Source organism: Musa acuminata, chromosome BXJ2-3 (assembly GCF_036884655.1).
Source record: "Musa acuminata AAA Group cultivar baxijiao chromosome BXJ2-3, Cavendish_Baxijiao_AAA, whole genome shotgun sequence".
In the NCBI taxonomy this organism is placed as follows: Eukaryota; Viridiplantae; Streptophyta; class Magnoliopsida; order Zingiberales; family Musaceae; genus Musa; species Musa acuminata.
The window spans coordinates 12,498,711-12,570,799 of record NC_088340.1 but is presented as its reverse complement, the minus strand read 5'-3'; the positions used below and the strand labels follow the sequence as shown (position 1 = coordinate 12,570,799).

The 72,089-nt window shown below is 38.2% G+C and overlaps 5 protein-coding genes across 5 annotated transcripts; all 5 read right to left on the bottom strand.

Moving 5' to 3' along the window:
* Window positions 1-19,789: 19,789 nt before the first annotated feature.
* On the bottom strand, window positions 19,790-24,575 carry LOC135607422 (NAC domain-containing protein 53-like). Its single transcript, XM_065099226.1, has 5 exons — window positions 23,744-24,575; window positions 23,471-23,653; window positions 20,886-21,635; window positions 20,677-20,776; window positions 19,790-20,369 (listed from the first exon to the last, which is right to left on the bottom strand). Exons 1-5 carry the CDS (start codon window positions 24,188-24,190, stop codon window positions 19,954-19,956), a joined length of 1,896 nt encoding a protein of 631 aa, XP_064955298.1. The 5' UTR covers window positions 24,191-24,575; the 3' UTR covers window positions 19,790-19,953.
* Window positions 24,576-26,328: 1,753 nt separating this feature from the next.
* On the bottom strand, window positions 26,329-35,052 carry LOC135607421 (protein BTR1-like). Its single transcript, XM_065099225.1, has 8 exons — window positions 34,748-35,052; window positions 32,725-32,963; window positions 32,551-32,651; window positions 32,023-32,213; window positions 28,658-28,764; window positions 27,321-27,464; window positions 26,829-26,890; window positions 26,329-26,737 (listed from the first exon to the last, which is right to left on the bottom strand). Exons 1-8 carry the CDS (start codon window positions 34,827-34,829, stop codon window positions 26,650-26,652), a joined length of 1,014 nt encoding a protein of 337 aa, XP_064955297.1. The 5' UTR covers window positions 34,830-35,052; the 3' UTR covers window positions 26,329-26,649.
* A 738-nt stretch (window positions 35,053-35,790) lies between these two features.
* Window positions 35,791-38,477, bottom strand: LOC135607420 (silicon efflux transporter LSI2-like). The gene is made up of 3 exons (XM_065099224.1): window positions 37,049-38,477; window positions 36,772-36,961; window positions 35,791-36,141 (listed from the first exon to the last, which is right to left on the bottom strand). Exons 1-3 carry the CDS (start codon window positions 38,180-38,182, stop codon window positions 35,873-35,875), a joined length of 1,593 nt encoding a protein of 530 aa, XP_064955296.1. The 5' UTR covers window positions 38,183-38,477; the 3' UTR covers window positions 35,791-35,872.
* Window positions 38,478-39,818: 1,341 nt separating this feature from the next.
* On the bottom strand, window positions 39,819-41,430 carry LOC103973391 (BAHD acyltransferase DCR). Its single transcript, XM_009387945.3, has one exon. The coding sequence runs from the start codon at window positions 41,378-41,380 to the stop codon at window positions 40,040-40,042; it is 1,341 nt and encodes a 446-aa protein (XP_009386220.2). The 5' UTR covers window positions 41,381-41,430; the 3' UTR covers window positions 39,819-40,039.
* Window positions 41,431-43,225: 1,795 nt separating this feature from the next.
* LOC103973393 (puromycin-sensitive aminopeptidase) lies at window positions 43,226-70,974 on the bottom strand. The gene is made up of 34 exons (XM_065099223.1): window positions 70,916-70,974; window positions 70,579-70,683; window positions 68,750-68,845; window positions 68,627-68,668; window positions 62,377-62,517; window positions 61,156-61,231; window positions 60,911-60,987; window positions 58,676-58,789; window positions 58,527-58,601; window positions 58,204-58,311; window positions 57,911-58,123; window positions 57,753-57,814; window positions 57,537-57,564; window positions 57,365-57,451; window positions 57,238-57,263; window positions 56,537-56,600; window positions 56,341-56,421; window positions 54,190-54,237; window positions 54,090-54,108; window positions 53,927-53,931; window positions 53,807-53,818; window positions 53,666-53,722; window positions 53,068-53,177; window positions 52,908-52,988; window positions 52,184-52,367; window positions 48,594-48,742; window positions 48,360-48,498; window positions 48,132-48,278; window positions 46,925-47,006; window positions 46,666-46,841; window positions 46,418-46,528; window positions 46,210-46,326; window positions 46,011-46,082; window positions 43,226-43,481 (listed from the first exon to the last, which is right to left on the bottom strand). Exons 2-34 carry the CDS (start codon window positions 70,672-70,674, stop codon window positions 43,401-43,403), a joined length of 2,976 nt encoding a protein of 991 aa, XP_064955295.1. The 5' UTR covers window positions 70,675-70,683; window positions 70,916-70,974; the 3' UTR covers window positions 43,226-43,400.
* Window positions 70,975-72,089: the final 1,115 nt, after the last annotated feature.

The following is a 72,089-nucleotide window of genomic DNA, read 5'->3' as shown; positions in this document are numbered from 1 at the left end:
ATTTAATGATTTAATTATGCATGATGATTTGAAGTAATGATGATTTTTATGATTTATAATTTATTGATTTTGTTGATTTTTATGATGAAATTTGTTTTTTTAATTTTAAACGATAATGCATGTTTTTGTTTGGCATAAAAGACAAAGGTATGCTTATGTGAAATAAATCACATAAATTGAAACACATAAAAAGGGAATGTATTTTTCTTTCAATCTCTATCTTATCGAGTTTTTCAATAAGAGATCGGTGAATTTATGTTATTTTATGAATCTTTTGAACTATGGAAGTGATTTTGACTATTTAATTTTGAATGATTTTGTTCCAAATCTTTCACTTGATACTGGAGATTTATTCTAAATGAATCAAGATCTTTTATCTCCTATGTTTCTTTTTCACTATTTACAAAAGGAGAAGTATCTAAATGAATCATGATTTTTATTTTGAATTCTAGGAATTATAACTTGAAATTATTAATATATAAATCATGATCTTGACAACTTGAGATTTTTTATACATGAATCAAGATCTTTTATTCTCCTATGTACCTTTTTTGCTATTTATAAAAGAGAATATCTTTTTCAGAATTCATGACTTCAAATTTTCTTACTATTTGATCTCCTAAGTTTTTTTTATTATTTAAGAGATTTATCAAAATAAATCATGTCTTTTGGTATTCACATGATCTTTGATATTATCTTTCATGATATGATTTTCATTATGTACAATTGCCATGTATTTATGATTTGTATATCTCATGATATTATTAAATCATTGATGTAAAAAAAGTGAGAAAAATTATACTATTATATTCTTCCCTTCTCTTTGACAATAACAAAAGGGGAGAAAAGTCTTGCTAGCTTACATATCACAAAGAAAAAAAGAAATCTTGCTAGCTTCCACATTTCAAGGAGAAAAACTTGCTAGCTTGAAAATTGCAAAGAAAAGCAAAATTGCTAAACTTCACTTCCCTAAAACTTGCTAGCTATTATATTCTAAAATGATGTAAAACTTGCTATTTACTATCTTGTATTATTTTTTAAAGATTGTTAGCTTGCACATTTCAAGGAGAAAAAATTATTAACTTGCACATCTCAAGAAAAGCAAAATTGTTAAACTTGTATATCTTTAAAACTTGCTAGCATGCATGCTCTAAAGTGTTGTAATACTTGCATATTTCAAAAAACTTAATAGTTACACTTTTCTCCTTTTTGTTGATGATAAAGAGAGAGAAGTTATGATGATGATCATGCATGGTATGATAAAATTTTATATTTTAAAATTATTATGCATGATTTTATGATGCATGAAATAATATAATCAATTGATTTTTTTGGTTTTTTCAATATTCATGATGCATGCAATAATGAAACACTCATGATACTCATGAATTCAAAAGTTCTATCAATATGACAAATTTATAAGGGGAGTTCAATTAAACTCTATCATCAATTAGTTATCATCATCAAAAAGGGAGAGATTATTGAATCTTGGATTTTGATGATGAAACCAATTAATAAAGTTATGATCTAATGTGTGTTTAAGTAACATAGGACTAGCTTCAATCAGTGAAAGATAAATTGATTGAAGTAGTGGAATCAGATATTAGGCCAAAATGAAAAATATCAGAAGATTGGACATCGGGTCGGAGAACTGGTCGACGTGTCGGTAGAAGGCTTCGTGGCATGAGTTCAAGTATCAGACCAAAAAGATCAAAAATTGTACCAAGGAGATCGGATGTTGTGGAGGTCAATATGTCGATTGGGCAATACGTCGAAGGAGAGGACAATGCGCCGAAGGGTCGGACGAAGCATTGGATGAACCAATGACATGTTGGACAACATGTAATTCATGCTTGTAATCAATTATATCTTGATTGAAGTAGTCTAGGTTGTAATTGAGTTGATTTTGAATATAATTAGACCAACTCAATTAGAATCTCATTGGGCCTAATCTAAGGTTGATTTGGGCCTATTAGAATGCACATTTAGTGACCCTAAAGTTGGGTCAAGCGGTGCCATCGCTAGAGGCTTGGTTTCAAAGAGCTCAATCTATGAGGCTGTTAGGCGGTGGTACCACCAAATTGGGCAGTGGTACTGTCCAGTGTTAGTATGTAGGCGGTGGTACCGCCCAATACCCCGGAAACCCGGGATGCGACCCTTTTTGGCTCTAAATTTGAATCCATTTGGGGTCTATAAATATCACGCCTCCCAAATCGATAATATTATAATTCAACAATAATTCATTCTAGGATTCAAATACACATTTGAGGACACTAAGAAAACATTCAAGTCATTCACATCCATAATTCCACAATTCATAAAACTTGTGTAGTTTAAAATCATATATTACATCACTCGATGAATCATAAAATCTGAAGCCAACTCACCAAGACAATAGCCACCTCATAAATCCATAAGTGTGGTATTCTATACAATCACAAAAATCAATATTTATCAAATGTTAACATCATTACACAAATTAACTTAACACTCCAAAATCCTAAATAATGAGAGGTTCTTTAAACTTTTACAAAACACATAAGTTCATATTTACCATCAACATTCTATTAGACACCAAATATACTTATACAATAAAAACATATCGTCCACTAAAGGTTTTCCCAAAGTCTTCTAGTTTTCCATAGGCTCAACTCAATTTAAACATTTTAGCATGCGATAAGCTATCCTGAAAATTTTATATAGTAATAGGGTGAGCATATAGAGCTCAGCAAGCGACTAACATATCCATAGTGAAAGAGGACAGTTTCAAAATAAATAAGAAACCAAATACAAGGCAGGGATACAAGAGTTCATAGATAGCCACTCGATGAATGCAGAATTACAATGTCATTTCATTCGAAGTATGTTTTGTTCATAATAAGGGAGTAAAGACTAATTAGAGCATTTCAATTATATGAGTAGCATTACGAGGCATATCAATAGCGTATAAAATGTTATGGGCCATATCAATAGCATATGAAACATTTTGGAGCATATCAAGGCGAAAGGAGAATGTTTTAGAGCATTTCAATGGTATATGAGATATTTCAGAGCATATTAATGGCAAATGAAAAGTTTCGGAGCATATCAATGGCATATGAAACATTTCGGAGCATATCAATGGCGGATGAAATATTTCGGAGCATATCAATGGCGTATTAAATGTTTCAGAAGATATCAATGGCATATAAAATATTTTGGAATATATCAATGGCATATGAAATGTTTCAGAACATGTCAATGGCATATGAAACCTTTCGGAGCATGTCAATGGCAGATAAAATATTTTAAAACATATTAATGGTGGATGAAATATTTCAGAACATATCAATGGCATATGAAATGCTTCGAAACATATCAATGACATATAAAGCATTTTGGAATATATCAATGGCTTATGAAATATTTCGGAGCATATCAATAACATATTAAACATTTTGAAGCATATCGATGGCATATGAGATATTTCGGAGCATATCAATAGTGTATGAAATGTTTTGGAGCATATCAATAACAAATGAAATATTTCGGAGTATATCAATGATATATGAAATATTTTGGAACATATCAATGACGTATGAAATGTTTCGGAATATATCAATGGCATATGAAACATTTTGAAGCATATCAATAGTGTATGAAATGTTTCGTAGCATATCAATGGCATATGAAACATTTCAGAGCATATCAATGGCGAATGAAATATTTCGAAGTATATCAATGGCGGATGAAACTTTTCGGAACATATCAATGGCGTATGAAATATTTCAGAATATATCAATGGCATATGAAATATTTTAGAGCATATCAATGGCATATGAAATGTTTCGAAGTATATCAATGGAATATGAAACATTTCGGAGCATATCAATGGCGGATGAAATATTTTGGAACATATCAATGGCTTATAAAATGCTTTGGAACATATCAATGGCATATGAAGCATTTTGGAGCATATCAATGGCATATAAAATGTTTCGGAGCATATCAATGACATATGAAATATTTCGAAGCATATCAATGGCGGATGAAACATTTCAAAATATATTAGTGATGGATGAAACATTTCAAAGCATATCAGTAGCGGATGAAACATTTCGGAGCATATCAAAGAACAAATACGAAACAAAAGCTCAAATGTCGCATTTGACATTGCATACATTTCATTCTTATCCAAAGCACATATAGAAGCACATAACCAAAGCTCTGGATATCATATCAAATATATAGATGGTGAAGTGGGATTATAACATAATATGGTTCATCCATTTCTGAATGACTACCAAACAAAATCTAGAGCATCGCGGGCTCTAGGCACATACTCTTTACCATTTCTAGCAAAGGTCTAAATAATCTCTTTACCATTTCTAGCAAAGTTTCATATTATTCCACAAACGCTAGAGTACAAAAGGTATTGTGAATAATAAATTGGGATATATCGGAAATACATGCAGAATAATAGAATGTATATGCCAATACGAAACATTGCAATACAAACATGAACTTTACATAATAGATTCAGGTATACAAATAATTAAAGGACAAGAGTATATAGGAATTCAAAGCAATAATATAAGGCTCAATTGAAGTAAGAATGTTAGCTAAAATCAATTTCCAAAGCTCGATTCTGGTATAATTTGAGAGGCATATTGCATGAATTATTTAGATAATCAATTATACTCCAATTTTCATAAACTTAATGTCATTCGAAAGATGTATCAATCTAGATTTAGATAAATCAATTTTTTTATGAATAGGAGTTCCCAATGAGGAGTTATAAATAATTTAGTAACCAAAGGTTAAAGAACATTATCTCTATTTTGTAGAATTTATAGAGTTGATTAGAATAGATGATTTAATAGGAATTTATGCTCCAAATCATTCAAATCAGATATGCACAGAAAGATTAATGAGTCTAGTTTATGATAAATCATATTTTGTATAAATCAGAGTTTACAACAGAGAGTTATAAGTAAGAGAGTACTAAAAGGTCAAAATCGATAGTCTCTATTTTATAGATTTCATATGATTAATTGAAATAATAGTTTGGATATGCAATTAGACTCCAAATTTGTTAATAATAGTGTTAAAAGAAAGGGCTATTAGCATATTTTCAGATAAATTTAGTTTCTTCTAAATAAAAAATCGGTATAGAAAGTTATGGCTAGAACAATACAGAAAGGTCAAATCTCAAAAAAAAAATTAGATTCACAGTTTTATTCCCAAACGACCGAAATATTATAGATAAAGCCAAAATATTCCAAAATTTTCAAGATTAAGATGAAATCAGAGATCAAGAGTTATGTAGAAAGGGGTTAGAACACTTGCCTTAGAAAAATTTAAGTCCTAAATGTGTGAAATTGATGCAAAATCTCAAGCCAAAGTAAAGCTTTTTCTTCCTCTACTTCAATTTATCTTCCTTCTCTTCTCAAACTTACGCTGGTTGCAGCTCTTAAGTTTTCCTTTAGTTTCTCATTTAATTACTTAGGTTTAGCTAACATAAGAATTACTAGGTGGTAAGCATGCATGAAAGAAGCCTATGTGTCATCCTTAGAATAAACATAGGCGGCACCCTCCTTAAGTTAGCTAGTGACACATGTCCTCTATTTTTTTTTAACTTAATATAAATCTTTCATAAATTATCTCAAATTATTAAGATTTACATTTAGGTTCCTACATTACAAATAAACCCTTATAAAATTTTCAAAAATGAGGGATGTTATAATAAATACCTCATATTTTCCTGCTTGGGTAAGCAAAAAAAAGAGTAGAAAGGGGTTGTTATTCTGAGTTAAAAAAAGTGCTAAGTGTCCTCCTCTTTAAGTTTTGGGCTTGGTCTAAGAGAGGTGTGAGACTTACAAAGGTTGTCTCTGTTGAATCTCGTATTTTGATGATGAAACCAATTGATAATTGTGTTTATGTTTTAATCTGCATTTTGAGTGACGCATGATGCTTCAATCGGGATGAGACAATTAAAGTAGGAAAAATCATGATGGGCTGGAGGAACATGTCAGATGATTGGACGTCGGGCCGGTGGTTCGGTCAACGTATTGACAGAAGGCTTCGGGCCGTGGACTCGGGCATCGGGCCAAGAAGAGCGGGTATTGTGCCAAGGATATCGGAGTTGCGGAGTCAACTGGCCGATTAGGCAATAGGCCGCAGGAGAGGACGATGCACCGAATAATCGGACGAAGCGTCGAGGGACCAATGACATGCCGGACAACTTGGTAAATTGCTTAGCATTAATTGTCTCGATCGAAGTTTTGTTTTACATGTGTAGGATTAACTACGATGGAAGTAAGACATGCAGCAGGAGTTACACCAGAGTCAAGACTATGATCACGTTGGGAGTTCGAGAGTTTGACGGAAGTCCGGACAGTCGTCGAAGGTTCTACGGGAAAAAATCGAGAAGTCCAGGAGCTTGCTAAAGAAGCTCATCGGAACTCGCCAAGTGGATCATCGTAAGTCCAAGAGTTTGCTAGAAGTCTGCCGGAGCATCGCTGAAGGTTAGTCCGATGTTCGCCGGAAGAAGCGATTGACGCACCGGAGCAAGTTGCAGTAAATGTCTTAAGAAATATTGTAGTTAGCATGTAGATTAAGTTAGGAATGGGAGGTAATCCCATTAACTTAATCTGGGGGTAATTGGGCCCTTGATAGACCCAAATTGGGCCGAATGGATCAACCTATTCGGACCAGAATTCCTGTCAGGCGGTGGCACCGCCCAGGAGATGGTCTCCCAGGAAAGCTGGGCGATGCAACTGCCCAAGTTAGGTGGTGGCACCGCCTGAGCTCAGTCTCCGAGCGAGACTGGGCAGTGCAACCACCCCAGTTAGGCGGTGGCACCACCTGGGCTCAGTCTCTGAGCGAGACTAGGTGGTGTAACCACCCCAGTCAAGCGGTGGCACCGCTTGGGCTCAGTCTTTGAGCGAGACTAGGCGGTGCAACCACCCCAGTCAGGCGGTGGCACCACCTGGGCTCAGTCTCCGAGTGAGACTGTGCGGTGCAACCGCCCCTGTCAGGCAGTGGCACCGCCAGAGCTCGGTCTCCGAGCTCTGTCAAGCGGTCATACGACCCAGTTTGGCGGTAGTACCGCCAGGACCCCAGAAATCCGAGATGTTACATTTTTGAGCTCCAAATTCAAATCAGTTTGGGGCCTATATATACCCCACCCTTTCCTGCATGAAAGGGCACCGAAAATCCAATCTTACTTTGTGATTTTTAGAGCTCAAAAGTGTTGTAAAGGCTAGAAGTTCTCCCTCTTTTCTTCCAAGTTTTGATCTTTCAAGAGAGGAGAGAAAATTCTGTAAGGGTTGTCTCCTAAGCCCGTCAAAAGGAGTGAAACTATAAAAGAGTGGTTGGCCTTCGCCTATTGAAGGAAGGCCTCTAGTAGACGTCGATGACCTTATCGGAGGAGGAAGCCGAAAGTGGATGTAGGTCACATTTGACCGAACCACTCTAAAATCTGGTTTGCATTTCCTTTATGCTATTTATCTTAACTGCAAACTACCATCCTTACTTTACTTCAAATACGTTTCTGTAAGCTTTCAAAGTTATTATCTGCATGAAACGATTTTTACATCGGAATCGGATTTCAACGTGCAAACACAGTTTCAATCGTCGAAAGTTTTCCGCTGCACTAATTCACCCCCCTCCCCCCTCTTAGTACTCTTGATCCTAACAATTGGTTTCAGAGCCCGGTATTTCTCATTTCAGATTTACACCCGAGAGAAATGGCTCTTCATGGCTTTTAAGAAGGCTTATTGGTTATTCGTCCACCATTGTTTAACGGATTGGACTACACTTATTGAAAAACTCAAATGAGAGTTTTCTTGATTTCTATGAATTTGGATTTATGGAATATTGTTGAAAACGGTTTTCAACATTCCTCTAAACCGATGAACGAATGGTCGGATTTGGAGAAGAAGTATTTTTCTTTAAACGCAAAGGCTATGAATGCCTTATTTTGCGCTTTGGACAAAAATGAGTTCAATCGGATTTCTATGTGCGAAACGGCTTTTGATATTTGGCGACCACTTAAAATCACGCACGAGGGAACTAGTAGAATCAAAGACTTGAAAGTTAACATTCTATTACATGATTTTGGGCTTTTTCGAATGTAACCAAGCGAGACTATAGGCGACATGTACACCCGTTTCACGGATGTTGTCAATAATCTAAGAGTTCTTAGTAAATCTTTTTCAAATTTTGATCTCGTAAGTAAGATCTTAAAATCTCTTCCAAAAAAGTGGGATCATAAAATAACCGCAATACAATAGATAAAAAATTAAAATTATTTTCCATTAGAAAAATTAATCGGGTCATTAATGACCTATGAAATGATACTTTTGGAACATTTTGAACCCGATGAGCACTTGAACCACCTTTCAAAAAATAGGAAGGATTTGGAACTCCATACAAATGAATACCACTTGAGCGATGACTCAAGTGATGAGGACAATGATGAACTTGAACTTCGAACACTAAATCTTAATAAGTTTATTAAACAAAAATCTAAAATAAATAATGAACTTGAACGGAGGAAGAGGCTAAAGAAAAGGAAGGCAACCAAGGATGAATCAAGAACTTCTAAAGGTGAAACAGCGAATTGGGCTTTGACGAGCTTCGACTACAAGGTAAGTAACTCAACTCTCTTGAATTATTTTGAAATTACTTGAAGTTTTTTATGAGTGCTTAATTTAGATAGTAGGAATAGGAAATAAAAAATTATTTTTCAAAAATTATATCATGTTTTTCTTTTAAGCATCTTTGAAAAATTAAAAATTTGATCATGAAAAGTATATTGCTAAGGTTTCATGCATGTTATGTTTTGAAATATTGAATGATGTATGCAACATTAGGGATGATAATTATATGATATGTGATAATGCTTAGGATTAATCCATGCATGTGTATCTTGATGATTTTATATCATGCATGAGTTTTTGAAGTAAATGTTGATTTGAAACTCTCATTTTAGATTAACATGTTTTTGGTCTAATTGTTTTTTTGACGAATTAAGATGACATTCTCATGACATATTAAGATGACATAGTGCATGTACATCTATGTATGAATTTCTTGATAGTCTTTTGATGATAGATGTGATATCATGATATGTTTGGTCTTGACGGTTTCATAATGAAACTTATGTTTCGATTTTATATGATGATACATATTTTCACAAAAGACTTAAATACCCTCACATGAAATCAATTGTATGAAATGGAAATGAATTTTCTATCCTATTGAGATTAATGAATTTATTTTGTGAATCTCATGAAAATAAACATGATGAATATTTTGAAAATAAATGAGTGTATCATGCATTTGGTCTTAATGATTTCTCTTGAACATACTTTTTGAAATCATACTTGATGATAAATATCAAGATATTAAAAGGATGTTATCATGGAATCATGCTTGATGATTTGTTTTATAAAATTTACTTTTCCATCTTAAATGTTGACACTTGTTTTATTAAAGGTAAAGGCATGCTTATAGAAAGAAATCACATGAATAGAAATTTATAAAAACGAAATGCGATCCTCTATCTTATCGACTTTTCAATAAATCTATGCTTGTCATGTATGAATTTATTGAATGTAACTTTGAGGATGATTTCGGATTTCACAAATGCTTGATTCATACTTATGACATGAGACATTTTAAATATGAATCATGTTCAATGCTTCAATCATGTTATATCTCCCTTAATTCATTTTGTTCTCCTAGATTTATTTACCAAAAAGGAGAATCTTCTGAATGAATGAAATGATACAAATGAATCACTTATCAATATATCTGTTTGAAATATCTTTTTAATGTGATGTTGATAATTTGAGATGCCTGTTGGAATTCATGACATGAGATAATTGAATCCTTGACTTACTCTTTATATGGCTTGAAAATATATGTTTAAAATCTTGCTTGATGAGTTTTATAAGATTTTACCTTTACGTCTTGAACTTTCATGCTTATCTTGATTTGGCATATAAAGACTAAGGCATGCTTAGATGAAAAAAAATCACTTAAAAAATATTTTTCCCATCTGATCGAGATTAATGATTTCATGATATTTTATGAATCTCGAAATTGATTTTGATGACTTGATTATGAGTTTCAAGTTAACGATTTGATTTGAATGAGTTTTATCTAAATCATAATCTTCATCTTGCAAAATTGGAATCACAAATAATATCTTTTGGTATTCATGAATTGATACTCACAATATGAAAGTATTGGTATTCATGACTTGAATTTGATTGAAACATTGCATGCTTAAATTAATTATTCTCCTATGTTTCAAAAATTCTTTAAATGCCTTATGTGATGATTGAAAATTAATTTGCTTTATGATGAATCACGAATCATGACTTGATCCTTCATTTGTTTATGAGATGGTTGAAATCTTTGTACCTTTGAATTCTTCCCTTCTCCCTTCGATTTTTGAATTTATGCATGTTATATGTTGAAGATTTGAAACCATGTTTTGATATCATGCATACCCAAGAAATGTTGATTTAACAAAATGAATGATGATTTTTCTCTGGAATATAACTTGTGATATGTTTTTTTTTATAAATCATCATCTTGATTTCTCGATATTCGATACATGAAATTTTATTATGAATCAATATTTTTTGTTTAATCGATCTCCTAAGATTTTCTTTCGATTATTTATGAGGAGGTTTTTCAAAAAGAAATCATGTCTTTTAGTATTCACATGTTTAAATCTTTCATGATATGATCTTTATGCAATTCCTTATATTCATTAAATGTTTATCTCATCACCCAACTAATTCTTCTTCATATTCTTTATATGATGATATGAATGTATGAAATATTCATAAATTTGTAATGATGCATGCAATACTTATGATAATGATGTACATGATGTATTGCATATGATGTGTATCATGAATGCTTTAAATGATGAATGTTTGATATCATGATCAACATGTTGATAAATGCTTAAAAATTTTAATGCTTGAATATCATGTATGATATGCTCATAATGATGATTGATTTATTTTTCGGTATCGTGCATGAAAAATAAGGTTTTTGAAATTGTATATGTTTTAATTTGAATATATAATGATGCACAAATAAGATTGATACTTACCTTTGTCATAATCTGAAAATTGATATAAGAGTCTTCCCTTCTTTTTGACAATGACAAAGGGGGAGCAAGAATTTCTAGCGTAGACATCATGAAAAGAGGCAAACTAGCTAGCTTGCACAATTCAAGAAGAAAGCAAAAATTGTACTTCTCAAAAAAGAAGAAATTGCTATCTTGAACAACATCGAGAATTGCTAGCTTAAAATCTCAAGAAAATACAAAAATATACTATCTTGCCTATCTCAAGATGCAAAACATGCTAACTTGCACTTTGCAACAGAAGCAAAATTACTAGCTCAAACTTCGCAAAGGAAGCAAAAAAATTGCTCATCTCAAAAGAGAAGCAAAGATTGCTAACTTGTATATTTCTAGAAGCAAAAGTGCTATCTTACCTATCGCAAAGAAAAGCAAATATGCCAACTTATATATCTTTGAATTTGCTAGCTTGTATATTGTAAAACTTGCATATTTCAAGAAGCAAGAGTTGCTTTCTTGAACATCTCTAAATTGCTAGCTTGCATGTTCTAAAATGTTGTAACATTGCTAGCTTGTATGACGTAGAATTTGCTATCTTGAACATTACCAAAAGTGCTATCTTGTATGCCGTAAAACTTGCATATCTAAAACTTGATAGCTTGAATGTTCTAAGCATGATGTAACACTTGCTAAATTTTCTAGCTTCAAAACTGCATAATGATAAAACTTGATATTATGTTTTTCATGCAATGAGTTGAACTTATATTCCAAACATAAGAATAGTTGGACTTCTCCTTTTTGTTGATGACAAAGGGGGAGAAGTATGATGTTATGCATAAGTTCATGATGACGTGTTGCAAGTATTCATAATGAATATTGCAATGACTTGAATTCAGTTTGAATTCAAGGTTCTATCAATATGGCATATTGATAGGGAGAGAATTTGTTTAAACTCCGGGAGTTAAGTTTAACTTCGTCATCAATTGGTTGTCATCATCAAAAATGGGGAGATTGTTGAATCTCGTATTTTGATGATGAAACCAATTGATAATTATATTTATGTTTTAATCTGTGTTTTGAGTGACGCAGGATGCTTCGATCAGGATGAGACAATTAAAGCAAGAAAAATCATATTGGGCCAGAGGAACATGTCAGAAGATTGGATGTCGGGCCGGTGGATCGGTCAACGTATCGACAGAAGGCTTCGGGTCGTGGACTCAGGCATCGGACCAAGAAGAGTTGGTATTATGCCAAGGATATCAGAGTTGCTGAGTCAACTGGCCGATTGGGCAATAGGCCGCAGGAGAGGACGATACGTCGAATAATCGGACGAAGCGTCGAGGGACCAATGACATGCCGGACAACTTGGTTAATTGCTTAGGATTAATTATCTCGATTGAAGTTTTATTTTACATATGTAGGATTAACTACGATGGAAGTAAGACATGCAGCAGGAGTTGCACCGGAGTCAAGACTATGATCACGTTAGGAGTTCGAGAGTTCGATGGAAGTCCGGACGGTCATCGGAGGTTCTACGGGAACAAATCCAAGAAGTCCAGGAGCTTGCCAAAGAAGCTCGTCGGAACTCGCTAAGTGGATCGTCGCAAGTCCAGGAGTTTGCCGGAAGTCCGCCGGAGCATCGCCGAAGGTTCATCGGATGTTCGTCGGAAGTTCGCGGGAAGCACGCCGGAAGAAGCGATTGACGCACCGGAGCAAGTTGTAGTAAATTTCTTAAGAAATATCGTAGTTAGCATATAGATTAAGTTAGGAATAGGAGGTGATCCCATTAACTTAATCTGGGGGCAATTGGGCTCTCGATAGACCCAAATTGGGCCGAATGGATCAACCCATTCGGACCAGAATTCCTGCTAGGCGGTGGCACCGCCCAAAAGATGGTCTCCCAGGAAAGCTGGGCGGTGCAACCGCCCAGGTTAGGCGGTGGCACCGCTTGGGCTCAGTCTCCGAGCGAGACTAGGCGGTGCAACCGCCCCAGTCAGGCGGTGGCACCACCTGGGCTCAGTCTCCGAGCGAGACTGGGTGGTGCAACCACCCCTGTCAGGCGGTGGCACCGCCAAAGCTCGGTCTCCGAGCTCTGTCAGGCGGTCGTACCGCCCAATTTAGCGGTAGTACCGTCAGGACCCTAGAAATCCAGGAGGTGATATTTTTTAGCTCCAAATTCAAACTAGTTTGGGGCCTATATATACCCCACCCTTTCCTGCATGAAAGGGCACCAAAAATTCAATCTTACTCTGTGATTTTTAGAGCTCAAAAGTGTTGTAAAGGCTAGAAGTTCTCCCTCTTTTCTTCCAAGTTTTGATCTTTTAAGAGAGGAGAGAAAATTTTGTAAGGGTTGTCTCCTAAGCCCGTCAAAAGGAGTGAAACTATAAAAGGGTGGTTGGCCTTCGCCTATTGAAGGAAGGCCTCTAGTAGACGTCGGTGACCTCGTCAGAGGAGGAAGCCGAAAGTGGATGTAGGTCACGTTTGACCGAACCACTCTAAAATCTAGTTTGCATTTTCTTTGTGCTATTTATCTTAACTGCAAACTGTCTTCCTTACTTTACTTCAAATACATTTCCGTAAGCTTTCAAAGTTATTATCTACCCGAAACGATTTTTACGTCGGAATCGGATTTCAACGTACAAACGCAGTTTCAATCGTTGAAAGTTTTTCGCTACACTAATTCACACCCCCCCCCCCCCCCCCCTCTTAGTGCTCTTGATCCTAACAGTCTCCTAAACCTATGAAAATTAGAAAGAGTTTTAAAGGTAGTTGATCTTCACTCGTTGGAAAAAAAAATCGGTATTGGAAGTCGGTGACCTCGAGTGAAAAGGAATCGAGAGTGGATGTAGGTCGAGACGACCAAACCACCATAAATCTAGTGTGCTCTTTTCTTTGTTGCTTACTTAGCTACTCATTTCACTTTATATTTACTCTAAGTGAAGCTTAAACACTTTTTGATACGGCCATTATCAAAACGGTTTTTCAACATTAAATGAGTTTTCAAATCAACATAATTTTTATGCAAGCACTAATTCACAACTCTCTCCTCCCCCCCTTCCTCTTAGTGTCGATTTCAGTCCTATCAGCCTTTACTATGGGGATCACCGCTAGAGAAGAGGATAGTTGACCTCCTTCATCCTCTCTCACAGATCTATAGGTTTTCAGGTTTATACGATCTTCATAGCTAACACATCTTTCTTATACATATAGTTTTCGGTTTTACGGATCTTTGTGCACCAATTTTTGCATAACGATAAAACCTTCTTTTCTGTGAAAAATTCTAGGATTTTTATTTTATGTTCTTCCGCTATACATGTGATGTCACCCCATATTTCTCAACAACAAAGACATTATTGACCCTGTAATCAAGTGTTGGATTGAAATATAGTTTGAATAATGAAAGATATTCTATATTATGGCATAGATGATTAGGGCATATCTCCAAGGGAAGAATTGAAAAATTAGTGAAGGATAATATTTTGGAAGATTTAGACTTTACTGATTTTGATATTTACATAGATTGCTTTAAGGGAAAGCAAACTAAATATACAAATAAAAATACTAAAAGAAGTAAAGAACTCCTAAAGATTATTATCATACTAATATTTGTTGACCACTCTATATTCCCTATTTTAGTGGAGAAAGGTATCACATTTATATATGACATGTCCATTTATGACTATATTTATCTAATATATGAAAAGTCTCAAGCCATTGACACTCTTGAAGTATATATAAATGAGATAAAGAGATAATTATATAGAAAAAATTAAAATTATCATATCTGATAGAGGTGATGAATTTTATGACAGATGTGATCAATCCGATTAGAATATTGATCTTTTTACTAGATTCTTAGAACAACGGGGTATTTGTGCTCAGTATACAGTATACCTTACCAAGTATATCATAATAGAATGGTGTTACTGAAAGGTGAAATCGTACTCTTATGGATATTGTTAGAAGTATAATGAGTTATTCCTTTATACCTATCAATGTGGGTGAAATTCTTAGGACAACCATGTATATCTTGAATAGGGTTCCTAGTAAGTCGATTCCATCAACTCCATTTGAGTTGTGTATAGGTAAGAAACCCAATTTGAGACATTTACATATTTGAGGATGTCTTGCAGAGATAAAAATATTTAATCCACATGAAAAGAAATTGAATCTAAGAACTATTTTTGGATATTTTATTAGTTATCAAGAAAAGTTCAAGGGATACAGATTTTATTGACCTAGAATATGGAAATATAAGATTTCTAGAAAATGACAAAATCAATAGGAGTGAAAAATCTTGAAAGATCAATTTTGATATTAAGAAAATTTAGGTTAATTCTCTCATATCATCTCCTATTCGAGAAATTATTATTCCTCAAATCAATGAGAGAATTGATGAGGGTGAACAATAAAATAACATCGATGAACTCTCAAATGATATTGAAGTTATCGTTGATGATCTTGTAGAACAATCACAATTGGCAGCTTTGAGTAGATCTCAAAGAAAAAGGAAACATGTCATTTCTGATAATTATGTGGTATATCTACAAGAATCAGATTATAATATAAGAATAAAAAGACACATCTTATTATTTTCAAAAGTCATAAAAAGTAATAATTCTAAAAACGGGTACGATGCAATGAAAGAAAAGTTAAAATTAATGGACCAAAATGGTATTTGAGAACTCGTTGAATTACCCAATAATTATAAAAGAGACAATTGTAAACGAGTCTTTAAAACAAAATGCCACTCAGCAGGTAATATCGAACGATATAAAGCTAGACTTTTGGCCAAAGATTTTTCTCAAAAAGAATACATCGACTACAATGAGACCTTTTCTCAAGTTTCTAAAAAGGACTCTTTGAGAATCATCATGATATTAGTAGCTCATTTTGATCTCGAGTTACATCAGATGGATGTGAAAATAATATTTTTTAAACGGGGATCTAAATAAGAAATTCTATATGAAACAACCTAAAAGATTCATAGAAAAGGAAAAGAAAGTTGAGCTTGTAAACTTAAAATTCATCTATGACCTTAAATAAGCTTCCAAACAATGGTATATAAAATTTCATGATACTATTACTTTCTTCAGATTTAAAGAAAACACTATTAATCAATGCATATATCTCGAGGTTAGTAGGAACAAGTTTATTATATTAGTCTTATATGTGGATGATATTTTGTTTATCAGTAGTGATCTTGATTTATTGCATGAAACCAAGATATTTCTCAGTAAGAACTTTAAGATGGTTGATATGAATGAAGCAACCTATATTATTGGCAATAAGATATTCGGAGATAAATCTCAATAATTGTTAGGACTATCTCAGAAAGGATATATTAATCGTATCTTGAAGAGATTTAATATGCAGTTTTGCTCTGCTAATGATACACCTATTACTATAGGTAAAATTTTCAGCCAAACCAATGCTCAAAAAATGACTTATAAAATAATCAAATAAAGAATATTCTTTATGAGTGCATAGTTAGAAGTCTATATTATATGCTCAAACCTGTATAAGACCATATATTAGTTTTACAGTTACAATGCTAGGTAGATCTACCAAGGCAACCCAAGAATTGAACATTGGAAACTGCAAAGAAAGTAATGAGATCTGCAAGGGACAAAAGATTATATGGTTACATACAAAAGATCATGGTGGGGCAATTTCTTAAGAAAATATAAAACAATCACTTATTACATCACCAACAATGGAAGATAAATTTGTGACATGCTTTGAGGCTACAAATCAAGTTTTATGGTTATAAAATTTCATCTCAAGGTGTGGTTGACTCACTTGTCAGACTATTGAAGATATTTTGTGATAATATCATAGTAATTTTCTTCTCTAAGAATGGCAAGTACTATAATGGTTCCAAGCACATCAAAATAAAGTACTTGGTGGTTAAAAAAAGAGTCTAGAAATAGTAAGTGTCAATTATGAACCTAAGCATCACTATAATGATTATTGATCTATTTATTAAAGCTTTATAGTTTAAAATATTTAAAGAACGTGTTTTTAGAACGGGGCTTGTGATCAAACCACAAAAAAAATATGGTGATGAATTTATGTGGATGTTATTATTGATTTTTTTTGCTTAATTAAAGTTATTTGTTTCTACTATCTTATTTACATTTATGTTTATACGTGTTATAATTGAATGTAATAATATGACTATCTTAACCAGACAAATTGCAAGGGTTATTATGGACTATATTAGGAAAAACTAATAACGTTATAGTACAAGTTTGACATTGTTGATATACAACCGCTATGACTCGTATTGATAGTTGAACTTAATATAGTATTATTATATGTATTTAACTTATTAGCTTATTTTAAAATTTATGGCCATGTATAAAATATTTTTAAAATTTTTCAGAATCCAATAAGGTAAAATTATTTTCAAACAAATTTTATTTTATTTATTTTGATTTTGAATATCTTTTATACCTTATTAATTAATGGTCAAGTGAGAGAATATTAGATTATGTGACCCTTTATAGTTGGATAAGATATATAATAGAACTAATTGGATTATGATGATAGATATTAACCAATAGAAAAGAAGTTCATATTATAGTAAGATTCCTTAGGGAATGTCCTTGATGGGAAGAACTCTCCTAAGAACTTATCCTAAACCTTTTGCTCTAGTCTATAAATAGACAGGACCTCTAAAGACTAAATGATATATGTCATAAGATACAATTGAGAGAATACGGTTTCTCTCTTGACCTCTCTAAACCATCAATAACAATAGAGATCTTTTTCAGATGGCATCGTATGCATCGTGAATCTGATCTTAATATTATTTGATTTCAATCTTGACATAAAATTTTTTTTTGTATAACTTATAGCATATTATAGATTCTATGCTTATACTTGGGTCATGCCTCACGATTTTCCAACCATGATTTTTTTGCTAAAAGTCCACGATATGTTTGATTAATGTCATACGTAGATCATTTTGAGTTAGGAATAGCGGATCAAAAATCTCATGGGTTGTGTCTGTTTGGGTTTGAGCATTTACGGTACACACGAGACTAGAATTTGGCTTATCCTGATGATTAAGTCAGGCCCTAAGAATCTGACTGACTTCATGAATATGATACATGAGGTTCTATATGTCGGTTACATTGCATCAATCAACAAATTGTGGTTTAGGTACCATGGTTCTATTTGCTTGTTGTTCAAGGTGTCTAGATTTTTAGTCGACCAAAACTATTCTGATCTATATTTGTCTTCGGAACCTATCAGTGAAATATTTATGTGAAGTGAGAAAGCTATAATAAGAACTTTATTACTGATTTTTTTTTCCATTTAATTCGTTAGTGGTAATGGGTTATTGGTTATGATTATAGTTATAGATATGGGTTAATGGTTATGATCAATAATTATGAGTTACGGTTGTGGTAGTTATGAGTTTATGTTCTATTATGGTTATAATTATTTTTTTATTTTTTTATGTTTATTATTTGTTATGGCGAATCCTTCGTCGACACGTTTAGATAGATCGAACGATCGGAATGAGTCCCATGCTCTTGTTGGTTCTTTCTCCCTTAAAAAGAAGGCGGCATGTCCGGTCTTGGGAGTTGCTTCCACTCCCACGTCTCGTGGTTCAGGGCCCGAATCTTCTTTTGTCTCTTTTTGATTTGATCGGATCGGATCGTCGTCTCAGCCGGTAAAGTCAAATCTATGGCTCACCTTTTCTTGCCTTCTTTCCGGGTTTGATTCAGGAGTAGGATGACTTCTCAATCGTATCCTTCTCCCGTTCTTGATTTCGGGTTTTAAGTTTTTTTTGTTTTATGAATTCGGTTCATGGCTCAGGAACTTGACTAATCCTGAACAATTTATGGATAGTTGGACAGATCTTCTCGAATAGTGGGTGTTTGTGTAATTTGACTCGGATTCTAGATTTTTCAACAAATACATTATTTTGCAGGTATTTTACATATCATGCTAATTAGCATGATAACCATGTCAGTTCAATTTCCACTTGGGTCTTTCTTTCTTGATTTTTTTCTTTTTTTTTTGTTTTTCTGGTGTGGCCTTTCTAGAGTTATTTGCTATGTTAGTCTAGACACATGTCAAGCCCAACTACCAAGAGTTGACCCCCCATGGTTGCCGAAGAAGGTAATGTTCTCGTTCATGATAGCAAAATACCTTAAACTGGCCTTGTGTATTGAATTTATTTTTCTAGCTTTGTTGAGATTCTGGAGGACCCACGTGGCCTTGTTTAGTCCGCCTGTAAATGATGGAAACGGTGTTTGTTGCGCGCCCAGATTTCCTTAGTTTATTTTTCTTTCCATCCTTAATAGATTCCTTAGGAAAATGTATGTGTGGCTGCGTTTTCAAAAAATTCATCCAAACGCATATTAATCGCCATGCCCTAAATCCAAAGTCGTTCAGAGGTGTCACTGCAAATGCATCGTAATACTTCTGCACTGCAAAGTTGCTTGCTGGTAAGAAAATGTCTTTGCAATTTACCCTGCAAAACACACACATGTGTTTTAGCCTGCATCGATCCTGTTCCATCCTAATCCAAACCTGCAATTGGGGGTTAGTATTTACCATCAAAATTTATATCGAATTATAAAATGCCACAGATAAACGACGGATGACAGTTCCTATAGTCCTAGACTAATCGCATATTTTCTCCAAACAAAGTCTTAACTAGGAGCGCAGGTAGGCAATCCAACTGTAGCTAGTACAGAGACATTGATTAACACCCTTGTGCCAGCAGTAATGGCATTTATGATACAAATTCTACGAGGTCCAAAATGTTAGCTAGCACCAAAAAATAAAAAGTTAGAAAGTGAAATAACAGTATCCATTCAGTGGATGCAACCAACTTACCTGAAGCAAATGCACATCCCGACTTTATAACTCACAGCTAGGACGAATCCTGATAGAAGGAAAAGATTTAAAACGTTTCTGAAAAACATAGACACTGATGCTTTTCGCCCACATCCTGTAGGTTTCCCAACTACACGATCAGCCTTATTGCAGGGAAGGAATAAGCCCATGTTTCTGATCTTTTGCAGTGAACAGTTGTCTGAACTGCCTGTTACAGTCAAGCTGCGCATGTGGATCATCCTGGCCATGATGTGGATCGAGCTGGTTGATTCTGTGGCACAAATTTGTCCAAGATGTTTTCCTGGGCCCTCAGAAAATTCCACAGCGAATGCAGGGGGTGCTGAAATTGAACCCAGCATGGTGACAAGTAGTTCCGTGATAGTTTTACCCCTACCCTCATTCTTTTGGACATCTGCGACAAAATATGAAAAATCATCTTTAGGTCTATACCGATACCATAGCAAGCTTCAACAATGGTTCCCTTAACAACCAACCTACCACCAACAAGTCCACCTTGTCTTGCTTTGTAAACTGAATTTCAGGTAAGATATAGTTCTAAAAAAATCCTGAAAACTAATACCTTTTACAAGGAAATCAAACCTTTTCAAGGCCGACTTAATCAAGAAAAGAAACTTTCAGGAAGTAAATAGTTTTGAAAAACTTAACAAGGTGCACTGAATATTGTGGGTTTATGATGGGAGAATGGGGTTACTCCATACCTGGTGCAGCGGTGAAGTTCTCAAACTGATTTTTTGCCACAGGTACATCCGAGGATGATGCACCACCATTATTAGTTGTTGCATTATAAACATGATTAACCTGTCATACATTGACATAGAATAAGTGAACCCCAATTGTAGACTAATATAATCTTAGTTGCTTGTCCAGAATATTTTTAATTGCACAAAGCATTTCCCATTGTGTATACCTCTTCAGCAAAGTTGGATGGGCCCAAAATAGGTGAATTAATACACTCCACCTTCTCTGAAAAATCTGTAGTATCATCATATAAATAATCTGTGGTGTCAGAGAAACCCATCAAATCATCGAACTTGAAACCAGAAGGATCAGCTGTCGGTGAGTGCAAAAGTTCATTAGGTAGTACACAATCATCCGGAGTGATTGGTAAGTCATTGCTACATGCATCATAAAACATTGTGTAGTCTTCAGCCCGTTGGCCAGGATCACTGAACTGCAGATAGAAGTGATCCAGTACAGGAGACAAATGTAACAACTCTGGATGATTTGAGTAATGGTTTTCAGGATCAGAAAATGTCTCGGTGTTGGTCATTCCTTGTAAACTGCTATTCTCAACCCCTTCCACAGTATTTTGCTCACAAAAAGTGCCTAAAAGATCACCGGTGGAGTCTTCAAATGTACAATGACATCCCACATTTGAAGCATTCAAGATATCATTCAGCTCCACATATCCATTATTATGACATGAACTATGACCACAATTCTCCATGGAACCTTGTTCACCCAAACCATTAACATGAGTTGGATTAATTTGCAGCTTGGGTTCATTTACACAATCAACCATGCTTTCAATAGAAGTTGGGTCTGCCAGCATCTCCAGCAACATGGTGGGATCGTCTGTATGGTCACCACCATCCTGCCCATCAGGAGCCTCCACAATAGTGGGAGCATCCTCATGTTGATTGCCCAGTTCTTGGTTCTAGAAAAAAGAGTTCAATAGAACAGTTTCACCAAGATATTACGTAAGGGCAACACTGAAGCAATGTGATGAAAGTAATAGCAGTATGAGTATAAACATAGTTGTGGACATCCTCTGAAAAAAATCAAACAGAAATATGAAAAAATTACAAATATCCATAGATCAAAATGGTAAGTACAACTGCAGCAATAGAAAGTTTAAAAGAACCCAACATTACATTGTAACTACAAAGGGATATCACAGATTGTAAAGTGAATGTCACGCTCACCAAATAGATATAAATAATTTGAACAAAGCAGGAAAAGCAAAAGTGAAGCATCCGTATATGCATATCCAACAAGATGATTGAAATATCAAGGACCATCTTCCAGCATGATAATAGAGATAAGTACAATAAATATGGCAACAGCAACAAGCCATCAACATCAGTCATGAACAGTAGAATACAGCTGCCAGGTTTTGCACAAGGCTTATGTTCATAATCAAAAAGTTCTTTATCTTCAGACTTTACTAAAAAGTGTCAAAAAAACACTATAAAAATCTGGACACTGATAATAAATTTCAAGGATGGGCAATGGATTGCTTGGTGAAAAGTATAAAATTAATTAGATGTGAGAAATATTTTTTTCTTAGCCGTTTTTTCTTTTTCATTTTTTCCTTTTGCCTTTTAAGGTGTGGGATGGAGAGGGTAGGTGTACCTCTGAAAGTGTTCTCAGAAGGTCTAGGAAGATCTTTAAGGATGCTTCTAATGACCCAGTTCGGTTTGCTAAACCATTAAAAGTAAACCTAAAAATATTTTAACCATTAAACATTAATTAATGTACCAAACCAACTAAAAGTAATATTGGTCAAACTAGCATAACAAAATTAAAAGCTATCAGTAGTTTAACCACTAAACATAGGTTAATGCACCAAACCAATTAAAGTAATACCAATTAAACTAGTATAACAAAATTAAAAGCTAAAAATATTCCAACTGTTGAACACAGATTGCTGTACCTAACCAAGCACTTACAAAATTGAACATAAAATAAATGATCAAATGTATCCAACTAAACCAACTCAAAACTCACTCCTGCAGCTAAACTTACGGATTGGAAACTTAATTTTATGCATGAAAAATCTTGCATGAAGCCGTAGAACTCAATTTTAGTTCCAAGAACCAAATTTCAAAACCAATTTTTTCTTTCAAGGGAACGAAAGGCTCCTAACCAACTAAACTTAAAGTCTGGTCAAGCTCAAGCTAGCAAAACTATAAATCAGCTAGACATTTTTCATGATCATATTGGCATATACCTCCTTGACAAAGAACAAATTTAAGTAAGAATTATAATAGAAACTTAGAATCTCACAACAAAATTGTACCACAGCTAGTTGCTCAAATCACAAATAAGATGAATTGCCTTAGAGGTGCGACGTAAACAAATGGAAAAGTAAAAAAGTAAGAAAATGATATAAGACTTAAAGCAGCTATGGTATATTAGAAACTAATGTTTGCACGATATGAAAACAGTATTTGAAAATTAAATTGACATATCATGAACAAAAACAAAAGTCTGAGTAGATATTTACGTCTAATCTTGAAAAATGTAAAAGATAAGATGTAAAAGTCAAGATATTATGGAAAATGATCATAAGATTATTAATGTAAGATCCACATTTCTGTGATCATCACAAACCAACACAATATTTATTATTCTTTTAACAGTAGGTTAATCAATTCCAAACAGATCTTTCATCAATATTATGATATAAAGAAGAAAAAGAGAGGCAGTATGCAATCTACAAATTAAAAGATGTATATGGGGTCCACCAAACATCAACCTATTCCTCACCTGTAGGATATCAGTGAACTGAAAATGTTCCTGCTCCCTAACGTGATCACTGCCATCACGCACAACAACCAAACCATCAGCTTCCTCCTCCCACTCTTCCTCAACGAAAAGTGCCCCATACTGAGCACCATTTTGCGGCCCTGAACCACTCTTCTGGAAGATCCTGCACACAACATAAGCATCCTTCCCCACGCAAAGTCCCAAATTAGGTTTACCGTATATTAGAACCAATTTTCATCGAGAAAGATCTCCTACAAAACTATCTCGCCGTACCTGAAGAACCCCGGAGTGCGCAAGTTCCTCATCTTCGAGCCGGTACTCGTGCATCACCCAGTTCGTCCTGGAACCATGTGGCGCACGGCCGGCGTGGAAGACGAGGGTCTTCTTCATGCCGACGACACGAGCGCGGTGGCGGACGGGCCGGTCCTTCCCGGTCATCTTCCAGAAGCCGTGGCCCGTGGCGCGGTTGGTCCGCGACCGGTTGGAGTACTTGCGATCCAGGGCGCTAAAGAAGTACCATTCGAGGTCGCGGCTCTGAATCCGAGAGCGGCCCGGGAGGTCCCACGGCTCGCACTTGTAGAGGTCGACCTCGGCGATGGCATCGACGCGGAGGGGCCGGCCGCAGATCTTGCGCTGGAGGTAGTATCCGACGAGCTCCTCATCGGTGGGGTGGAAGCGGAAGCCCGGCGCGAGGGCGGCGGAAGACGAGGCACCGATCATCGCAAGGAGGTTTCCGAAAAGGTAAGCGATTTTAGAAGGGTTTCGAGGAGATCAAGAAAGGAACGCCATTAAGAAGGTCTTGGAAGAGATCAAGAAAACAACTCCATAAGAGGTGGTGAACGCTTCAGGTAGGGTTTGGACATGGCCGCCGGGACGGCGGGATCGGAGGGGTTAAGCGATTCAAGAAGCGCTGGGAAGAGATGAAGAAAGAGGTGGTGAGGGATTAAAGAAAGGTTTGGACATGATCGCACGAATTAGGGTTTGAAGAGACGGGGAGATTTAGTAATGACGAAGACGAGAGGCAGGAGATCGTCGGATGGGACGGAGGAAGTGAGTCGTCATTGAGGAGGAAGGCAAAGAATGGGAGCGGCTTGGGGATTTCTTGTGTTTATAGTCTCATTTTTCTTGCATCCTCCCCTATTTGCATTTTCTTGTGAGTTTATGGCATTTTCCGTGTTCGCTCGTAGTGTATTATTATTACAGTAGTGACCATTGACGCAAATCTTGACACGGGGGCTTGGACTTGTGGGTCCACTGTCTTTATGACGCGTGGCATTTATTATTAACGCATGTTGGATAACATCACTGACCCAAACGAAATACTAACACTTGCGATGGATAAAATAGCAGCAACAAAGTACAAATTAGATCGGGTCAAAGGGATAACCAAGGAGTAGTGTGGCACAGGTTTTAATCAAATTAGATTGGGTCATAGGGATAACCAAGGAGTAGTGTGGCACAGGTTCTTTTTCTTTTTTTTGGTAAGAAAAGGTACTACAAAGATAATGTAAACAAATTATGATACTGTTCGTTGATATATAATTATATCTATAATGTCAAAAAATAATCACATACAATATCAAACCTGTTATATAATATTCAATAATTTTCAATAACAATATCGTTATTTAAAACAATATCAACTCATTACTACGAATTTATGTGATCTTTAAACATTTATTTTGTCACGAGTTTTGTGTTAATTACATATTAGCTCTAGTGAAATAACTTATTACACCTTAGTGAAATACCTTTAACATTCGAATCCTTATCTACACCTTAAAAAATTAAATTGACATCCCTATAGTTATGATACAACAGCATCAATTTCATCAAGGAAACATAAAAACTAAGAAATAATAATAATTTACATTAACGTCGACACAGTTGTCGAACGACGAAATGATCACTCGTCATTGACCCATTTGGCGGATCACTCAACCTGGGGTTGCTAGAGTTCCTATTGCTCCCCCCACTGCTGTGTCAATTTCGACAGGGGCATAAAAAAAGAAGAGAAGGGAGGCTCATCAAAAAAGGAGTTTTATTCACCGTAATTACCATCGACCAAAAAGGAAAGCTATGAAAGATTAATAAACAAGTGATTTCAAGCTCTCGACAAACGTATATGATGATAATAGTGATTACTTTCCTCATCTACCACATCCACCCATGACCCTCTATAACCTGTCCACCACCATCTACATCATTTGCAATCACTAACTAAAACGTTAAAATTATATTTTTTACATTTCATTTACATATTTCCGACAATATTAAGATAAAAAAACCTAGATATTTTATTTTTATAACTATAAAAATATCAATATAACTTTTTAAAATATAAAGATCGAGATACAAAGAATAACTAACTACGTAGGATAATCTATAATTAGCCCTCATGCTTTCTATCAAAGCTAACCAAATCTTATTCAGCTAATAATACAATACTTATGATGGAGAGATCAATATTGAGCAGCATATGCCACAGCATAATAGCATCAATCTTGTATAGCAAAAGTACCAAAACATTAACCCAAAAGCAAAAGAAAATCATAAAAAAAATCAAGGTGATAAATAAGTTTCTGAAGAGCCGACAAAAATAACCTGTGAGACACAAGATGCAACAGCGTAAGAACCATCACATGACAGCAAAATAAGTTGAAGCTACTCTCACATCAAACATATAGCAAATTAGTATCAGTCACGAGAAAACTGTTAAAAACAAATCAGAAAACATGAAAAATCATAAAATAAGAACCATTGTTCACGGCCTGCCACCTAACAGCGGAGCAACTTGTGCACAATAAATCAGCAGTACCGCATGTCTTCACATAATCGAATGGCAACTAACAGATATGTTGACTACACCAACAAAAGCAAAATTCCCTTAGAAGTCTTAATATTTAGTTGATTGAAGACTCCAAATACCGAAGAGATTCCAACAAAACTAGTCTCCACTAAGGCAATTCCTAAAAAAAAATGTCATAACTTATCCAAGCTATAGAAAACGACACCATCCTTTCCAATTTGTATCACAAAATACAGATCTTGCAGTGTGAGTACCTGTTACTGGTATGAAAGAATATCCAGCCTCGTGATTAATTAAGGGTTTCCCCACAAAGCAGCTTGAGTAAACCATATGGGTTCTGCAGCAAAATTAACCAACCAACAGGCTTTTATCATCTCTCAGAATTAGATGAAACTTTTTGCATAATCATTGCCTCAGCAGCACGAATTGCTTCTGGTGATCCAGTTATTGTTACTTTCCTGTACATTTTGATTGCACAGCAAATCAGAAAACTAAAATTCATGCGGTAAATTGCACTGAGGGAAAAAAAACAAAAAAGAGCTTTTGTACCTATCTGATGTGCCCGAAACGAAATCACCTCTATCCGATATCTTGATCCTAGCTCCACTAACCTGAACATTGAAATTTTACATGTTAAGAAATTGCAGCAACTAATTCCCGCATTCATCAGACCCTCCTGGTGATCATATAGTTTATATCAAATTGGGCAAACATTAACACAAACTCAAAGATACCACGTCACAGTAACAGGAACACCACGAAAATACATGGACTTTCACCAAAAAATAAGTAACTAAATAATCTTATCAGTTATCCCAGTAAATCCTTTCCCATGCAGACAGAAGAATTTATTAGAGATTTTAGTCCACTGGGCGCAAAAAGGAAAAAAGATGAAATACCAACAATTTTTCTTTCCAATGAATATCTTTACCACCAAAAGCATATTTAATCATAGCTATAAATGAACGTAAATCACTTTACACCAAGCACCATTCAGAAGATAACCTGCTTTTTATGAAATGAGCACCTAAAAAATCAAACCTGACTTATCTCTGTTATGTTCCTTCCCCCACGACCAACGACCGCCCCAATATGCTCATCTGCAATGCCAATTGTCACTGAATTACTCTGGCCTTCATGAGGCCCACCAGGTGACCGTGATGGAATAACAGGTGATGCCACACCCTGCCAAACCATTAACTCGAAGCATCATTAGACAAGGTGCAATCATAACCAAACAACCATATAGGACTTTTTTTTATTTTGTAATAAATGTAACGGTACATGATTATAAAGACAGGACCCGAAGAAAGTGGCAACAACTACAATCAAGCATATTTCTTTCTTTAGTTTTCAACCAAAGCATTACTACTTGGTAATCACCTTTAGAAATCAAAACATAAACTTCAGACCACACCAACTGTCATTTATCCAATGCTAGGTACTTTATACAAAACAACCAAAGTCTTCAAAATAATTTCAGAATATGCTAAATTTAATGTATACATGAGAAAGCATTAGATTTGCTCCAAGAAGTTAAATTTGAGTTCCTAATGTCAAACAATACCCAGGTGTTTCACTATGATCCAGAAACTCTGGGAATGCCTTTTCTTGATTTAGTTGCTGACAATTAATTATATGCTTTCACAAATTTTATCATTCTATTCATCCATGAATAAACCAAAAAGAACTATCAAAGTTTTTAGTTCTAAGGACACTAAACTGTTAATTTTTTTCATTGATTAAGCAGAAGATACAGTGGTCATACCATTTGCTCATCATTTGTTAGTGGCCATATATGTTGTTTTCAGATTACTTTCTCAATGTGCAACAATTTTAGCATCTCCAAAAATAATGCATTGCAAACATGATAAAAACCTCCTAGGCCACCATAGATAAAATTTATTCAAACAAATATTTCATATCTTTGAAAAATTCTAGATGCCTATAAAAGGAAACATCTTAGAAAACTTGCAAAAAGTAAAACAAGAGCCTTGCCTCAAACATGCTAGTGCCAGTGCCACTATAGGATCAGTATGAAAATGTCATAGAAATTTGTGCTATACAACAGAATCAGTACCAGCCATATCATATGGGAGTATCTTGTGGCATGTCATTGGTGCAAGAAACATCTCAGAAACCTTGCAAGAAAGTGAAACAATAGCCCGGCCACCAACATGCTAGTGCCAATATAGGGTCGGTATGCAAATGTCATAGAAAGTTATGCCAAACAGTCTGAATCCATGTCCACATAGCATTCACATAAAGGCTTATCAAGCATAACATGTACAGTAGTCCTCTTTCAAAGGGAAGGAACAACTATGAAATGTAATATTGTCTTACGAGGAACTAATATTATATTAGGATATTATTCTGACCTTGTTAATTGGATATTTTCCTCCAACTCCATTGGGTCCATAACTCACAGGGCCATATGCTACAGAAGGAATCATATAGCCAACAGGAACACCAGGATAATTAGCACCTAAAAGTCCAAATGAGAAAAGAAAAAAAGATAAGTGGCTCATACTAATAAGTTCACGCCTAAATAATGACAGCTTAATATAAAAAAGAAAATAAGAGAGAAGAGAGACAGAAGAGCGGCCAAGAGCAAGAAGGAACCTTATAACATGTACTGATTATCATGGTTTCATGTAATAAAATCAGACAGAGTATAAAAGAGCAAAGAATTGTAAAATAGAATTAAAACACTAACATCAGAAGTAATGAATAAATAAATATGGTTTAGCATAGGACCTCAGGCACTAAATCATATAATCCAAAACCAGTGAGCTCTCTTAAATTGGCCACAACTTGTGTTCTATTCTCCAACCAGAGAACCCTCTGATTTTGTAATTTCCATCACACTGATAAGTTTAGCATACCAAAGTATTTTAAGATAATGGGGCAAGATCACATGCTTCAGGCAATTGAAGAAAGATAAAGGTACTCGAGTCAAAACCATACAAGAAAAAGAAACAAAATTAGAAGCATCATTGTTTTTGTATCCAACTGCACTGTTCAAGAAACCAATACTCAATCTTAACATGTATCCTAACTTGACTTTGTATTTCAGAGAAAGCTTCTTCTTCAGGCCCTCAAACATTTACACTTGGACCCACTAGTCCTTCACATTCATGTTCACATCTTAAAGTACTGCTTATAATGCCAACTGTCATACACATTTGAAACTTTATCCATTACACTGAAAGGAGTATCGACCATCTAAGCTGATACCTCCTTCCTATATCCTCATAAAAAGAGAATGATAAATAATATTTCTTTTAGCAAAAACCACTGACAAGAAAATAAGATTAATCAAATGTCGAAGAGTAAATTTTAACAGGGAAAAATGATTTAAAAATTCTTCTCCAAGAACCAAAAAGTTTTGGGTTCCCCATAATAGATATTATGGAATTTACAAATGAAATCAGCTGTTGGCCTTGTTTTTCCTTTTTTGCCATTGGGTGTGGAATTCTTGAAATACCTCATGTTTCTATAACAAAAAGGGCCAATTAATTAATTACAAGCAGTTAGTTGGATAGTTTTAATTGTCTGGTTTAGATGATAACAACAATTCAATCAACTTAGGCATGCAAACAACTACTTTATTGAGTTTTGTTTTGAAATAACTCATTGAGGTGAATCAGCTGAATAGAAATAGGAAAAACCACTTTCTATCTAAATTGAATGCCATGGTGGGTCCATTTGTTGTTATCAACAGGAGAAGTGACTGATAATTTAGTTATATTGTCATTTTCTTAAAAAAAAACTACTTACATATACTCTATTAGTCTACTTCTCTATAGTGTAAAGTGCAAACCTAGGGCACAAGATTCCCACCAATACAGGATTTAGGAAAGGTCAAAGCACACAACCTTACCTCTAGAAATAGATACCTTTTTTTTCATGATTAAACCCCTGGTCACTCGGGTTGCAAAGGAGCAACCATACGTTATACTCTATTTTCCTCATATATGCTCACCCTCACATATGCTTTATTTTCCTCTTTCTTCGTAGGCTTCCCTAATTCCCAAAATTCTGTGCAGAAGATCTGCTGCAAATTAAAGTTGAAATCAGATTTACCAGGCCATATTTTGATGGAAACTGATATAATATCCTTCAGAATAAGGAACATTCATGATTGATCAACTATTCTCAGCATAGCAGTGGACAACACTTAATTCTCTAATTTCAAGCTAGCAAGCAACATAGGAGATCATCAAATACAATGAAACAAGGACAACCTAGCTAATCTACAAATAAGGATGAAGCAGAACAAAAAAAAATGAAGGATATAGCCCTGCTAAGAGGCATGAGAATGGCAAATATGGACTGCCCTCTTTGGTTTATTTTTCACCTGGATCATTAACTTCTAGATCAGTGATTTAAAAAGGCACTCGGGCGCTTGCCTAGGCGCTCGGGCGAGGCGAGGCGAGGCCCGAGCGCCTCGCTAATCTCCCAGGCGACGCGCTTCAAACAGGCGCCGCCTGGGCGCTCGCCCGAGCCCAAGCGCTGGGCGCTTCGGGCAAGCGCCTAGGTTAACCAAGGCGACCGAACCAGGATTTTAGGTCTGGTTCGGTCTCTGATGGTTAGTTGGTTCAATCGAACCAACTAAAATCGATATAAGTGAGAACCCAACCCTAACCCTCGCCACTGCCGCTGCCGCTCCCGATCCCGATCTCGCTGCTCGCCGTTGTCGCTGCTCGCAAACGATGCCTCTGTCGCCGCTCGTGCCTCCCGCTGCCGCTGTCGCTGCCTCTATCGCCGTTCGCGCCTCCCGCTGCTCACCGCTCTTGTTCACGTTCCCGCTGCTCGCAAACGCTGCGGCTGTCGCCGCTCTTGCTCCCGCTCCCGCTCCTGCTCCCGCTGTCGCTGCTCGCAAACGTTGTCGCTGTCGCCGCTCGCGCCTCCCGCTACTCGCCACTGTCGCTGCCACTGTCGTCGCTCGCCGCTGCCGCTACCGCTTGCTCTTTTCTCAGTTAGCAGGCTCAGCACCCATTTACACTTCCTTCTTCTCCTTTTGTTAACAGTATACTGTATACTGTTAATATTGTTAGGTTTATTTGAAATTATTAATTTTCAATACTGTTAACAGATTTTCTTAATTTAATAGCATATTTTAATTTAAAATTTTAAATAATTATATTTATTAATTATATTATATATTTTTATATTTTAGCGCCTCACTTCGTTCGAGCGAGCGCCTGGGCGAGCGCCTGGCGCCTCGGGCGTTTTTGGACCTTGGCGCCTAGCGCTTTTTAAATCACTGTTCTATATTTCCCCAAAAGAGAAATGCACCGCAATCTACATCTTTTGAACCCAATTGACAGTGAGATAGTACATTTTGTGTAAAACACGACAACCTTAATGAGAAAAGCAATAACCTGTGGTGGAAACTACAGGATTTAAAACTCAAGGCCCCATCCTTCATTATCTTCTACATCACTGCTTTTACTACAACCAACCGTCCAATAACTACACGATCATTACAGAAAATCACAACCTGTTCCCAACAGAAACTGACTGATACACCATAATCCTCAGAGACTTGAAGACATGCTACGGCACGAGAAAGAAAACAAGAAACAGGAGATTTCTCACAGATGTTAGATCAGTAGAATCAAAGAATTTAAACATTAGCATCAACATTTAGTCAACAAAGGATCTCCTAGAATGTGCAAAGTGAGAAGTGGAGACAGAAAAATATACGAAGAGGAAAAGCTATTCATTGGAGACACACCTGAATATGTAAAAGCTGAGTTTAATGTTTGTGGATAATGAGCATCTTCTATTAATTTTGCCAATATAAGATAGATAGCACGCATTTGTTCTTCAAAAGATCCTGTCAAGGTAACCAGCCTATCATTTAGGCCAGCATTAGTATCCTGAGGTGATATTTTAATTCCAGCCCGTGAGTCTTCTATAAAAGACCTGCAAAATTTAGTGGCATGCCTCAACTATTTTTAATCAGAAAATCAGAGCAGCACAAAAAGTGGGGGATGAGCATAACTAATGAAATGATACATAATACAATTCAGATCAATCTGCCTGAAAAAATGAAAAGACAAAGAAGCCAGTCCTATTCCTGTGGAATAGCTTTATCACTCCTGGCTTTCTCAATCCAAAAGTCATAGAAAATATCATGGTGACGACAAAATAAAGCTGCAAACACTGCTATAAAAAATAAGACTTATTTTTAATCTACTTCAAGTTTCACAATGTACAATTTCACTTAATTATCACAAAATATGCTTGAATGAAACTATACTTTATAGTTGATCCTCCTTTTCCAATTATGGCACCGCATGAGCTATTAGGAATAATAAGCCTGACTTTTGGTCTACCTTCGACATCATTACTTTCTTCCACCTGTATGATGAAAAAAAAACTTAAGCCAGAGTTCAGTTTTTAAAATAAATTATAAATAACATAAAATTCACACCTCATTTAACAACTTTTCCAGGATCAGATCCATTGCCTTCATAACATCATGAAAAGTCCCAGAAATCAATACTATTCTATCCGATGTTCCTGGAAAGACTTCATGATTACGTGATAGCTGAATACGCGCTCCAGATTGTGACTGGAATTCAGAAATTGTTGATCCACCCTTCCCAATGATACAACCAGCAGCCGAGTTTGATATAAGAAACCTTATGTGTGTCTGTTTCTCGATTTCATCTGAGACGAATTTTAAGTACTCACTAGATCAGGTTAATGGATCTGAAAAAAAAAATTAAAAGAGAAAATTTCCATGTACTACAATTGCAAAGGGCAGAAAAATGCCAACATTTATGCAGCATAGTCAAAGCTTGAAACAAATTCATACAAAAAATCACAGCAATACAAAAAGGCTTAAGAAGGGCATGCAGACTATTTTCTCAGACTCTAATAACATGTGATATATTCTATAGAGCAGATAATTTGCATATTTCATATGGTCAGTCAAGTCATGTTTGGAATAGTAAGATATAATCAACTGAAGATATTTAAATAATAAACAGATGATATTTAATTGTCTTAGATGCCATGCAAAATGTGGCAAAGTTTCTGTCATGAATTTTGCACATAAATAGCTGTGAACATGAACATCCATACATTTTACATCATTCTAATATGAAAGCATAAAAATGGTGAATATTTATTACCTAGACCCAGTTGTTCTATTTTTATTGACTGAGTCTAGACTCACATAGCTACATTCACCCTTTTTACCTGAAGGCTGAAGCACAAGAAAAATATGGAGATCATACTTAACTTACTTCACTTGAAATTTGTAATCTAAAAGGTTTACTAATTTCTTTAAAGAAATTTTTTAATCTAAAAGGTTTATTAATTTCTCTAAAAAAAACATTAGTTGAACACTCTAATATCACAAAAAGAGACTTTCAGTTTTATGATATGCCATCATGACGTTCATGCTGAAACAATACACTGCTAAGTAGCATGGATCGGCATGGGTTATGTAGTGCCATGGGCCCTATGTAAACCTCTATGCTACTGGGCAAAATTCATACTGATATCGTGCAATCCATTTGGTGTCTTCTTTGCAAGGACAGCATGACAAGCACATGTAATATTTGATACATCCTCTTTGGTGGCATCAGTTATCGTCATGTCGATAAAAGGTAGTACTAAATTAACAGTACCAAGTAGACGAACAACTAACTCTTTGGCATGGAGCGATTTGGGAGAAGAAGCACAAAAATAAGATGCATGCATCTTATCTGTCCTTCAATAATCCCACAAAATGAAAGATAAGGCATGATTAACCCTTACATGAGAATCAGCTAATAAGGAGTAACAAAATGATTTATGCCTAGGCCAATAACTTTATCCCAGTTGTTCTGAATAGACAAATGGTTGTTAAGTAAGCCACTCAAACAATCAAGGAAAATGAGCAAATTAATCTCTGGACTACTGTTGGTATTGTTGAGTAATTATATGACTCCCAGCTAAGTCACAAAAAGAATGTTACTCAAACAAGCTAGTATGTTAATCCACTCTGCATTGTTTTGCTGCTAAAATCAAGTCACCAAAAATGAAACCCTAATTTCTTTCTTTTCCAATCCTCACTCTTCGATCTTGCGCATCGTTCAACTCAGAACCTTGTCACGACAGATTTCACAAACGGATTAAAGCAGAAATTTCAGAGTTCTGTTAGGGTCCCCTAAAGGATTACAAAAAAATAAAGATAAAACAACAAGGATTCTTTCGACAGAGTTAAATCAAGCACCACTATCCAAAGGACGTAAACAGCAACAAACACGAATCACTTGCTTTTCCTCATCAGGTTCCAAGTGCAACGATCCATAGCTCAATTACACCACAAAAGCTTCCAATGACCTCTAAATCCACATTCATATAGACCTATACACAACCATCAGACGGTCCTCGCTATTGTTCTATGAGATCAAAAGAAGCAATTCGAAAATCAAAGAAAAAAAGAGGTGATCAAATGTTACCTAGATTTGGGGATCTGAGGTTCTCGGATCGGCGGGGGGCGTTGTCTGGAAAGGAATCACCGTGCAGCTCGGGGGACTCCATGGCGAAAGATTGAGGACGGCGGGGAGGAGAGGGGAGTGGGAGATGGGAAGGGGAAGGAGAGGAGGAAGGAACCTGGCTTTTCTTTTCCTCTCTCTCGCTCTCTCTCTCTCTCTCTCTCTCTCTCAACCCGGTCGCGACTGAGAAGGGACGGCTTCACGATCTCGCCCTCGCCCTCGCCCGCCTCACTTTCGCCGCAGCGACTCCTTTTTCCTTTTTATTTCTTTTTAATTTCGGCCCTCAACCCATTTATAGCAGTCAGGGGCATTAACGGATTAAAACCGCACAAGATCCGAATCCGAATCCGTTTCCTTGACACATCTCTCCAAGACTAATCACATGCTTTCCCGTAATCTTCTATCAAATTCAAATTCAAATTCCGTAGGATTCCAAATCGTGGGATAAATTTGGAGTGCTACAACCACTTACAAAGGTAGATGTTGCGTATTGAACACATAGGCACGATTCCATCTTAGGACAGTCCCTATTACTTAATTTTGAATTCAGATAAAGATAAATAACCCTGATCCGTTCCAACAGAATCGATCGAGATCTGGAACCAAGCAAGCCAGTTCCGTGGTGGTTCGTTAATTATTCTAAACCAAATCAAAATCTAGTTTAATTATAATTTTGAACTTTTTAGAATCAGAACCGATTTCCTGAATCGAAATCAACCGACAGTTTTGTAATTAAAATATATTTTGTTATTTTAATTATTTTTATTTTTATTTTTTAAAAAAAAATTTTTGATGGTTCCATACCCTACCTACCTTTTATACCATTCGATTTCGGTTTCCAAAATTTATGAATCGGAATCGAAACCATCCATCCATTCAGAAATCGGGATCAAGTCAAGTCCATCCCGGAAGGTAAAATTCTGATCTTATAAATAATCGTTACCGACCATTGTCGACAAGGTAAACGACCTAAAAGCATTATGGCTTCATGAAAACAACACACGCCATTGGTATCCTCGACTACAATATATAAATAGTCACCGCAAGTTGCTGAATGTCTTCATATACATTTGAAATAGGAGATTTGCCTCAATAATTTCTAATGAGCAGCAAGCCAACAGCTGTGACGACGAGTGTCGCCAAAAACCCAAAGCGTAAGTGAGCAACGAAGGAGAGACTGTAGCCAACAGACTGAACTCGCTGCGCCTGCTCGCAGACTATCAAGTTGGCAGCAGATCCCAAGAGCGACAGGTTTCCGGCCACCGTGCTCACCCACGCCAGTATCAGCCATGCCTTCGTTTCTTGTGCTGCAGAAATCCTCGCCGCCGAAGCTGCCACCCGAGCTCCAAGCAGAAGAACTGAAACAAACCACCCGAGCATGTCAAATCTATGCCGAAGATAACTGTGACGTCGATTGTAAAGGGGATATAAACAAGCAATTCGAGTAAAAATCGCTCTTTTATAAGACTTAATATGCCGCCATCTATCATCTTGGGTTGATGATGCGCGTTAAAAGACTTCCCCTGTTTCCCGGTCGCCGATCCAGACACCAGTTTTCGGAGATACATACAGTATGTGCGTGTTCAAGAAATCATCAGAGTGCGCATATTAAGCCACTACAACATGGTCCTTATGCACCTCTTCTTACGATGTAAAGAACACCCAAATCGACCAAGTGTTTCGTATAAAAGGATCCCCATATTCACAAATGTTGGATTCTTTCGGTTTTCGGGATGCCCTGTTCATGCTGGATATGCCACGCTTTACTAATTATGCTAAAAGCATCATCATCACAGGATAGATGCATCTGTAACTTCTTACCTTGAACTGGCTCGGTCTTAAATCTTCAATATCAATAGGTTTTGGATTTGATTGCACGATAAGAAAGGGAATATATGATTCTCAAGTCATACCCGATCGGAAACGTGTGATGCATTTAGCCAGTGTTTTAATCAGTTTGCAGAAAGAGCACAAAAGGAAAGACGAACCAGTTGGAACGTTGGAGGCAACGTTGGAGAGAAGAAGAATAACAACAGAAAGCACTGCAACACCACTGGCTCTATCGATCCGAGAATGAGGTTCCATGAGATCCCACAAGGCACTCGGTATTCCAGTTTTGTTGAAGCCCTCCACGGTGATGAACATCCCACAGAAGAATATCAACAGTGAATAGGAAACCTGGTCAAGATGATTCGACGTATAAAAACAGTGTGATGTTTGTGGCATTTCTTTCGGATGTTGTAAGGAAGAGTAAGATATGACTACCTTTTCGAGACAAGGTTGGGCATCCTTGAAGTCGAGGATGATAAGAGCAAGAGCCGCAGTGAGTGCAGACCATGACATGTTTAGTCCCATGAGAAGAGCAACGAGCATCCCAACAGTGACGAGATAGACGCATGCTTTCCATATCTGCATCTTCCACCTCGCCTTCCCCTTTACCGAGTTCTTTACTGCTGGACCGTCCTCCTCCTCCGCCGGAGGAACTCCGAGACGGTCACCTGCCTCCACTTCTAAAGAAGAAGAAGCGTTCGATACCGCCGTCGACTCAGCTCGCACCTCGTCTACAGTTGAACCTGTTCTGTTCCTCAAGGTCTCCGTGTGGCCGATGCCGCCGTTCATCGACGGGCTTCGGAGGTTAGGATCGACCGCGTTCCATTCTTCGGAATTAAAGGAAGTGACGTGCGACATCGTCGCAGGCGAGAAGCGGTGAGACGTGACCTCCTCCCCCGCGATCACGTCCTCGGCATCCGCATTTGCCTCCACGTCCTTAGCGACGGACAACTGCTTCCAGTAATAGGCTAGAAGAATGCCGGCGTTGACAAGAACGCCGACGAGCATGGCCGGAAGGAGTCCCAGTAAGAATTTCCCGAAGGAGATCTTGCTCTGGGCAGCTATGACCAGGTTCTGAGGGTTGCCGATCGGGGTGGCGGCCGAGCCGATGTTTGAGCTCGAAGCGAGCGCGAGGAGGAAGGGCTGCGGCGGCAGGTTGTTCTGCCGAGCGATCTTGAGCACGAACCCGGTGAGAACGACGCAGCAGGTGTCGTTGGTGAAGAGCGCGCTGGAGATGGCCGAGACGAGGCAGATGCGGCACAGCAAGTCCTTCCGGCCTTTGCTCTTCCATGCCAGCATCGTGCCCAGGTGCACGAACAAGCCGGCTCCTTCCAGGTAGGCACTGACGACCATGGTGCCGAAGAGGAGGCCGAGGATGGGCAGGTCGATGGCGGCGTAGGCTTCGTCCGGGGATATGACTCCGAAGATGACCATGAGCATTGCAGAGAGGAGCGAGCCAGCGGTCCTCCCGATGGGTAGGAAGGGAACCGCAGGGAAGACGGCCAACACCCAGAAGATGCCAAAGGCGACCGAGCCAAGCACGACCGTCGAGGTCGGTGCCAGCACCATATCTGGGGATCGGATCCAACACGAGAGGTACAGGAGATCTCACCACTGCTCAACAACGAGGTTCGGCAACGCACATCACAACGACACGATGGCACTCCAAGTCCGTCGGAAGGAACGGAGAATCTGTGGGCGGGGACGACGATGACGGAGGGGCAGACACCTGGCCGTGGAGGCTGCGGGCATCGACATCTGTCGGATAGTTTAGTCGCAGTTCCTCTAGGGTGTCCAAGTTCCACGTCCTTCCCTCATGGTTAGGCTTTGTCCATAGCGTCCTAGTCTTGCTCCGGGGATCACACTTTGTGGACGACACGGGTTCCTTGTGAGCAACAAACATTGACGGTGGCGGACGAGATTGATTCACCAGCTTGAGGTGTCCAACTTGTTTCCGCGATCTCCATCTGAGATCGAGATGGGTGCGCAAGCTTGCATCAAACTCTTGTCTCGGAGGGTCTGCATTGAAACGGGTGCACAAGCTCGCATCACCGTCTTCGCCCGTCGTTGTCTGGGGCTTTCGAGTCGTCCTCGTGTTCTGACTTCGTGCTTAAGTATACTTGGCTCATAATTGCAGGGGCGTTGACCGAGCCACGTTTTATCAGCTTGCATGCGGTGGATCAACGGGCAATCATAATCTGCCATTTACATGTACTCTTAGCACAAAACGACAATAGTGGAAAAGACTTGTGTATGGCCGACCAAATAGATTAATAATATCAGAACGTGATAAATCGGTCGAAATCGGCTAACTAATCGAACGTCCAATCACCGTACAAAATTCGCCTAACTAATAGAACGTCCAAACACCATACGAAATTTAGTTTTAGACGATCATCGAACGAGAAAAATAATTGGGACCATAGGATCAAATTTTTTTAATAAAATATTTATTAAAAATATATTCTTCGATTGATAAATAAGAGAATCGAAGTCTTATAAGACATGAAATTTATTTGAGGAGTAAAGGAGACGACGAATCATCGTCTATCCTCATAGCCACATTTTGATACCTCACTCCAAAGAGGTAAAACGGTGTCAGCACGTTAAAATAAAATATTTCATGAATGAAAATTGGCGCCAGCCTCAACCTTCGATTTTTGTGATTAATAATCGTCGGATTTTATTCACAAGACAAGATATTGGGCTCTTTTATGAACAATTGTGTACTTGAGATGCTCCGATCTATAATCATGTGAAATTTTTAGGTACACTATTCGCAGATCGACAAAGGCAGTCTCCCTTAAAGGACCGCAATTTCATTTAAGGCCCAGGGCCAGGCCCAGGCTCAGGCCCGAGCCTGTTTTGACTTTTGAATGAAAGTCCAACCTTATATATTTTTCTTTAATAAATGACGAATGGTTTGGATGAGATAAAATTCTAAGAAATAGTCCAAATTTTAATCAATAATATTATCTAACATAACAAAATTTATCGAATGTGATTTTGAACTATTAACACGGTAAGTGTGTTCTCGGTGGTTAAGGGGTTATATATGGTTGAAAAATGAAGGATATTTAGTAAATGGAAATGAATGATCCGTTTGATACGGTGCAGCACATACTTTTCTTGATCGATGAAGAAAACAGAAACCTAACGATAGAAAAGAAACTAAAAGCTGTTTCTATTAAGACAGCCAAGGAGCTCAACAAGTTTCTCGTCTCATAAGTAGCCAACTGCTCACACGGTAACACAATTAACAAAGCTTATTATGGGGGATCGACAAGAGTTGCCACCCGAAACATCGATCAGCCACAGGCGACCATTACGCTACCAAACATATCCGACTCCACAGACGACCAAACCGAGCGACCATTACGCTACGTTGGAACACAAGCCTCGTCCAAAGCTTATATAAGCTTCTGGTCAAGCCTTCGCCACGAAGAATTCTTCATCCTTCTCCAGCCTCTCCATTGCCTCCGCTTGCAGCGTCAGCTCCACATCGATGCTCTTCCCTCCCTCTCTTCCCGGGTACAAGTACACCATTCCGTCGAACTTGTTGTTGGAGCCGCTCCTCACCCGCTCCGGCTTCCCGAACCCGAAGTCGACGTCGTACACCTTGAACCTCGGTGAGCTACCCACGGCTACGCAGTTCATCCCGGCGTCGCTGTAGTAAAACAGCTTCGGCGCCGCCTCGTACTCCTCCAGCCGCTTCTCGATCGCGTCCGCGTTGTGGGCCCCGATCACCTGCTGAAGCATCCCGGCTCCGAACTCGGGTAGGCTCGCCAGCAGCAGCCCCGCGGCGGTACCGGTGAATATGGCCTGGATGAGGTTGCCGAAGAAGGCATCGGGCATGGGAGGGTCGACGCGGGAGCGGCAGTCGGCGAAGATGACGAAGACGGTGATGTCCTCGGGCTTGAGCGCGCGCGCGCGGCACACCGCGCGCCACATGTGGGCGCCGAGGGACTGGAAAGTGGAGAGAGGCTTGGAGCCCGGAGGAAGGCCGGCGTTGGCGCAGGACTTGATGAGGTCGACGGTGGACTCCGAGAAGGAGAAGACGCGGGCGACGAGGGGCTTGGCGGGGCCGTTGGGGTCGGCGAGCTCGTGGTCGAGGGCGGAGGCCGGAAGGGAGAGGGGCACGCGGACGGAGCGGGCGACGATGCGGTCGTGGGTGGGGAGGAGGGAGATGGCGGGGGAGCCGCGGGTGAGGTCGGCCCACGAGGACATGAAGTGCCAGGTGGAGTGGCCGTCAAGGATGGCGTGGTTGAACGCGGCGCCGATGGCGAGGCCGTCCTTCAACTTGGTGAACTGCACGGCCAGGAGCGGGCGGTGGAGTCCCTCGAGGTTCATGACGCCGGTGTACGGCACGAGCTCCTGCAGCAGCGCCGGATTCTCCCCTTCCGCCAGCTCCACCGCCGACACCCCCTCCGCCGCGGCTTCGATGACCTCGGCGCCGACCAGCCCCTCGCCCTCACACTCCACGTACACCACCTTCTCCTCGTCCTGCTTCAACCTCCCCGCCAAGGGGTAAAAGAACTCCAGAGCCGCCGCCAAGCCATGCTTCAGCCTCTCAGCTGCGTCCCCGAACTCCTCGTCGCACTTGTACAGCAACAGCTTCTGGTTGTAGTAGAAGGTCATGTAGGGAAGGTCGAAGGTGATCAAGGGGCACGTCGGCTTCCCCGGCGCTTTCCTAGGGAGGACCATGGCCTCGTTGGTGACCTTCACGGCGGCCGCCTTCGTCTCCGCGTGCCCATTCTCGACGGTCATGGTGGAGGCGTGAGGGTGAAGGATGATGGGAAGGGATGGATCGGGGTGGTGGAGGAGGAGGGAGATAAATAAGGGGGAGGGGAATTTATGAGGGCAGCGGGCATTGAAGAGGCTCTCAGAGGTGGTAGCTACGGGGGTGTTTAATGCCGATGCTGCAGTCCGGCCTCAACTGTTTCCTATTGCACCGCCACTGGGATGAACAACTTGGCGATGGCTCTTCACCTAAAACCGAGGTGGCATTTAATCGCTTCACATTTGTAGTTTAGATCACAAGGACAGCGTTTAGAATGGGATCACACGCGTATTACGTACGACGATCGTAGTTGTTTTTGCTATAGAAACTTTTGTCTCCCACCAAATTAACATAAACTCTCAAGTCTCAGCGGTTACCTCTGCTCACTCTCGTCTCGTCTCGACGTTGATTTCTTGAAGATATAATTTTCTCTTTAACTAACTGATAATTGAATCGAAGCAACAACTTAGGTTGCAAAAGCAGAAGCGGCATGCATCATCACGAGTGCAGGGACGGGGCAGTGGCTCCTTCAATTCCGGACGACATGGGGAGTATGTGGTAGCACCGCTGATACAGACCATAAATCATATATAGCTGTGAACACGAACTGCACGGCGAGCTGCTTATTCTGCATAAAATCGGTCTCGACATTAAATGGAACATCATAAATGAGCGGTAAAATCTTGTTGATGCTCTGAGATTACGTGAACCGCTGTCATTGCCCATGAAAGTGTCGTGACGCCTAACCATCGGACGGTGACATCTTATTTGCATCAGTCGCTATACCACTCGTTCTTCCACGAAAAGAGGAGGGTGGGAGGGGATTCAAATTACCGGGTATGTTTTAGTTCTGCCTTCAATTGGTGCACGTGGAGAGTACCAGAATCATTTATCGTATCATCATCAAGACCATCATAAAGTATTACGTGCTCATCGAGGATGGGGAGAAACCCACCCCCCTCCCCCTCTCCCCACAGGAATGAAGTCGATAAGGCATGTCACTCGGTATCTGCCCAACACGATAGCGAGATGGCGGTGTCCCAGGTTTCAAAGATACCGCTTATGCGCCAACATCTGCAGCTACGAGAGCGAGGAGAATGTAACCGTACATAGCAATTCATAAATCTTCTCGGTGTGTAACTGCTCAAAGTATCAGTCTTTTCTCACTTATATAGGTGGATGATTCTTCTTTTTTTTTTCTTTTTTTTTGTGGAGTTCTCAGATTATCACATGTCATTTACTTTAGACTGAAGCATTCTGAGTCACCCCATTTAGTTAATGGACTTACACTAGTGAGAGAAGATACCCTTTAATTTATGGAGAGGGGCCAAGTTAAAATATATATACCTCAGATGGAACTGCAAGGGCTCCTCCTGCGGTCCCGAAGGCCAATTGATGAGCCAGCCTCTCCACAATTGAATTACTAGCGACCTCTTGGCACTTGGATTACTTGCTTGACTTGTGATTCGTGTGGCTACCTCTCGTGACTCGATTTTATAGCTTGAGGTTGCGGTGCCATCGGTTCATGCTCTTGAGGTCATTCTCGAGGCCTCATCGACACCCACCTCTCTCTCAGAGATTGTAGACATGGAACTAAGAATGTCCTAAAATACATTCGACCGAGATAAACCTAGTTATAGGGTTGTAAATAATACCAGATATGAACAAGCACAAAGAACCAACTTGGGCATTTCACACAGATTATATTTGATATTTCTAAACCCTCGCTCGGATGGCCGAGCCACCACACCACTCTATCGGGTCACCGAGTCGGGTTCAAAGGCGAGCACCATACAAACACTTTACCACCACCACCTACAAAAGAGGCAATCTTGATTTTTCAGGTGCAGCATATAGATGCATCGATCTTATTATTATCCAAAATATATAGTATGAAAAGTCTACGCCACATGGGAGAAAACAGCAAGTTCCAGCATCAATATTTCAAAGATATCATATGCCATGTTAGGAACATGATGACAGGAAAGAAGCATCTAGAGTCACAACTCAGGCCGCCAAGCTCTTGGAAGCGATCTCATACACATTGTCTGATAGTCCATTTGCTGATATTATCATCTCCAGTTGTGCCTAAAAACAGGGAAGAGAAATAAATGAATTAGATCCTAATTGTCAAAAGCATGCAGTATGGACAGAGATATGTATGTGGCAAACACAACCTTATGACTTTTAGCAAAGCAGAAAGTTGGGTAGCAAATCTCAATTGCAAACACCTAAAGATCTAATTAGTAGATGTATTACAGCTTCAAATAATGGATCATATTTACCAACCACATTTAGTAGATGTATGAATGCAAAATGCCTAGTCAAGTTCATCTACAAAATGACATTTAACATGGTTGCCCATGCAAAAGTTATTAGCATGGTTGGCATGGCTGAATGATAACCAGAAATATATGTAAATCCAACTATGAAAAATATAAATTTATGTCTCTGTTGAGACATCCTAGTGGGTTAGTGCATTGTTGCACAAAGTGAATGTCATGTATGCTATTTGATGTACTAATTATTTCTTTCAATTTTCTTTTAAAATATATAAATTTATCAATCAATTTCACTTCATCTAACATCGATTGAGAAACCTAACCTAACCCGATCAGCCATGGTAATGATCTAATCTAACAAATATGTATGCTTTCCACCAGGGTTCGCCAAACTGGATACCAGACCCAACTCAAAGATTCATCAGGCCAATACGCATGGTATGCCTTACCAATCCGCACCAGTGTACCGACCGATTGCTAGTACGGTACATATCAAACCATACCAACATACTGACACACGGTACAGTGGAGCATACCGACAAAACAGTATGTATCACCCGTACCAATCCTTTGTCAAACCGATACATACCACATGTACTTGGTGGTACACTATTATACAAGGAACCTTGTCAATACATACTTATATGACCAATGTACCGACACGATATATTGATAAGTACCGGTGTTTCAGGGAGGAAGAAAAAAGGAAGAGGAAGAAAGAGGGAAGAAGAGCAGAGGAGAGAGGAAGAGGAAGAGGAGAAAGATTCACCTGAGACTTAACGGTGTGCTGTGAGGTGTAGTGAGGTCGTGATCACACCCCAGTCCGATCGCTGCCTACAAAGAGAAGTGTCGATCGTAGCATCGGACGCGACGCTCGTGAGCCACGACGCTTGCGTGAGAAGTGGGAATTAGGGTTTCCCACTTCTCTTATGCGGCAAATCAAACCGAGGTGAGTCCACGTACCGATCAACGCTCGGATCGATACATGTTGCTCGTTTCGTACCGATCTAGGCGAAACAACAATCTTTGCTTTCCACTGCTTCAATTCAATTTAGTGTCTATTTTTCCACTTTTTTCCAATTTACTTGGTGTAAATACAAGTTGTCAAAATTATATAGATCTCAGGCACGTTTAGCCACCTTGCCCATGAGACCTAACAAAACTGAACCAGCCAAGGGAAATAGTATCTCTCATTCAACGGCCAACAGATGACACATACAGCAAAATCTATTTCCACTATTTGGACCAAATTAATGTCACTTGTTTTTCTCCTTTTCCACGTTAATCACAAACTTCTTTTTCCACTATGTCCAAATCCTTTTTGCATTTGTAATTGTGCACCACTTGCACAACCAACAACATCTCAACCACTTTGTCAACTCTCTTATTCATTGACCTCAACATCCTATTTACCCACGCTCCATTTATTGTCAAAAAAGTAGACTATAAAGAAAATAGACATGAGAAAATTTGACTGGCAACAATTGATCCAAACCTTGCAAATCTGACCTAGCCTAATCCAGAAAGACCTGTTTGATCCAACATGATCATTCCGTGGGTTTATTCGTGGACAGTAAGGTATGACCAGTTGGAACATACAGGTTAGAGGGAAAAAATTTCTTAGTATTGAACCTAACCCAATCCAACCAGATCCAGCATACCCCCTTTTTCTCTCACGATACAAACATAAAGAATTGCCCAACCCACTAACCCCACCAACCCAACCAATTAAGTTGTCCGAGTCAGGGAACCTTGTTAAATAGGCAATTTAGGATGGCTTGGATCAGCTTTAGGTTCAATGCTGGAACATAGCCAAGGAAATTTTCAAATGTTGCTAATCTAGACAGGATTGACCCAAAGATACCATAACTAATCCAGCAAAGTCAGTAATGGATTAATGAAGAAAAGATGCACACCTTCAGTGCCCAAATGACAAAGATAAAGATGACCTGAACAAGTGAATTAAACCATTAGTTGAACAGTTTATTGCCATCAGCACTGACTGCCCCTTGTCATTATCATTCACTTGTAACTAAGTCAAGCAAATCGCAGCTCATTTCTACATTTGATTATGGTCTAGACTTTAGACACTATACATCATATAAACTCATATAAGAATCATAAATATTACTCACAATTCTGTCATAAATTATTGGCATCATAAGCACATGCAGAACACGGGCTATGACAAACCAATTGAGTACAAACACAATGGTAGGGACCCCTCCTTTTAGTTCCTAGTCTTTAAATGTGAAAACTTTGCATCACATCAGAAATTAGATAGTGAAAATTAATTATATTTTCTTGAAACAAAAAAGGCAAAAAAGTTAATCACCTTAGCAAGAGCTTGCCGGTGCTCATCATAGCGCCTCCACCTAGAGATGGCTGACACCATGCGAGATGCCACCTAAAATTTAATGAAGAAGAAAGAAACAACCAATTAAAGAAAAAAGCAAGAAGTCAAGAATATCAATGACATATGTCTTTACTGTAGCATAAGCAATAGCTAGACTTTTCCTACTACTACTAATCACCTGAGGGTTAATCTTGTCCAACTGTAACACTAGTTCTCCCAAAAATTTGTAGCCTGACCCATCTTTTGCATGGAAATTCACAGGTGAGCCACAAAATCCTCCAATTAGTGAGTATACCTGGAACACAACAAATGAATGTTCAGATTGTCCGAAGAACATCTCAAAATATGCTCCAAACCCAAAGAACTATCTGCTGGCACTCATTAACCTTGTTAGGATTTCGCAAGTCAAATGCAGGGTGGCTCAACAACTTTTGAACATTTATGACGTTCCCTGGAATGTCAGACATGGCTTGAAGAGCAAACCATTTATTCACAACCTACAAGAAGAAAATATAAGAACCCATGCTGCAGTATCAATTTTAGCCTATTATCCACAACCAAAGTCATGAAACAGACAGGGATCGTTGACGAAAGAACATGGTTGCCAACGTGACTCTACCAACAAGATTCTTACCAAAAAATCATGCTGCCACTTCGTATAGAAGTCAGATAGAACATCATCACGAACTTGACCTGCATTTTGGGCTATGGCAGCTAAAGCAGCAAATTGGTCAGTCATATTAGTGGCAGACTTGTATTCATGCAACGCAAGTTCTGTGAGCTCTGGATCATCCAATGATGCAAGATAAGCTGCATCAAGTGCAAAACAAGAAGCCTATCGGTCATCACATGTTAAAAGTTAATAATTAAATATTAATATTGATTAAACCTACCAAGAGATGTGTTCTTCAAAGCACGTTGGGCCATATTGTGATGGTCAAAAACATATGTCTCAGAGCTTCTGTTGTTTATCACCTGCAATAGAACACCACTTAACTATAAATTGCAAAAGGAAACAAGGTTTCTTTCTCTCATAGAACTATCAGCCAGATAACAGAGATGAAACGACTTCCAGAAATCGGAGTTAATAATTCTTGATGAGGAAAAAGTGAGACAATATACAGGGATCCATTGAAAAAAACACATATAAGATGCGATTAGAAAAAACTAAATCAAGCAACAACTTATTGACAAAGCCACCTATTTAGTGCAAGACATATACCCACGAAAGACACTAAAACAGACCACCTCCACTGAATTGAGCCAATTTCAACATTCTGACATTCAATTGGCAAATTTAGGAGTAAGCTTGTCTTTTTTATTGTTTCTATTTTTCTGAATTTGAAGGAAAGGAAGCTCCATATTAGCCAATATTTCACAGAAATGAACGAGCACTTCTGCTCACCCAAGGTTTAAAATCTCATTTCAATGCCAATACTGATTGCCTATCGGACTAGTATAGTTTCAGTACAAATCGATGTATGGACACTATGTAAGGGTTGATAGTGCCCGGACCAAAGAGTGTGAAAGGAGAGAGGAGGATAAGAAGAGAAGAAGTGGCAATGGATGAGGCGGAGACATTGAGGAGGAGGCAGAAGAGGGGGCAAGACAAAGATAAAAGAGGAAAGAAAAAAGATCAGTAGTGATATCTATTAAGATAAAAAGGGTACTGATACTGGACGATAAATAGCCCCTACCAAACCAAACCAGATGAAATAGCAGTCTCCATCTCAATTAATTAACAACATGGTAAATATGGACTCCTATCAACCAATACAAACAGTATTTTAGAGCTTGTGTGTACCAACCAAAAAGGTAAAAAGAATCTTTTGGGGAAATCTGAAAAGCAAGATGAAAAAGTTAATTTCCTCCTAAAGGATCCATGATTACTTAAAGTTAGTATACGTGCATTTATACACTTCAAAAGCAAATAGGCACTTTCTTCAAGGTGCATATGTAGAGCTTTATTCGCCTGTAGATTAGTAGGCAGACTGCACAGAGTGTACTGACTGATTTTTCAAATGATTAACAGAATTAGAACACTACCAAAACATCAGCAACTCAAAAATATATGTTCTAATGGGTTGTTAAACAACTTACTGTGGCTAAGAGATCTTGCTTCAGGTTGAGAGAAATCTGCTTTTTGATGAAGACGCGAACAGCATGAACAGCATCAGGATCTGCAACTGTCATCATGTCCATTATCTCCCCTTCACCGGGCAAAGTAATTGCCTTCGCAATAAATTCCTAAATCCAAATGTGTGTTATCGTGCAAGGCCCTGGAGGTGGAAAAATAATGAGCTTCAGTAAAATTAAACGTTATTTTACTTTGTCCAAGCTTGTGTTGCATAGAATGCATCTGATCCCTTCAACAAACTTTGGGTTCAGACTCAATGATTTGTTTTGCTGGAAGTCCGCTACAAGACTTAACATCAGTTTGCGTGCCAAAACTTGACCAGCCTCCCATCTAGGAAAACATTGTATACATTTATTATAAAAATAAAAGTCCAAGATACAGGCTCTCGTAATTAAGATTAGAAATAACAAAAATTAAGGGGTTACCTATTAAATTCATCTGAATCATGTGCTAGCAAAAAGAATAAATCACTATCCGTAAGGTCAGAATCAAGACGAATTGGAGCACTATAATTCCGTAATAGTGAAGGAATTGGCCGTTCAGGTATATTGGCAAATACAAACTCTTCTTCCTTCTGAAATATCCACAGTGCAAATTTCGAATTAATCACAAAACAAGCAATGAGCCAACTCAGTCACACAAGTAAAACAATTATGCTGGTTTGAAAAGAAAAGTACTATAGGCCCACATCATTCCAGGCCTCACAAACAAAAATTGAAGAAAATAGCAGAATATTATAATGTTTAAGATGTGGCCTTCACACGTAACAAAATCCTCTATTATTGACAATTCATGATTAAAGTAAACGAATAATAAAATCTTGCAAGTTAGAGAGACATCAATAAGCATAGAGCTCTAGGAAATATATTGCTAGTGATCTCATACGGGGCAATTAAAAAGAAATGTACACACATTTATTCAAAGGAAGATTCGTGAGAAAGACCACGAAGCAGTCTAACCAAAAAAGACTGATTCTAAGCCACAATCAGGAGAAGAAATTGTTCAAATTCAAAGTCAGAAAGGGTATACATAAAAATATTCAGATAACTCAGGTCATAGCATTCATGTAATTGCTCTGGATCAGTCTAATGGCCCAGTTCAAGTCTTTATTTCCTCCTTTTCCAGGCTTAGATCTATTTGCAATCTGCAATTTTGTACTCGTTCAGATTCAATTAAAGTTTCAAAGTTCGGTTTACTTGTTTGTATTATTTAATTTTGGATTTAGTGATTTGCCATCTACCTCTTTCTCACTTTGATGGTTTCTTTCAGTTTACTTCATTCACTTGGAAGAAAGAAGTATCTACCAAAGCTAATTAGTTCAAACTAGATGTTGCCCATGTCAAAAGCCACAATCTAGTTCTACGTATTCCAGTCCAGATGGTAGTCATATATTAAGGTCATATTACCAATATGGCTAGATCCAATTTCCTGTCACATGCAGCTTAATGTGTGAATTGGGATAATCCTAAAAAGAGAACTAATACAAAAAGAACTCATACTTGTCAGATAACTCAATGACCTATCTTGTCAAAATTGCAAGTGATTGAAAAGAGCCTGCTAGTTCCTAGGGCTTACAAAGATTAACATGATATATTTATGAAACAGTTGTCCTTTTACAAGCCCAATTCACATCTTCAGTTGGTAACTTTCCTTGGCTTGCATTACATACTGAATAATATTTTATAGAAACCCTATCTTGCTTCATGATATTAGTATCTGTTCAGTCGTGCTTGCTCTTACACCAAATAGACCATATCATAATCATTGACTTCCCCGTACATAACAAGATATGAAACTTGCCTGCATACACTGAGGAAAGTGCATGAAAGGTTCACAGGAGTATACGCACCAATTTTTGTGCTGACTAATTTTTCTTCTTCAGCCATTTTTCTCTTCTCCCATCTCATGGCTCCTCTCGGTCCCACACTTTTAAGACTCCTAAGTTTATACTCAACCACCTAGCCATACCAAGCTAGGTAATTTTTTTCTCATCATTTGAAGCTGGAAAAATCTGACCAGTTAGAAGCTTTGCTTCTTACAACATTTCAATAGATCTTGCATGTTGATTTCAGCCGTATCTACCCAAAATCAACTTAGAAATGGGATTTCAAGAAATAGTAGAAAAGGTCACCGACAGGTTTAAAACCAGCACCAGATACCAATGGTGACTTATTTTGCTGCTCAGAAGAAGGATATTAGCAAAAATATGATCTACAGCTAAAAAATTGAAAGTCTCCATTGGGTTTTCCATGCCGCGGCATGTCACCTGGTAAAGGTGGTACATACCAGTCCGATAGGGGACCGATACGCAGACCACCCTGTACCTGGTGGTCTATGTTAAATGACCTTATATTGCCCGATACAGTGTACCAGTCGAAACGATCGAAATCCAACTACCAACCTGTACCGATCGACAACAGTCGGATTTCAACCAATATCGATCAAGGGCCAAGATTGATTTGATTCAAACAGTCCATTTGACAGTTTGAACCAGTAAAAAGGGTTTTTAAACCCTTTCTACCCCTCATTCTCTCTCCTTTCACTCTCTCTAACTCATCTACTCAATGACTTTCTCACTCACTTATTTCTCTCATTTTCCAATTTGTACTCTCTTAAACTCGACAAAACTATGATTTGTGGATTGGACCAAGCTAGGGAGGCTAATTAGGGAGGATTAACACCTAAGTTAGAGGAAGAATTCTCTAATAAAAGATAAGTATGTTTTCTCTTGATTTTTGATGACTTTTGAGATGATTAAGTCTATTCTATATGCTCAATGTCTAATATGTTGTTTGAGGCCTTTATGATGGTAGAATAGTATTAATTAGAGAATAGTTAAGGCCTTTAATGCTGTGATTAGTGTCTATAATGCTTTTTTTTAACTAGACACATTGGGTCAAATCTTTGTATTCATGTATATTAGGATGATTTACATGTTTGTGATGACAGAATAGATTTAATTAGGTTTTAATTAAAGTTTTTAATACTGTAATTAGTGTTTTTAATGATGATTTAATTAAAATTAACTATGATTAGTGTGTTTAACATGTTTATTGTGGTAAAAGAGGACTAATTAAGGATTAATTAACTATGCTAATAGTTAATACTGTGATTAGTGTATTTAGTGTTGATTTAATCAAAATTTAACTCATATTGGGTAGGTTAAATGTCTTTAATGCTTATCAGTGTTTAACATGTTATAATAATGAAAGAGGAATAATTATGAAGTAATTAACTATGTTAATACTGTGATTAGTATATTTAATGATGTCTCATCGTAATTTGACCTATATTGGATCAAAACTGTTTCGAAATATATGGAACGACAGTCCGGAATGTACCACAAAGCTGCTCCTCAAAGCCCATAAAAGATATGCACCATTATTTCATAATTTAGATTATTTTTGCTAAAATTATATTAAATTTATATTTATTTTCAACTTAAAAACCCTAATCTAACTTTTTTTCTATTTTTAAAAAATTTTGGAGTTATTTTTTGCCCTTCTTCTATGGCATCAATATGCCCCACCATATCAGCACATGGTACACTGGTATGAAGCGGCACATACCACGCCACCGGTTAGTTGGCACACTAGTTTGGACCGGTAAGGTGAACCTCTCCGAAAACCAAGGATTTCTCAAAACATCACCACCATAAAAATTTGTAATTGCACCATGTCAAATGCTGCACAACAATGAAACATCAAAGAGGCACTTTGGACAGTTAGAATCTCAAAAAATATTTCCAAGCTGTAGGATTCAAGTATCATTATATCAAAGTTCGATGTTATATAGTTGTTGCATATCATCTTCAGCATAATATCTACCATAATAAACTGTAAAACGAGATTATTGATGTTTGACCCACTGAAATGACATGATTCATTTAGTAAGTCAACCATCAACAAGTATTTAAAAAATTTTGAAGAAAGCTTGTGACATCAAACCATGATCTAGGGTCTAGAATCATACAGAAGGTCCACAAAAGATGAACATAAAATAATTCTTGGCTAACCTTTTTAACATGAAGAACAGTTTTCCACACGGGTTGATCATTTGATGAAATTGTCTGCTGCACTCCATCACGATAAACACAAGTAAGGGGCATGTCCTTTCCACTTGAGTCAAGTAGCCCAAGAGCTATAGGTATAAACATAGGTTCTTTCACAGGTTGACCAGGAGTAGGTGGCACTTCTTGACTAGTAAGGTAAACAAATAAGTTGGTTAACAACATCCCTATAACTATTTCCAGTTATTGGTGAAGTATATATGAACTATGAAGCATTGTTGAGTTGCAGGAAATTATTGAATGGAAAGAAGATGGAACTCCACAAAGAGGAAAGAATAAAATGAGAACAGAAGGTGTAATAAGGTCTGCCGTACCGAAGCGTACCACCCGGTACACCGGTACCATACCGTACCGAGCCCGGGTCGAAATTCCGATACGGTACGGTATGGCGGACCTTGGTAATAATAACACTTAACATGAACTGAAAAAACACACCATGTAGATCAAGTGTCACCAATTAATTTCAAGCAGCATACCTATAGTACTGCAAGTTACAGAGTACAGTGACAAAAAAACAGAAACCTCACTATAAAAAGATATCATAAATAAAACATTTGATTGGATAGAGCAATAACATTTTGCAAATCAACATGATCAATGGCAAGAATCACTATGCCAGAAATAAAGCATAAACTATAAAGAAATTTGGTTGTACAGTGAATTTATTTACCTGAACTTCAAAGAGTACATCTGAGCATCAGGATCATATGAAGAAGTAACCCTTACTTGAGGCGTCCCAGCTTGAGAATACCTAGTACACAGTTCACTGTGGATAAGGAACTGATGCCAAAATGAATACAAATATAGGAAGACATGGGTATCGCACATACCATAATAAGAAACTAGAGAGATCTGCATCATTTGCATCACACATGGCAGCAAAAAAATCTTCACAGGTCACTGCTTGTCCATCATGTCTCTTAAAATATAGATCCATGCCCTACAAGCACAAAAAAAACTCGATTATTCTTAATGACCAATCAAAATCACATAAGGTAGGGGACAAAAGAAAATGAGACGAGGAATCTGGTTATGCATAACAAGAAAAGGACGAATATAGCATAATCTAGGTATTGCTAAAGTCAAGGTATCAGATACCGGTCGGGCCTTTATGTATTGACCGTTATTTGGCGGTCTGATAAAGGACCAGTACTAGACCATAAAGGTTAATACCAGTGATATTTAATTTTGTATTTTATACCAATATACTGTCTAGTATACTGGTTTGAACCAGTCCTACTAATTACCACAACTGGTATGACTGAGGCTAAAATCCTTGGTTAAAGTATACAAAGACTCTCATTAGAATGCAATTCAATTTACTTATGTATCCAACCATTCAATGTAAATTTTATAAGTAACACATTCAGTCTAATTGGAGCTATGTAGAACTGTGAATAAAAGGAAAAAAAGTAATCATAACCACACCTTTCGAAACCCTGAACTTCCAAGCAAAGTTTTATACATTCTAACAACTTCAGCACCCTACAATGAAGATGAAAATTTAGTACTATTTGTTCTTCACTTATGGAAAAATAAAATAATATGATCAGGTGTAGGAAGACAAACCTTTTCATAGACCTGCAGGCAACATCAAACAGAGAAAATTTAAATCATTTAGCAAGTATTCACGATATAGAAAAAAGGGTCAAACAAACTGCTATTCTGTATGTGAGATGTAAAATTTACCGTTACTGAACATTGGATTCACACGAGCCCCAGATCAATGGATATGGAAAGATCACAAACAAAAAATGTTAGAATCAATCTTCAGATCTTTGAGGAAATTACCAGATACAAAATGTCCAAATCCTATCAAATGACAATAGAAAGATGAAATCAAAAGACTTACCAGTGTAGAAGTTGTCCATCTGCCAAGAAATGCCAAACAGATGTTCAAATTTTCATATAGAAGTGATAGAAAAAGATAACAGAGTAATAGAATATCTAACCTTGATATATGAATGTGGCCGGACTGGGTGTGCCATTGGTCCAGCATCCTGGGATTACTAAGCATTTAATGCAGTGCAAAACTTAAACATCAACTAATAATAAACACTATAAATTGTCAAGAAGTGTTCCATATACCTAGAGGGCAGAAACATTCAATACAAGTACTTCTGTTACATGTGATCTAATCAGTGTTATTTGCCAAGACTATATCAGAAAACTGTTAGGGAACCACAAACATAGTCTAATTTTCAAAAAGTGAAGAAATATAAAGTTGTTCCTTCCATGGTGATCTTTGTTGTAGTCCATGTTAAGAAAATGAATTATGTATGTACTGAAGGCAAAAAATTGATGTTTCTAATATCACCATCGTCAAATCCATAGTTTCTTATCTGAAACTGATCCATGTGATAGGAAAATTGAAATGTAAGGAATATCAAAGAGTGGGAAGATCAAGTTTAGTGACAGTGCCACAAATGTAGAATGCTTTCAAAAGGACTTAGTTAATTACAGCCAACATACAGATATTTTAGTAGCCCTGTCATAATAGCAGTTTATGCTACAGAAATGTTAGGTCTTTGTATCATGATTAAGACAACAAAGATCTTATGGATACTATCAAAAGTCATAACATTTCTAGTGGATAAATAAAGGTTAATAATGAAAGCAATAATCTGAGAGAAATTCAAATTCATTTTGTGAAAGAAGGGTTTTTCATTTCCTTAGCCTGGACTACAACAAAGATCACCAGCACCATGAATTAATGATTTTCATTTGCACCATGAATCAATGATTTTTTTTTTTTCAAAAGGAACATTAGCAATGATGAAAACATTAAGCACATGACTGGAAAAGCTCGAGAAGAAATAATACAATTAAAAATTGGATCCTGTGCTTGATACAGAGCTGCTCAAAGCAGAAAGCAAGAGTCTATTTGCATAGTTCCTAAAACTTGAACATGAGAATCATCTACTCCGAAAAAATAACTTGTATGAAGGTTAAGAAAACAGACTTTATTAAGTCAGGAGTTTGCAATTGGTCTTGACCTATCATTTATTGAGATGTATTGGAGTAAATTTTCAAGTTACATGTCATTTGCAATCTTCACAGACTCTCATGCTCTATAAACAATTTCTTAATGTATGACTATAACTACAAATTATGTAAATTTAAAAATTCCTACCTTTGTGAAATAACATCTGAAAAGCTAAATTCTACAAGGAAATCTCTCACATCTTGTTTTAGTCAAGTTGCAAGCTACAGAACAGCATTCTCGCAGGTACTTCAATATATTAAACTACGAGAAGACAGACAAAAAATTGAAACGCATATCATAGAGAAAATATTTGGAGCAATCATTTATGACAAAAAAGACATAACAAAGAGACAAGTTGAGAAAAACTTCTTCATAGAGTGTTCTTTCTACAAATATAAGACATGTACAAAATGAGTTGCAATGCTTCCCAAAACCACAGCCATCTCCAAATTTATCCGATGATTCTTGTCACCAACCTCAAATACCACTATATAATCCCTTGCATTGGTTGTGTGGATTCTATTATTGCTTTGTAGATACAGCTGGCCAATGGTTGTTACCAAAATGCTTCTCCAAACAACTCAATAATCATCAAAATGACTTGAGGTGTATTGTTTTTCAACAGAACAACATTAAAAGAATCTTTGTACTCCAACAGACTGGGTATATTTATCTGGAAAAACCTCCATTGAAGGCGCACAGAATTTGTTTAGCTAGACCCAAAAATAGCCCCATGGGAGAATGAAAAGTTCTAAAATAAGAGAATATAGAAAGATAACCACATGAAAATAATAACAAAAAAAATTAGATATTTTCATGCAAACAAATTCACATTTGGTTCATCCCCCTACTTCAATGGTTATCAGTAGCATGGCAACCAGATGTTTTAATAGTAAAAAAATGTATGGTTTACCACATAAGGACTAAAAAACTAGCCCCATAGATGGTAAGCATCATGGCCTAGAAAAATGCAACGTTGACTACGACTAAATGAGATAGGCTTTCATCTTCTATGTGACCATTAATTCCACCCAACAGATGCATACAAATGTGTATCCTCAATGAAAAAAAAAATCATGTGAATGCATCTCAGAAACAACACTAAAAGTATATGAACCTGTGGGAATTGATAATTCCTCAATCTTGAAACATCAGCAATGCGCTTAACCGTCCGGCTGCCCATGTCAGATGAAAACTCCTGCCAACATCAGTAAGATAAATTAGTTCAGCTAATTCATCTAATTGGAGCCATAAGGCTCACAAACCAAAGATCACATTAGAGGTTAAAGCGTCAAGGAAAGAGGAAGCATCACCTGGTCTCTAAAGACAGTAAGACCTTCTTTTAGACTTAGTTGGAACCAGTCACGGCACGTGACTCTGCAAACATTTCAGCATACTCAAATTTTAAATGGCATTTAACTAAAAACCAAAAACCTACCACTGTAGTCACATTTTTTGTCAGGAGCATTAAAGGCTAGGATATGAATCATGTTGACACAGGTACCAAACTTTGGGGGACACCATACAGCAGAAGATGGAATATATCTCCACAGAGACCAATACTACCAAGCAGTTGAGAATTGTAATCCAAATCTGAGGAATCACTAACTTATAAATAAATATGTAAATACTAAGAGGTGATCAAATTGGGCCTTCACCTACTGGCTTGTTCTCTCCTAACCTCGAATAGGCTTTGGGTTTGAATCCTTGTGGAGTGTACCCAAGTAACTGCAGTAGGTAATTCCTTAGGTAAGCAATACACCATTATTGAAAAGGGTGATCATACGCAGAAGGTTGCTACCAATGAAGGGTCTGGGGTGGGTCACTATACGTGGCCTTATCCTGCAAGGACAAAGGTTATCCCCATGACTCGATCACTGGTGAACAATCAGAAGGGAGCAACCTTAGTATAGCACCAAGTATTGCCCTCGGTCATCCATTATTCCTTTTTGTCCTTTTAAGAGAGGAAATGCATACAACAAAGACAAGAGTGACATGAAGAAACTGGAGATACCTGTTTCCAGTCCAATTATGGAAATACTGCAAATTAACAAGTTAAGAAAACACATCAGCATCTTCTTTCTTCACATGATTAATAACACCATCCTATAAACATCATAAAACAAAGAAATGAAGTCTACCTCGTGACCAATCACTCCCAGAATTGCAGCATAATCTCCATCTGTAGCAGTTTCTGGTGATGCCAAGACAAGCTTAGAGTTGAATATCTGCAATTTACATATTAAATGTCACTAAGCATTATAAACAAAATGTCCCTTAGGTAAATAAGCAACAAAGTTCCAAAATTCACACATTTAAGCTCTTGTTTTCCATGGCACCCCTGCAAAACAATAGAAACTATAGTGTGTTATTCTCTGATAAACTAAAAATTGGCAAGTTCAATGATGGTATAGGATGATTGGAGTCTACAGTTCTCAATTAAAAAGATACAGAACCTATCATATCCCTAATCATCATCTAGTTTAAATCATAAAATTTACTGAGCAGAAAGCTAGCTGAACAGCTTACATATTAAAATCAGGAACAGCCACAATGTTGAACAAATCAAGATCATATTCAAGACCAAATACCTGTTTGAACAGAACAATACAGATCAGTTCCACAACATCCAATTAGTTGAAAGATTCAATATCATCAACACCACAGAAGGAAAAAACAATACTAACATCCTCATCCCACTTCATAGCTGCTTTAAGGGAATACATAGCATGGGCAGTTTTGGGTACATCCTCTGAAGGGGTCCAGATCCTCAATTTTACCTCACGGCCAGAGTGGGTAACAAATTTATCATCTCTGCTTTCTAATTGTCCAGCAACTAATGCAAACAGATAGCTTGGTTTTTTAAAAGGGTCTTCCCATAAAGCATAATGTTTTCCACCCTATACAGAACATGTTATAAATTATAAGTTCAACAGGACAAAAAGTCATTTCATAATTTCTTGTATCAGAGAACAGATACCTCAAGATCGCCTTGCTCTATCAGATTCCCATTAGATAAAAGCACCGGATAAAGAGTCTTATCAGCTACAATTCGACAAGTGTATCTTGCCATCACATCAGGGCGATCCTGACAAAATATTATACATCAATAAGTAGCCCTTTTATGTCAAATAAAACTTTACTATCATGTATAGTAGCAATAGATTCCTTATTGTCTATGCACTACACTACATAAATAAAGGATATGCCAGTTGCAAATATTCAGATACATGCATAGTTGAATTTAAAATTTGCACTACGTTAAAATGATTTTTATGTAAATTTAATAATAAATGAAATAACCTGATAAAAGGTTATTTTCCGAAACCCTTCAGCTTCACATTGTGTGCAAAAATTACCAGAAGACTTGTAAAGGCCCTGCAAAAAGGAAAAGAATCAGCAGAACAAGAAGTTATATTACTAGAAATAAGATATTTCAGTAGTAATTTTACCTCCAAAGATGTGTTCTTCTGAGGATATATCTCTGTCACAATTTCCAGTATAAATGCACTGGCTGGTGGTGATGGCAGGGTTAGGTGATGGTGGTCCAAGTGAAAATCTTCTTTCTGATATCATATTAGAACCAAAGGAGATTAAAAAATGCACAATAGATCAACAATAACACAAAGCTGCATGCTTTTAACAACTTAGAAACATAACCATATGACTAAACAATACAGAAACATAAATAATACAACCATGCAAGGTGATTCTCATAAACATGAGAACTTTATTTAATGTATAAAGAAAAAGCTTTTCTGCTAAATAATCTTTTTGCTTCAATTTAGAACCACCACCTTAACAAGCAGAAGCACAGATGTCACCATTTTGAAGTGTAGAAAATAGCCTTTGGACTCTGCTCATGTGAGGTTAATTTCATAACTATTTAAATGACAGGTAGAATACAAAAAAGGATCTTAAATCTTAAACAATTTATTCTATTAGAGTATAGACTGCTACAGTATGTTATTATCAAACATATAGAAGTGCCAAATTAAAAAAATTTTGTCAGGACCTTTAGTAGATACAATCATACAACAACAACAAGCAGTGAGTCCCAACTTCAAGTCCATTAGTAAAATTATGCAATCACCAAAGAGACCATCATTCTGCTAAGATTGACAGCAGAGTAAGCAATGCTTGTGTAAAATGATTTAGCACAGAATTTCAATGAACATGCTCAAGTTCAATTGCCCACCAAACAACAATCCCCAGAATAGAGCTCTTCTTGCTACATTTTTTTCTCCTATTTATAAAAAAACCTATAGTAAACAAAGAGCCTACAGCACAAACTTGGTACATTAAAGCTTGTTGTTGTTGTTGTGGCTGCTATAGTAAATAAAGAAGCTGCACAATCTTCAATTTGACTAGTTCCCATGACAGATTGTAACATTGTCTTTTGACAGTAAAAAAAAATAAGTGGGAACTCTGCATCTTTATTCTAAAGCCATTACATTATTTAAGCAAATTAACTCAGTACATTAATCCTAGCACAGGTCTAGCCTTAGAATTATGTCTTGGCTTCATTAAGTGAATCTAGTCTAATTTAAAATTGTTTAATACTTTAATGTGTTGATCAGTGATTTCAATAGGCGCTCGGGCGCTCGCTTCATGTCCAAGCGCCTCGCTTCAACGAGGCGCCGCCTAGGCGCTCGCCTGAGCCCAGGCGCCGGGCGCTTCGGGCGAGCGCCCGGGTTAAACCAAGCGACCGAACCAGTGTTTTACGTCTGGTTCGGTCTCCGGTGCTTTAGTTGGTTCAATCGAACCAACTAAATCACCGATAGGCTCCCTCTCACGATTTCTCCGACTTCCCCAACCCTAACACTCGCGATTTTGCTGTCGAGATTTCTTCTCCGTTGTCGTTGCTCTCTGCTGCCACTGCCACTGTCGCTACTCGCCACTGCCACAATCGTTGCTCATCGTTGTTGTCGCCGCTTGCCGCTCGCAGCTCCCGCTCCCACTTCCACACCCGCTGTCGCTCGTAGCTCCCGCTCACGCTATCGCTCGCCACTCCCGCTCCCGCTGTCGTTGCCTTAGCAGCCTCGGTCTTCTCACACTCTTCTCACAATACTGTTAACAGTATATTAACAGTTAACTATATACTAATAATAGTATTTTTATTTATTAGATTAATAATATATTATTTTGATTTTAATACTATTAATTTTTATTTATTTAAAATTATTGTCAGGTTTCAGAATAAATGGCAAGTGTACAGAGCAACTCAATAGATTTGATGTAAATTTTTATTATTTTAATTTTTGAGACTTTTTATTAATATGACATTGTGATTTTGTATTCGATTTTCTTAATTTAATAGTATTTTTTTATTTAAATAATTATATTAATTATATTATATATTTTTATATTTTAGCGCCTCGTTTCGCTCAGGCGAGCACCTAGCGCCTCGGGCGTTTTTGGACCTTGGCGCCTAGCGCTTTTTAAATCACTAGTGTTGATTATTAAAGATAAAAATATGTCCTATTAACTTGCAGAGAAAGCAAAAATAACTAGGCATCCAAAATCCAGTGATTCACCTACATATGCAACTAATTGCAACAATTCACCAACTTTCACCAAATGTTGTTCACAATCTGTTGTTACTAGCTAAAAATGTACAATAGAAATAAGCTCTAAGAAACAGATGAACTTAGGAATTCCCAAACATAATGATAATGACAAATCACCTTCAATTCCTTTCCATCAACTTTAATTGATAATAGCTTAAGATCACTTCCATGAAGAACCAATGGACACGGAGCACCTAGTACCAATTACAACGGAATTAAGCAGTAGTATCAATGAAATATAGAGACAAATGAAGTCAAGATGTAGAGAAGAAGCATTTAAGTTTGATAGGTCAATATTGCCTGCAGGACCCTTGGGTCGAAGAGACAGATTAAAATGGCAATATTAATTGATAAGTAATTACCTTCAACTCTTGGCAAAACAGCAATTTTTGATGAGACTATAGTCTTGTCCTCCCCTAAATCAAATCTCAAATCAACCTGAAACAATTCAAGGCACAATAAAAAAAAACACTTCAAATGTGACTCTTCATTACAATAATATGCAGATGGAACACAAAATAAACAAGTGTAAAACTGGCAAGGAACAAAATCGTGAAGTAGATCACTTCAAAAAGCAGTTTAAAACAAATAGGACAGAAAAATTAGTTATGGTTGCAATTGTGGATTTCGTAGTGAACCAAATTTTGGTTCCCATTAAAAATCTAAGAGTTCAAGTTCAAACATAGCCTGAAGCCCACCAAGAAATTTCTCAAAACGGCTTATACAAATAGACTTGAGACAAGCCTTGACATCATAAGAACACCTAGGGTGACCAAAGTCACGAAAACATCCTCTCTGTTTGTAGGGAAAAGGCTGTATACAAGGGGAAGCTCTTACACTAGGCAACACAAGTAGAAAAATTACAGCAGACAATGGTTATTCTTACGAGTATGAAGATGCATTAATTCACCAGGGCAGAAAACAAACACTTCTTCGACTAGCTGGTACTGACCATGTCAGTATATTGTCCAATATACTTGCCAAGATGTAAAGTTAGAAAAAAAAATTGATCATGGTTTTAACTGGATTTATTTGTTGGCTAAAGCAAGTTTAGGACAACTAACAATTACCAGGAGCTCAAGAAAATAAAACAATAAAATGGGCAAAAACCACATCTCTCCCACAAAATTGGACCTCGATATATATTCTGCATTCAAAGATGCCCAAAATGTTGGCGAATTTATAATTTACTTAAATCTATATCAATCAGTTGAAAGGATTGACATTGCCACCTAAGGTAACATATCTAAAATATGTCCTATATCATTACTTCTCTCTAACCATATACAATACTCTCTACATGACATCAGTCTGCCTCATCATAAAACAAATATTTCTTTTATTTTAATGGTTCGTTTTTCATAACCATTATGCTTCATACAAAAGGCAAAAGTAAATATCCTGCTTAAGTGGCCAACCCTCAGGTAATAACCTAATATCACATGATCCTTAATGAACAGAGAAATTAATGAAACAATTAAAATATTGATATTGAAACAGATTCAATTAATACATTTGACAGTGTTCTGCTAAAGTTAATCTGTCATCAAACATGTAACTAGTCTGTTGGAGCAAAAGCATACCGTGTCAAACAGATAATCTGACATCTTGTAGTCCTTCAGAAAGATCTCTCTTGGCATATCCATCTTTGACTCCTCAGATTGTGCTGGTACAGGTTGTGTTGCAACCAAAGAAGTAAATCTTTTGCCACTTAACTTTAAACTCTAAAACAAAATCACAAAATCAAAAATCCAAGCACATACGGGTTAGACATTGAATAAATGAAAGCATCTCTTGCAGCATGATATCTTAGGACCATAAGTATTGACTTAACTTGAAAAGAATATCTAGCAGGTCCAGGCATGAAACAAGTTCTGAAAGTTGCCTCAGATAATTTAAGCACTTAGTAAGAGAATGCATTATATTGCAAAGACATTGATTAAAGAAAATAACAAAAGCGCCATAAATCCCCAACATTCCAGGTAGTCCAGATTGACAACTTTAACCACTTAAACTGAAATGCAGTTAAGGATAAGAGACGTGTTATTTATTTTCATCCATCTTATCTGCATAAGATGCTCATGTTATACGAAGTCGTAATTATAATATGCCAACGAGCATTCAAGAATAACTATTTGAATATTTTCCTATTCATAAATATGGGAAATCAAACAGCTTATACAATACTAAAGCAATCCAACCGTAGTCACGGTTTACTTCACTCGTAAAAATTAATTTACATCAAATTTACTTAATAAATTTAGCAAAGAGTGGATCTGAGGCCTTTCTAGTAAGAATATTCTTCTTTTGATAATGAAATATCTCACTTGCATACTATTGCTGCGCTGAAGCTTCCAAAAACAACAGAATTCCAAGCAAAATTAGTTACATAATGGCCAGTGCCAATGGCCTTCTGATATCAAGCATGAGTTATCCCAACATAAACCACAATAGATATAACAGGCAATACTTGATTAAGATGGACCAAGGTTCAACTAATTTACTATGAAAAAAGTTAAGTAACTAGATGTTCAAAAACCCCGTTTGGTGTGATCAAACCAAGGGGCTGCTATGCAGAAGATTAGAAAAGGAAGAATAACCTAGCGGTTCTCTCCCTCCATCCAAAGGCCATCTTGGTGGGTAGAAATACCACTCAACTTCTATGTCATTGCTTCTCCTTTTCATTCATATTCATTGGATCAAGAAAATTCACCAAAGTATCTAAATTTACTAATAGATAGAGCATACTACAGTCGAGTCTCTTTTCTCATTCCCTGAGAATCCATGAACACTAGATCGTAGGTACACTTGTGTCATCTTTTAAAGTCCATTTAGTATCCAGTATAGCTAATGACTCGTTGTTATCTAATACCATTCAACGATGGACAAAATTCATCATCGGTAGGTTAAGATCCTGGCCTAATCAACTTAAAGATACAGGCATTCCAACTCCAAAACCATAAACAAAACAATAAAATGCATTTTAGTAATAACAAATTCATTTCAAGGTTCAAACACGATCTAAAACTTATGGAATAGAATCTTATTTTACACCTCATCTGAGTTTTCTCCCTTTTAAGACCCACCATAATGACACGGACTTAGCTGGTTTTGCCTAAGTCGTGCGGCACCCTTGCGTGTCCGTCCGCAAAGGTCAGCCTCCCCGAAGCCTCCCATTGTCCCTTACGACCAACAAAAGAGAGAACGGGTTAAAGAGAACGCCTCAATCGAGATCCACAAGCAAACATGTCCGAAAAACACTTCATAGACAATGCAAATTACAAACAGACTTTACAAGCTCTGAACAGTGGCACAACAAAGGGTAAAATGGTCCATTACAGACCGAAAAGCTCTCGAACGTGTCCACATGACACAACTTTTATTTACAAGCCTAAAGAGGCCACCAACCCAACTAAAATAGGACTATTCTGCCTTCGGCCGCCCCTCTACATGTTGTACAAGGCATGAACATGCCAAAAGACACGGACATACATAAGCATTACATCAAACACCCTGTTTCGAAGTTTGTCCGTGACATTCTCCCCCACTTATCCCTTCGACGTCCTCGTCGAAGCCTTTGTGAACACTGCAACTCTTCGCCTTTGCTGAGTCTTCAATCTTCTGCTCCAGCTGCAATGCGCCTCCTGGCTCCCGGCTGCTCTCCGCTGCTGTTTTTGAGTAGTCGAACTTTTGATCCGCCATGTTGCTTCAACTCGCCAATGACTCTGACTCTGGTGTGGGGTTGGTTGAGTTGTGTTGATCCTCGTTGATTCCTGCGGATCCACCAAAATGAAGGAAAAGACCATCATTACTACGCCAGTCTCTCAAAAATTCCACATGCTGCTTGAACTGGGTGGATGCTTGTTGGAGCTTTAACGAGCATCGCCTCGCAAACTTCTGAAGTTTTGGGTCCTTCCTCCACAACATCTGCTCATTGACTCTTCTTTCAGTTAGTTGTCACATCCAAGTAGGTTCGCATCACTTCCACTTTCGATTGGCATTTCGTTGGGAAATGAAGCGGACAATCTACTCTCAGTAGCACTGATCACCATTGGTGAGGATTTGACAACTGTTGTCTTCCATTCTCTTCGAAGGGTCTTTGAACTTGTGCAGAGCTCCTCTGCTGGATAGATAAGAGAATTGGGGTACTCGGTTTCGCCCATTCTCTTAAGAGTTGAGAAGGCAAAGGTTACTTGACTTCGCCCGCCTCCTCGAGGTTATACTTCATGCATCGAGCTGGTTACTGGCCTTCGCCTACTCTTTGCTCACACTTCTGAAGCACTTGAAGTGTTTGCACTCCTTACATTGAGTTAGTTACTGTGATTCACCTTCTCAATGCCATTGAACTTCTGGAATGCAGGAAGTTTTCACCCCAACTTGGAGTAATTCTCTAATAGATGAGGTCGCCTCTGGGATTGTACCGTCTTCTCCATCAACCCTGCCGCCTACTCCACTGAATAGCAAAGGTACAGCACCACGTACTGCTTGCTTCGTTCCTTGGTCGTGCACTCTTGCATGACCCGAAGTCCTTCACTTACGGCTATCTTGATGAGAAACTTGTTGACACCGGTCTTATGAAGTTCCTCGGCCTCTGCCCTTCAGCCTTGTCTCGATACTTGGAGATTGCCTCTGCATGCTCCACCTCCTCGACCCCTTTCACGACCAAGCGCTCTCCCTCCATGAGAGCAAGGGATCAATGACCTTCACGGAAGTCCCGCCTCTGCGGTACCATGGCGCTGCCATGCCCATGGCACTACTATCCGTCGCCTCGCATCTCCATCCCTTTTCTTCACAATCAGTAGATATGCCTCCGTGACACTCCTCCGAGTCCACCTCCATTCTAACTGATTGCTTGATTTTGGGTAGCTAAGTCCCTCTGGACTCGTCGTCGCTTCCTCGCCCCTTTCGACCCCCTGCTTCAACACCTCTGTGTTCTCTAAGCAGTCTGTTTGGTCGATGGAAAGATAGACTGCAACTCCCATGCATGGCCTCTGCCATCACGTTGTAGGGTTTGCACCGATTCTGTTCTCCTTAGCTTTCTTGGTAGCAACGTTCGCTTACTCGGCCTTGTCCTCTGACTTGCCGGGCTCCCTTAAGCGAATATGAACTCTGGAGCAGTCCAACTCTCCAGCTGTTTCGATCATACCTCTGCATGATCAAGTCCCTCCCATGGAACTCACTGGTACTTGCATTCGAACTTTTTCCTTGGTGGAACACAACCCCCGTATGCTGATGACCCAGGTTTTCATCCGATGCAAAATTCGATGCACGCCCGGAAGACCCGCCTCTGCGATACCATGGCCTTCACTCCTTGAATCCATAGCCCTTCTTGCCGTCGTGTTGTTCACCGAAGTGGAGCTTCCAGTAGCTCCCGATCATACCTCCATATGATCCAGTCCCTCCCGGGACTAAGTCGTGTGTATCGCATTGCCACGAACTGTTCCACCACGATCCGCTGCACCATGTCGCCTCCTGGTGACATCTCCATTGCATTCTGATCCTTGTGGAATAAACTCGAATTGTGAACCCTCCATGTGTGGCCTCTGCCAATACATCGCAGGGTCTCCTCCACCTTCGATTTTGTTCGCTCCTTTGGCAATCGACCTTCATCCACCCACTCTTGGGTTACACCTAGATGAAGCACCGCTCTAGGACAGTCCGTCGCCTAGTAACTCCCGAAGTCCACCGACTTCACTATAATTTGTGTACCATTGTCTGGATCCTGGGCCTCTGCCCCTACAAGCACAATCTCCGCTGCGCACCGCTTCCTTCATGGCAACTTGAATGGCAACACTGTGGCATATTCTTCAAGAGTACCCGCCTCTGCGTCCTCTTGCCCCGTGCTAAGGCCTTCTGAACTCAACTTCACCTCCGCAAATTGAGTCGCCTTAGTTCCTCCATCAAATGCTCCTCCGAGATAAGGTGCATGTGCCCCGAAGCTCCCTTCGTCTTTGGCACCATGCAAGATGAGTCTGCTCCGTCAGAATGAAGGACCCATGGAACAACATGATCTTACTCTTGCCTCTACAAGAGTTCATGTCTTTGACCTCTGTCTAAGGAAAGCACTGTGCTTCTGCTCCATGTTCCAACTTCTCTGCTGGCTCCCTTCATGCGGCTTGGGTACTTCGCCAAGTTACACCCAAGTTGCTCCGCTCCTCGTTTTCGCATTGAGTCGATGGTGGCCCTCGTGCCCACCATTCCACGGGTCAGCCCTCCCTTGAGTCCGATCTCTACATCGACTCCAAGTGTGCCTTCATTTAAGTTGCTTTAGGTCGCTCCCCCACTTGATCTCGCAATGCATCCACCAATGCATTCTCTCAAGCAAGATCATGCGACGACTCCTCGCCGCTTGCTCAGTCAATCGAGCTTCGTGGAGTTGTTGTTTGTTGAGGTACTCCTCCTCAACTCGTGAGGTCCGTCTCACATGATTCTCCCTCTGGAGAGCCGGGACTTATCCCTCCTGGATAACTATCCCATTTGAGCAACATCTCTCTTCGTTTCGGAGACCACCATCCCCTTGGACTACTCCGATCTGCTGAACAAACTGTGCATTGTTCTGCCTCTTGCAAACGCACTTGCTAGATTGCGCCTCCACGTCAATACAGCCACCACTGCACCCCCTCAAGGCCTAGCAACATGCTGAACTCGTTGCACACTTCAGCCTCCTCCGGACGTATCCTTCGCATGCCGAAGAGAAAGTTTCAATGCTCCATGGCGCCGAGTCTCGACCGCCTTGGGATGGCCACGAACATTCCATCGTCCGCATACAAGCCCATGCATGAGTACCGAATTCTTCGAGTTAGCAATTCCCCTCACCTCTGTGAGCTTTGCACAACTCTTTCGGTCGCTGAACAACTCATTCCACTTTGCATGGTCTCATCCTTTGCCAAGCGCCTCGCTTGCCTTGAGCACCATCAAGTAAAGTTGTCAACGTTGAGCCGTAGCTCAAACTCAGCCATCTCAACCTTTGTGCGCTCCGCATTCTTCCAAGCTTGCCTGTTCTCGTGGTGCCTCTTGCGCGAAGGGTTGGTCATTCCTCTGAATGCCAATGTTAGATGCCCACTCCTCTGAGCGACTCTTTTCCCTACATATCCATGCCCGTTTTCTCTCAAACGGTCGCGCGTGTGCTGACTGCCCTCAACGCAGCCCCACTAGGTCCCCCACGTTTGCATGTCAAGTGTTTCTATGAGTGCTTGTCCCGCTCTGATACCATATGACACGGATTTAGCTGGTTTTGCCTAAGTCGTGCGGCACCCTTGCGTGTCCGTCCGCAAAGATCAGCCTCCCCGAAGCCTCCCATTGTCCCTTACGACCAACAAAAGAGAGAACGGGTTAAAGAGAACACCTCAATCGGGATCCACAAGCAAACATGTCCGAAAAACACTTCATAGACAATGCAAATTACAAACAGACTTTACAAGCTCTGAACAGTGGCACAACAAAGGGTAAAATGGTCCATTACAGACCGAAAAGCTCTCGAGCATGTCCACATGACACAACTTTTATTTACAAGCCTAAAGAGACCACCAACCCAACTAAAATGGGACTATTCTGCCTTCGGCCGCCCCTCTACATGTTGTACAAGGCATGAACATGCCAAAAGACACGGACATACATAAGCATTACATCAAACACCCTGTTTCGAAGTTTGTCCGTGACAATAAAGCATCCATTCAATTCAAAAGCTTGATTGTGCTAACCGGTAAATGAAAAAGTGAGATTGTCGCTTACGTTGGATGTATCATGTATGGTTATGAGATGTAAAATGACATATTTTAATCAACCTGCAAAACACTAAGCCATATAAAAAAGATTAACGATGAGAAAGCTCACAGGTGAACACGATGGTAAGAGGCCTCTGCACCAATATGAACCCTAGAATTCCAAGAAAGTGTTAGCAGCATATTCCAGATGATGCAGCAGTAGATGCAGATGCCACAAAATTGAAAAGGTAACCTCGACCTTAATGTTCAAATTGCAATTATCGTGATTATTTGTAAAATAACTATTTCTTGGAGAAGATAAAGTTGAAAAGCGAAGTGGATGCTGAAGCTGCAAAGGTACAAGGAGATTGACCTCAGCATACAAACTTATGGAAAGTGTAAATAAATTGCAAAGAACCAAAAACCAAAGTTTGCATGAAAGTACACGTTAATAAAAAGCAAAGTTTAATCCATATGAAGCAGTAGTATTAGGAACGTTGTAGCAAAATACTGGTTTCAGTAGCACAAAAATTGGAAAGAAAGAACATCCATGTGGTTTGGCCAGCTAAAATATCAGGAAAACATTATGCAAGAACTGTGTAAATTTCTCAAATATAATAACTCTACAAGACTATATCCCCCTCAACATCCAGGCTGAGTCCCTGATCTTTAGCATTTTAATAGCCAAGCAAATTCAAGTAAAAGATATTGGAAAAATTACATCTTATATTGGCAAGAACACAGCATGAAGAACTATCTTGCAACTTAGTTCCACAACAATATAGGCAGTAAATCATGAGTGGTTATGAGTGCAATCCAATTGAGCTGCAAAGTTTATGAAATAATATTTATGGACATGAATCAACATTAGACCGGCCACATATTTCTTCTATGCCATATGATGTCTCAAAATGTACCATGACAAAATCCAGGCATTCTGATAACATGCGATGTTACCTCACACTCAAATAAACTAATAGATACCTACAATGATAGGAAATGACAAAGAAGCCATGAAAGTTACAACAATTTAACCACTTTACACCAACCACATATAGATACATATTCTACAAAGACCACAGAAAAAAGACTAACAAACCGTGACATAAAATGTTTAAACCCAAATTTATGGTAGTACTTCCATCGAGTTATTGTAAACCAATTCAAGTTTCTCTAAAGGGAGTGTTAGCAATTTTCCCACTTATGGGTTAAATGCTCTAGTCAAAGCTCAAATATAGTCTAAAATCAATCCATACGACAGTGCACATGAGGCTCGGTTAGTGGTTGCTCCACACTGCGATATATCTATATCCAACATTAGGTCCTTTTTGATATCATTGGTCAAAACCCAATTTAACAGAATAACTGACCTTTTAACTAAATGAGTCTAAACGACTAACCAAAAAATATTTAAGCATAAGACAACGTTAGTATGCCCATAAAGCCCTTTTAAACCAATTCAAGTAGTTTATAGTTCAAGTCTCCTGACACTTCTAGGGCTAAACAGGGTCGTTACCTTTAGAGATGATATAAGGTAGAAAAATCCACAAAAGCACATTCCAAATAATAGTTACTACAATGATTAGAAACGGCAATACACGAAGCAAGTTTAGGTTAAGGTTTCTAAAGGCAGCTTTTGGAAAGCACGTCAGCAAGATGAACAGATTCGGACAATTAGGTGGTCATTGTTCAAACAAAACAAAAATAAAAGTGCAAGAACATGAAATAAAGAAAACAATATTTACTGGAAATCCATTATAATTTCATAATATAGTCGACAGGACAAGGGAGTAAGCGAAATTATTTCATACGAACAACCAAACGGTAAATTGCAACTCGAAGAAAAACCTAATCACAAAAATATTCAACGTTAACACAACAGCCTAATGAATAGTTAAACTGAATGCACTCTAATAAATGTTCTTGTTTACCTAAACCAACGAACGTTCATTATCTAATCCGAATAAACAGCAAACACGAAAACAGAAAAGGAAGAATACAACTTATAGCACGAAAAGAAAAACAAAGTTCACATGCGACATGAACCATCGGGAAAAGAAGAAATTGGGTTCAGATTATCACATGAAAGGAAGACAAGACGCCGAGAAACCCATTCTTTACCAAACTCGAACCTTTCCACGGGACTACCAAACGAGCCATTTCGACCGAGACACGCATCACCTAATTCTGCTAAAAAGAACCAAATCAACGCCCCAGATCAAGAAGGAAGAAACTGACGGTCAGTCAATGCAAAGGAGAAAGAAGAGTTGCGATCTTCGGATAACACGAGTATGGACGAGATGAATCCAAGACCGATCACACAAGACGACAAATCCGCATAGATAGCGTAGGAAACCAGATCGTTTGAGCGTTAATCAAAAGAACACTGATCAAGATTCCATGATTTCTCTGAAATTACCTCGACGACGACGAGTGAGGAGCTGATCGCCTCCGCGGGTGGAAGAATGGGGGCGCAATGTCTCAGTATCGAGCGCAGCGGTGATCGCATATAAATATTAGGTTTTTTCACATTACTCCTTGTATTACTTATAATTTTCTTTTAACTACATTCAATCATGATTTTGTGCATACTTCTCTTCATTTCAGATCGAAACATGATTTCAATCGAACACAAAGGTTAACATTATTGGTTTACGTTGACAAATGGCTCGAGAATAAATAGAAATGTTATGCATTAGATTGAGAGCAGCGAGGGTTGTGATATAAATAACAAGACTTCCAACACCTTTTTACGAAAAATTAAACCTTCGGAGGACTAATGTGGAACTTTACCATTATCATCGGGGGGGATCAGTAGTATGTTCGAGCAAATCGAGGAATGGCGACGTGGGAAAATATCTTCTTTTCTATTTCCAAGAATAGGCACAACATTTCATTTTATTACCAATTTATCCATTTTATTATTAATTAGTTGGTGGGTGTGAGCACAAAAATTAGCTACTCGTGGTGGCCTCAAATAAATATATATTTCGGTACTGACGCGGATGGACCGCTCCGGCATCAACTCAGGACCACAAAATTCCGTGGTGGCCTCAAATAGGTACGACCGATGCCAAAAGCGTAATAAATGATCGATGAAATCAATCGCACCCATAAACTTTTTTCTAAAATATTATAAAAGTTTTATGTTTTTGGAGAGTTAAAAAACAACAGCGAAAGACGTTTTCGGATAATTTCAAGAACAATATAACTGCTCGTGTTCTTTCTCGGCTGACGATGACGATCTAATTGAAATTTTGTTATGGTATTGTCGAGGGGATGTGCCATCAATGGTTGAGTCAGTTCATTAATCTTGATCCGAATGTGGAGAGATATTTAACGAATCATGTAACAATCTTGAGTGGCTGAGGTGGCTCAAGATAATCTTTGCATAATTTTGACCTACTTAAGATTGTCTTAAGGTATGGTAAGATGGAATCTAGTTTCTCGATGGGCTTTTACATCAATGTTTATGTTGGGATGAGTTTTTCGATATGATTCCTTTAACGTTCAAGTTAATTCGAAAGATTATATAGAATATGAGAGGTTTCCATAAGAAGATATGATATTTAGATTAGTTTTAATGTATGATT

Excerpts from the sequence above, each read along its gene's own strand:
- LOC135607422 (XM_065099226.1), bottom strand. The coding sequence starts at position 24,190 with ATGATCGGTGCCTCGTCTTCCGCCGCCCTCGCGCCGGGCTTCCGCTTC. Across the intron at positions 20,777-20,885 it reads CATCCAACTTTGCTGAAGAG|GTTAATCATGTTTATAATGC; the intron begins GTATACACAATG and ends AATGTATGACAG. Across the intron at positions 20,370-20,676 it reads GAACTTCACCGCTGCACCAG|ATGTCCAAAAGAATGAGGGT; the intron begins GTATGGAGTAAC and ends ATTTTGTCGCAG.
- LOC135607421 (XM_065099225.1), bottom strand. The coding sequence starts at position 34,829 with ATGGAGTCCCCCGAGCTGCACGGTGATTCCTTTCCAGACAACGCCCCC. Across the intron at positions 32,652-32,724 it reads TGGAAAAGTTGTTAAATGAG|GTGGAAGAAAGTAATGATGT; the intron begins GTGTGAATTTTA and ends TTCATCATACAG. Across the intron at positions 28,765-32,022 it reads CTCAGCTTTTACATATTCAG|GTGCTAATTATCCTGGTGTT; the intron begins GTGTGTCTCCAA and ends TTGGACTTTTAG.
- LOC135607420 (XM_065099224.1), bottom strand. The coding sequence starts at position 38,182 with ATGGTGCTGGCACCGACCTCGACGGTCGTGCTTGGCTCGGTCGCCTTT. Across the intron at positions 36,962-37,048 it reads CCCAACCTTGTCTCGAAAAG|GTTTCCTATTCACTGTTGAT; the intron begins GTAGTCATATCT and ends CATCTTGACCAG. Across the intron at positions 36,142-36,771 it reads TGCCTCCAACGTTCCAACTG|TTCTTCTGCTTGGAGCTCGG; the intron begins GTTCGTCTTTCC and ends GGTTTGTTTCAG.
- LOC103973391 (XM_009387945.3), bottom strand. The coding sequence starts at position 41,380 with ATGACCGTCGAGAATGGGCACGCGGAGACGAAGGCGGCCGCCGTGAAG.
- LOC103973393 (XM_065099223.1), bottom strand. The coding sequence starts at position 70,674 with ATGCGTGTCTCGGTCGAAATGGCTCGTTTGGTAGTCCCGTGGAAAGGT. Across the intron at positions 53,178-53,665 it reads GAAGTTCAGGGTTTCGAAAG|GGCATGGATCTATATTTTAA; the intron begins GTGTGGTTATGA and ends TTGTGCTTGTAG. Across the intron at positions 46,529-46,665 it reads AGTGGCAGCATGATTTTTTG|GTTGTGAATAAATGGTTTGC; the intron begins GTAAGAATCTTG and ends TTCTTCTTGTAG.